This window comes from Melanostigma gelatinosum (genome assembly GCF_949748355.1).
Source record: "Melanostigma gelatinosum genome assembly, chromosome: 24".
In the NCBI taxonomy this organism is placed as follows: domain Eukaryota; kingdom Metazoa; phylum Chordata; class Actinopteri; order Perciformes; family Zoarcidae; genus Melanostigma; species Melanostigma gelatinosum.
This window is the reverse complement of record NC_136657.1, coordinates 5586643-5658731: the sequence shown is the minus strand read 5'-3', so window position 1 is coordinate 5658731 and position 72089 is coordinate 5586643. Positions and strand designations below refer to the sequence as shown.

The window sequence follows — 72089 nt, the reverse complement described above, 5'->3', positions numbered from 1 at the left end:
CCTCTGTTCATCATACCCACCACCCCATTCCATCTCTCTCTCTCTCTCTCTCTCTCTCTCAGGCTATGTCTCTCGCCCTCCTTGCAGACTACAGCAGGGTCCTGGTGTGAGGTCACGGGCAGCCTTCTTGTAGCATATGGACTTGTTTCCTTCCAAGAAAACTCCAGCCAGATGAGACCACACACAGGCACAGAAGCATACGCACACAGTACATCGAGAAAACAAACTAATAAAACACAATATGACAAAAACACATTCATGTATAGCATGTTTGCAGACGCATGCACTTCAAATACACACTGCCAGTGTAAGTGTCTGAGATTAAAGACATCCACGAGCTATCTGATCTTGCCTCTCATCTTCTCTGTGACCCAGGGGCTCAATCTATTTGACTTGGAGTAATCTTGGTGTTAAGACACACACACTCGCATACACACTGCACTCAGTGTGTGGCCGTAATCCACCGAAAACCAGCTGAGGAAGTGTGAGCACACACACTCACTCACGCACTTAATCTTGAAAACCGTCTCATAATCTGGCACAAACTCACTGACTTCCTAAAGCACGCTAAGTATGACGTCGCTCTCCAGCAGGGCCTAGTAATCTTAAATCAGCGTCTCAAACACAAGTTAAGTGGTATCGAGTGATCTTTAGCGGGCTTCAGTGGGAGCTCTTGGACACACACACGAGCATATGCAGGAGGACACACACACACACAGAGCTGGTAATCTTCCAGCCAGCTGAAGTGTAATCAAGAAGGAGACAGCCATATGTCTGAGGGTGCTGAGCCTTGGCCTTTCTCCTCCTTCGCAACTGTCTCACTCTCTCACAGTCATTCTCTCACTCGACATCCCCTGTTGGTCGTTTATTGCTCACTTTGAACTCCGTTTTTCTTCCTGTGTCACTATTTGTCTTTAATTTCCTGCATAGAAGAAAAATAAGATGCAGAGGAGAAATGCTTTTACTCAATTTACACAAGAGTCTGCTAAATACCATCCATTTCACAGCATTTCATAGCCTTAAATTGAATTTAAAAAACATAAATGTGTGGAAATGGATGCATTCATGTAGCTGGTTTGCATTACCACAGAATGTATGTCATGTCATCTTTTTATTTACCACTTAAATATCTTTCTCTCATGTTATTATCTCAATATCTGAATATTGAGATGAATCTTAAAAAAACAATAATACAGTCACAATTTATTTGTGTTTGTATGTAACTATCGGACTGTTCTGTGTGTGTGTGTGTGTGTGTGTGTGTGTGTGTGTGTCCCGGTCCCCTGTGTGGAGACAGCTGGTGTGGCAGTGACCCCGGCTGGAAGGAAGCCTCATGCTTTTTCATGTCTCCCTTCCCATAATTCCACTTGGGTCCTCGCAGGTTTTGAGTGCCAGCAGTTCAAAATCACTTTTTGTTGGTAAAATCGTACGACATTTATAAATCAACTCCTAAGTAGTCCCTGATTGTAAAGATTTAGTGCAATTCCATAAAAGCAATGAGCTAAAATCATTTTCGTCTTCTCCTCCAGTCTATCCTTCAATCCCCTCGCCCATCTCCATTTCTTATCATCTATTTTTTCCTCTCCTCTTTCAGTCTTTTCTTAATCCTCCAGCCGTCCACTCCCCCCTGTCTGATGAAATGACCATATCTAATCCTTTGCTCCCCTTGGGAGAGATGTAACTGTATTAAGACAGTAAATCCATGTCCTTACAACTGCTACATGTCTTTCTTTATTATCCCCTCTGTCTCTTTCACTCTCTCCGTCTCTTCACATCTTTCTCTTAAATCTTCTAAATCTGTTCTTATGTTTTATTTTCTGAGCTCATAACATGAATAATCTCACGTTATGTTTTTGTCTTTTGTTGGTTTCCTAATTCCTCACAGTTAAGGTCTCACAATGTCTATAACATAGAGATCAGACAGTCTGCTGTTCAGGCCTTAAATGAATCTGCATATTTGTCTAATACTGTAAAACATCATCAGCACTTGAGCTAGATAAAGCGCTGTTGGTCTTGTTAATCAATGATGTACGCCACGGTGTAACCACGGTGTAACCACGGTGTAACCACGGTGTAACCACGGTGAAACCACGGTGTAACCACGGTGTAACCACGGTGTAACCACGGTGTAACCACGGTGAAACCACGGTGTAACCACGGTGTAACCACGGTGAAACCACGGTGTAACCACGGTGTAACCACGGTGAAACCATGGTGTAACCACGGTGTAACCACGGTGTAACCACGGTGAAAGTGATCGAGTAGATTGTTGCTTTTACTTCATTTATGAAAGCCATGAGCAACAACTGATACAGTCAACGTTTTTTAAATGTTTACATTAATACAAAAGTTATTAGAACAACAATAATGTGCCTCCATCCCTAAAAGACTAAAATTCATCCTTTTCCTCATGACAGGCAGCATCAGTTTGACACAGCTGATGCATGCTGTACATCTCTATTATTCCCTCATCCTTTCCCCTCCAAGAACACGGCAGCAACGTGCAGATGTGTCTTTTCTTCTTCATTACACATTAGCCACTCATCCTAATGGACACCGAGTGTGTGTGTGTGTGTGTGTTTCCGTTGGAGACCTTCCAGGTGTCTCTGTGCCACCCTGCTGATCAGACAAGCAGAAGAAAAGCTCAGTGTTTTTCTGCTCCGTCGACTGCAGCCGCTGCTTCACTCCTGTAAGCAGGTGCCAAAGATGCAAAGAGCAAAGACCTTGGATAAACTGCCTGATAGCGGCCTGGTCTTTATACCGCTCAGGCTTATTTCATCAAACATGTCGTCAGCTTTTATCTGAGCGTGCAGATTCATTTTAATTTCAAGAAGTGCCATTTAAAAAAAAAATACTATGTTAGATATTCTAATATAAGTCTGAACAAAAGAGAGAAGTGTGCGTGTGTGTCCGTCTTATCGTGCTTGTTGGCATGTAGCCTATACCGCTGGACTTCGCCATTTGCCTCAGTGCCTTGGGCAGATAAATACACTCACACAAGCGCTTTCAAGGGGCGGCAGAGGTTAAAGAAGGAGAAAGGACCAGCTGCCAGCTTCCTAATGTTTAAAAGCAACTAGGAGGAGATTTAGAGCTGTGATGACAGGGGATGGGTCGAGATGAAGGGATGTTAGAGAGAGGAAGAGGAGGAAAGACTAAAGAAGGATGCAAGTGAGTCAGAGAGAGAGAAGCCAAGTGTTTTCTATTGGCAGAGAGGATAAAATAAAATAGAAATGTGAAGAGTCAAAAGCCAATACAGTTGAAACTGGCCATGTGACCTTCTCCCCGAGAAACAAAACGATGAACGCCTGCAGGTTTTGCAAAAAAACAAAAAAACAAAGTGCAACAACAACGCATATATTAAAGTGGCAATAGTCATGGTTGTTGCTTTCACTTATCATGAAGAAATAAGTGTTGATTTGAGGGGAAGAATAGTTTTGTTTCCACTTTAAGTTGCAATTTGGGTATAGCCACTATTTCACGATAAAAACACAAGGATTCTGATTATACTTCCATATCCAAACAGGAAATACAAGAAATGTCCTTCAGAAAGTCTTCCATGGACAAAAACTCAAGCTGATCCGCTCCAACAGTAATCCCAAGTCACTGCCTCACCCGGTCATTTCTGAGATGCATGGAGCGTAATCAGCTTTTTCAGATCAATTGGACATCAAACACAGCTCAGTGTGTGAGTTTTATCCTCGAAACGCCAAACACACACACACACACACACACAGAAGGGTTGATCAATCGAAGGCAAAGACAAGCGCACAGACAGAGACACAGGAAAATACAAGAGACACAAGAGTGACTGCAAAACAACTTCAGTACAGGACGACAAAAAAGAAGGAGAAAGAAAGATAGATCAATAAAAGTCCACAGCAAACGTGCCACATGCACACTGTTTGACTCGCTCAATTAAAAAGGTTCCACAATGTATTTCCATCTCCACTAAAATACTGTACAATCAGCTCATTTTTCCATCTGGAAAGGAATCTGGGCTCTCTTCCTGGGCGTGGACGTGGACGGGGCAGTGCAGCGCTGCTCTTTGTACCTCTGCTGAAAAACAATGTGAAATGACACGGCTCTCACCTTCTGGACCTGCAGTTTAAAAAGAGACCCTGCATGGAGAGGTTTCCACAGGAAATGGAATGACGGTATTTGTGCTGAGATACAGTATTTTGACAAGAGAGACAGACAAACAGAGACATCAACACGCAGACAGGGCGACGAGACGGAGACACGGGGAACGAGGCAGCCGTGCAGACAGACAGCTGGTGGTCCACACAGATCTACTGTGTTTAGTTCGCAGACAAAATGATTGCTCTCCTACAGTATTACGCCCTGCGCACACTCAAGGTAGCAAGGTGAGCTACATGTCTCCGACAGAGAAAGAGGTGACCAACAAAAAATAATCATGAATGCTTGCAGCAACCACTTCAAAGTGTTCTTTAAATGAACCATATTCACACAAAATCCGTCCTTCCATCTCAGCGTTTATAAACACCTCGGTCCAGATGCAGGCGCTATGATAAAGCCACCACATGACATCTATGTAAATACTCAGCAAGAATCAGGGGTTCCATGTTCACACAGCCTTTGGGGAAAGGCATTTATAGCTTCAATACACATCTTTACACTGGCCTCACACTTAGCAGTGGAGAAGATTTTAAAGTGCAGCTGGTGGCTTTGTTAGCACGAGGCACGGCTCAGTAACGAGGTGTGCCTGTTTTTTATTTGAGGAATATCCCGTGCGTCAATGCCTGATGACAGAGGAAACCCCTGGTGAGCTGCCAGTGGGGCCTGTTCACAAAAGATGAACTTCTCTGAACTTAATGAGCAGGAAAAAAAAACTGCCTTTCTTGCCAATTATTTTTGGTGAAATGTGCGGATTAGTACTCTGCTTTAAAATACTGAAATTGATTGTATTCTTTGATGGAATACTTTCCACATTGACGTTAGTTGTTGGCACGCTGGCCTGGTGATTTCCTCACACCACATGTGTATAATGGGTGCTGACAGATTTACTCTTCCTGATGTGTAACAAAGTATAAGAATGCACACCCCACCTACGGCATGCATGTGCACACTCATTTACAATCTACAAAGTCACGTAAGCGTACAGGCAATAAGTCAGGCCTGGTCATTTCAGCACAGGAAACACAAGTCTTAAAAGCTGCTCCATGAGCCCCATGAGTAACACACAGCAGGTCTTTTATCGTGGTGTTGTTCTATTTGGACAGTTCAGATGAAGTTCAGCATACAGCCAGGACACTGGGGCATGCCTCGTAAAGACGAGAGAGTCACGGATTAAAGCTAAAGTTTGGGTGCACAAAGAGCTTTTGATCACATGGAAAAAATGTACAATTGCAACATGAATATTCGAAAAAAAGCTGACCAAAATTTGATTCATTTAAAAAATATATAAAACACGTTCAGCCAATTATGAGGCTTTCAAAAACAATCTAGAATGAGGGATATACATCGCACGCACGCTCACTGAGTCAAGTGAAAAACGCCTCCAACTCGAGTCCTTCTACTTCCTGTTCAGGGTCAGACAAAAGGGGACACAACTTTTACTTCCTGGGTCAAAGGTCAGAGGCAGGTGTAGGACCGCACCGCAGCTGCATCCGCAAGGATGTGTGTCTCTTGGTGGGCGCGCATGTTTTTCAAACCTCGACTTGTAACCAAACACAGATCTTTGGATTGACGTTTTCGTCACTGACATCATTGAGGCTCATCCCTGACTGCAGTCGTTCCTGTTGCATGTTGGGGGAAATGTTGCAGCTCTTTCTGTCTTTGTTTATGTGTTGCGCTTGCTACTGACTGAATTAATCTACTTTAATGTGTGCATATTGTCATACAACTCACTGGGGGGAGTGTAGCGGAATACACGTACAGTCTGGGCTCACACACACAAACACACACACACACACACACACACACAATTTAGCATTGATTGAACCAACTCAATACACTCACAGACAGGGCCGGCTTGAAGCAGGAGGACACAGCCTGTGGCAAGGTGATTGAGAGAGCACCGTGTGTGTGTGTGTGTGTGTGTGTGCTTGGCTGGCAAGAACAACTCGTGACATCTGCAGATGAGTGGCATTAAAGACAGACATGAAAGGGTCATTTAACGTACCTGTCTCTCTTTTCTTTGTCTTCCTGCTGCTATTGACATAAGTTGTATCGATCTATCGACCTACCTATCTATCGTTCTATGTTTCTACCTATCAACCTATCTATCTGTCTTTATATCTTTCTATCTCTCGATCTATCTTCCTCTCTCTCTCAGATGTGTCGGGGTCTTTAGTAGTGTGATCCAGAATCACCTGCCGCTGCTCTTTGGGCTTCAAACACACAAGGTGAGATCAGCACACATGAAACGATCACAGAGAGGGACAAAAAGACGGAGGGAGGGAGGGAGGGAGGGAGAGAGAAAGGCAGAGGTGGGAGGGAGAGGATGTGGGGACGGGAAAAAAATCATAGGGAGGCTAGCGGCAGGAAAGGATGAAAGTAAAGGGTTGATGACGAAGGGAGGAAAGATGGAGAGGAAAGGAAGGGGAAAGCTAAAAAGAAAATCCGGAGTGTTAACTTTGTTTACAAACCACGAATAACTGGGAATAAAATTACGAATTTTAACGTTTTGTGTTGCCAGGTGAAAATCAAAGTATTTGTACACGTCCAAGAAGCCACTGTTCTCAACAGGACAGTTGTTTTAGTTGTGAGAGTTTCTCTGTCTGCCTCGCAGCAGTCGTGGCCATAGCGAAGCTCTGGGCAAAGGGAAGTGAAGGGCACCGCTAGCTCAAGGCAACGCCCTGTAGGTAGCGCGACTCACAAAATACATGAACACACACACACAGGCTTCAGCTCACTCTTACACCAACTGCAGCTTTGTTGTACCTGTGCTTTTAATTGCAGCTGTTTTAAAGAGCACGGTAATTGGTATTTCAGCATCTTAAATGCTCCTTTGTCTGGATGCAAATCACACCAGAGGTGTGGAGACGATGAGGGAATGTTAACAGGAAATGCTGTGTAAAATGGTCAGCGTATACGGTCATTAAGAGCAGCCAGTGAAGCCAACCCACGGTGGCTATAATACTGCATTTAAAATGTACACGGCAACTGTCACACGATTTTGCGCTTGTGTTGCGTGCACCATCCAGCTCTTTTATTCAGTTTGCACATAAGAGCAACAAAATGCAAACAACAAAAATAAAAGTTGTGGCTGATATGAAAAAGAGAACAGTGCTGCAACGCATTATTCCGTAAGACTGCGAGAGCAGAGAAGTCCACTGAGCTGCGTCTTTTGTCGTTGTCATTGCCGTTGTTGGATCTGGCCTTCAACGCTGCCGATAACTGAGATAATTATGCTAATGCTAACGGCAGGGCTAGCCGTCCTCGGTTCACGGTGTCAGCGTTTCTCACGTGAACCGAGACACTCGGCAAAATGTCAACCTCCGCCTCCTGTGTGTGTAAGTGTGTGTATGCACGTGTGTTGAAGAGAGATGGCTTGAGATAAAGGAGAGTTGGCCACAAGTGCGCAAGGAAACACACGCAAACATGCACACACACACACATTTGCATGCTTTGACGCACACACAGACCAAGCTCGGATATTAATTAAAGTTCATTGCTTCAGTAATTAGCAGGGCAGGATAATACCAATATGTGACTTATTGCCCCCCCAGGGTCAGCTCTCCCTCGAACTTTAATTGAATGAGCGACATTAAAAACTTCAGAGGCCATTTGGCAAGGTTGACTAAACAGTCGTAAACACTAAAGGAAACACTTTGAGCACGGCGACAGGCTTCTCAAAAACCATTAAAAGTGTCCTCTTCCTTTAGCTCTGGGGAAGAAGCCATCATCCAATTTGAGAAAGTTTAACTTCCATGAACAATGGACCAGTTTATGAAGAACAGATCGACAACCTCATAGAGTTCAGGCTTTGCGTCTGTCTTCATTGGATTGCATTATATTGTACCGGGGATCGAATGAACTGCTTAAATATACTGCTAGGTGTAGAAGAAGAAAATGCTGTGATTAGGCTCATGCATTTCATGTTGTTTTTCAAAATCACTTAACGGTTGGGTCTGATAAAACTAAAATTGTATGACGTTTCCAGTAAATATTCCAATATTGCCATTTGAATTCTAAAACAGGAAACTACAGAGGGGCAAATATTTGTACTTTTCATTCAGACTACAAAAAATAAAACACTTTTGAAAAACTTGAAAAGGCTCCGATGCTCTCATCTCACTCTTGTGTTTCATAATTTATTGATTTTTTTCTTTTAAATTATGAGTCCTGCCAGTTTCTCTCTCTCTCTCTCTCTCTCTCTCTCTCTCTCTCTCTCTATCTCTCTCTCTCTCTCTCTCTCTCTCTCTCTCTCTCTCGTCCTCTCTTTCTCAGCATCAAGCCAATCAATCATCGTGCCTTTTTTAGCTCTGCTGTCTCGTCCTCAAATCTTACAGACACACACACACACACACACACACACACACACACACACACACACACACACACACACTGTTTCTGCTGCGCCTTTGTGCTCCTTTAACCTTGAGGTCTGCAAGCGCCCAACTGTGATAATCTCTCAGACTGCCTTCATTACTGTTACAGGACACACACACACACACACACACACACACACACACACACACAGACAAGCATCAAGGAAAAGCACATACATTCAAGCCCCAACACGACTACACTTTTACACACACACACACACACACACACACACACACAGGCCTGGTAAGAGGTGGAACATTTAAAAGCCATCTTTTTTTTCTCACTATTGACTTGGATCAGCATTAGGCTCATCAGATAGTCAGGGCAATGCTGTGTGTGTGTGTGTGTGTGTGTGTGTGTGTGTGTGTGTGTGTGTGTGTGTGTGTGTGTGTGTGTGTGTGTGTGTGTGTGTGTGTGTGTGTGTGTGTGTGTGTGTGTGTGTGTGTGTGTGTGTGTGTGTGTGTGTGTGTGTGTGTGTGTTATTGGCTGTCCTCCCCGTAACTGGCTAGACGGACACAGCCTCCAGGAATGTCAAACCTCCAACCTGCATTCTGATGTGGGCACCAGCAGTCCCTTGTACACCATCACCCACCGCGCATTAGTGTGTGTGTGCGTCTTTGTGTGTGTGTGTGCTTTACTCATCTTTTGCACAGTTGTCTGAGTGACAGGCCTTGGGCGTCGCGGTAACCAGACAGGTACAGAAACAAAGTGGAGAGATGGGGGGGGGAAACTTTTGACAAAACATCATTGGCTAATCGTCGGTTTGTGTGTGTGTGTGTGTGTGTGTGTCCATGATTATTTTTGTATCACAGAGTAATCTTTAAATATTGATAACTTTACAGGTAAATTACTGATTTTTTGATTTTTATATTTGGTTGAAATGTGCACACTGGACTTGTAAAACTGGAGAGCACCACTAATACGAAGGCTGTAAAGGTTCCTTGATTTTGGTAAAAACCAGAAGATTTAGTTAAAGTATTCTATGAAAAGTTGTAAAAACATGTTCCTACCAAGTCGAGCCTTTTCCACATTGTGTTAAAGTTATTGCAGGTCGCTCAGCTTATTGTACATGATGACCTTGTCAATAAAATAAGCTTTAATCTATTGAGGAGCACTTGGGTCAGCGTCATTGTGAAATAGGAAAACAACTTACAATAAAAGATAAAGAGAGCAATCCGTTCAGAGAGTCCCTGCCGTTCTATTAGGACGTAAGTTACGTAGCAAAACTACGGTGAAACAAGTCAGCGTTGACTAAGTTTCAATTTGTTCTAGCATTTGTGAAAAATACTTCATGCAACTTGGTTTGAAGCAGTCGTACATCCTCTTTGCAAACTCAAACAGCTTCCAAAAGACATAAAAGACGAGGTCATGGCTTCGACGGTTACAATTGGAGAACCCATTCAATTACATTTTTTACATTTCCTCTTCTTCTTAATACCTCTTCACCTCTTCATCCATTGAAGAAAAGATTCATTTAAAAAGAAATTAAATTCAAACTTTGTCATCTGAGGTCGTCGACAAAAATCTTGTGCAAGTTTCTCCACCTTTGGAACAGCATTCAAAGCCGTTTAAATGAACTAAAACATGTAGAAAATGGAACTGAGGTGGTTCAGTGTACATGTATTAAGACACAAAACCAATCTTTTCTCAATGCCCCGACAGCATCCTTGGAGAGATTTCATTGTCCCTCAAGTGCCTGCCTCCCATCTCTTAGAAAAGTGTGTTGTCCTTCTCCACAAGGTTCCCCCACTCGGAGGATGCGTCTCTCTTCAGTTGGAGTTCAAGTGTCTAATCGTCTGCGTCTCGAGGTCAGCGTTTGTACGCACTCTTAAGGGTCTCAATTCAAACAAATGAGAAAGAAAATTAATCGGAGGCAATGTAGGAAGTGTTGAGGGTGTGTGTGTGTGTGTGTGGTCATGTGTGCAGGCATGAATGCAAATTATTTTGTGTGTGTGTCCAACTGGAATCGGGGAGGCAGAGCTCAGCTGCTCAGGTCCTCGGCCTGACGGGATTGAGCGAGGGATGAAAGAGAAAGATGAGAAACATTGTTCTCCGGATCACAGTCAGAAGGTTGTTTGTGTTTCCGTCTCTGTGCATTCCTGTCATGTTCACGACTAAATGTAGAGGCAGTAGAGTGAGGTTTTACAGAGGGTGACTATAAAGCAGGGCGTTGAGGAACAACACTATTCAAAATTACTCTTGTTGTCATATCCATGTAAATAAAGCTGAGAGCAAAAGTCCCCATGTGGTTATCATAAAAAGGGTGCAGCTCCTTTGTGCATGTACGGGAACATAAAAGGGGAAGCTGCAATTTGCCCTCATTGTTTTGAAAATCAAATATAATATTTACGATATATTTAATACTTTTTAAAGTCTTTATGCTCAAAAGAAAAAGCATCAACAGTCTCATGAAATGTTTCAACAGAAGCTAAAAAGTTATGAAAATAAAAACATGTTCTTGCCAACTCGATGCCACGTCCTTTTAATCTCAAAGAAAATGAGATAAATACAGATGTGAGTGGTGAAAGAGAGCAGGAGGGGCACATTATCATCCATCCCTCCTTTCCTGCTCTCCACTTTTTATCCCCTGTTCCCTCACATCTATTATTCACCCCCCTTCTGGCAGCCAGGTTCACACCTAAACAAACCTCCAACCACGGAGTCCTCCCCATTGTATCCATGCCACTCTTTAATTCAGTAATTCTTTCCTCTGTGTCTGCGTAAACCTACAGAATAAGTCAGTCAAAGATTTATTCTGACATAAAAATCAGAAATGACATACATCCACGCTTTTGCTCCAGCTCCACTGGCTCCACTGATCTAGCGACTGCTCACCCAACGATCTCTATCTGTGTTCCAGTCATTATTCCAACTCTAACCAAACACACCGCCGGACCAACCGACAGCCTGCACATCCTCAACACAAGGATGTACAGGTGAACACACCCGGAGGATAAGTGGGACGTTATTAAGTAAGTCAACCTGTTTAGGCTGACAGCTCAGGAATCAACACAACGGTTTTCTTCTTGCGCACACACACACACACACACACACTACTGCTAAAACACAATGTGTGTGTGTCCCTTGTTGATCCCTGTTAACATGTGTTACTGTAGAAGATATGGAGATAAAGAAAGATGTATGAAGGAATACAATTGCCATCTCAAACTCATTTTTGTGGTCGTCTCTTTCTCTTTGGAGTTGAATTTTAAAATCAACTGTGATGTTATCTATTATAAATGTGTTGGCATGTCAAAGTGACATACACACGCACGCCGACACATTCGCATTCAGAGCTAACACCAGGTTTTCGCACATGTGCCGACTCCAGATGGCCTCAAAGAGACAACGGGTAATGCCAACATCACACACACACGCACACACATTTAAGAACACACACACACACACACGCACAGTAATGACCCAACCCTGACACCCCTCTAACCAGGTTTCATGCTGGGATCAAAAACAAAGTAAAAAAAGAAGGCTGAATCAAAAACGGATGGTGGTGAAGGCTTTAAAGAGAGGGAGAGACAAAATGACCCCCCTTACAATAAGAGGGAAACTAGAAAGACCTTTGTGACGGCATCAAAGCCACGCGAAGAGCACCTGTACGTGTAGGTCACACACATAGAAAGTCGATGAACCAAATCCAACTTTAATGACACAACAACAGCTTCCCTTTTTAACAGAGGGAGACACAGTTCTAGTCCACCAGAATAAACAGGAGTTTGAACATGTTTTAATGTGTACGCACTGCGAGAAGGATCGTAGTTTCTAGAACACGTTTCTTTTTAGCTCCTCTTCAAGAGACGGTGATTGGTCGAGGACACGAGCCAATGCAGCACCAGTAACCGCCGTTTGTGTTTTAAACAGCTCATGACTTAAAAAATGGAAGAAAAGCTGGACAAGTGGGCCGGCAGCAGAGTCCAGTGCAGTTCCTCTCAAGGAGACCGCAGAACCGTTTTGTCCCAAAACACCAAACTAACTGGTGTCAGGGTGTTACAAAACAGCATTCACCATATGCAACACTGCAAATACTGTAACTCAACAAACCCTCACGTAGAGATGAGCTCCTTAACTAGTGCTCCGTAACACTACATAAGCTCCATTAAAAGGAGAAGAAAACACACAACTTAAGGTTACCAAAGTAACAACTGAAGGAAGTCCATAACATGTGTTTGAAAGCAAAGTAAGTGGACCTTTACTTTTTGATTTTAATTTCCCAGTCATGTCATCACCAAGACAGCACCATGACGACATCTTCTAGGCGTTGGGATTTGGGTTGAACAACGTCATGACGAGTATCATAATTAGAATGTCAGCATCGTGCTGGAGCTTAAGTCGTCGGGATGGTTCAGCTGAATAGAAAAGCCGATGTGATGTCCCACTCCCTGTCCAGGTCACGGACATCATGTTGACTGATTATTTAATACTAACTATCAAGATATTATTTTCTCCTACTTGTTAGACATTCATTTAAAAGCATTACCTATTCGATCGGCATGATGAGACAGAGATGCACTTCTGCAGCAGAGTAAAAGTAAAAACTCAACTCACCTGGCTTTTACCATCTCTGCCATATTAGTGAGAAACTAATCTTCAGGGTATGTTTTCCCTCTCCAGACCTCGTAGGAAAAGGACTTCCTTTGTAGAAGTGCACTGACCTTTCTGAGCTGATAAAGCACAGCAAGCATTAAATGACAGAGCTAATTGTTTCACCCCAGAGTCCATTCGCTCTCTCTCATTCCTCTTTACTTCCAACAGGCCCTTCCATCATTTCTTCTAATTTCTCACAATTACCGTCTCCTTCTGCTCTCTCTCATGGGGACGTGTGTGTGTGTGTGTGTGTGGCCTTCGTGAACTGTATGGCCATTTATGGAAATTGGATAAAGTTGCCTCTTGCGTGACTCATTGGCATGCATTAAGCACTGTACAACAATAACACACACACAAACAGACGTGCACACGAAGACCATCTTAAATCGAGGATATAGGACTAAATTAAAGGTAAAAGCGCTCTTGCTTTTCTTCTTTTGTGAAACATCAACTGCTTTTCAAAAAAGCCATGTTCAATGTCCTCTTCCCCCGCTCTAATGGATTTTTGATTTTTCCAGAGCATGCAACACAATTAGCTCGTCTTCCTTTTTTTATTAATGACACATTTACTCTTTTCTTTCCCCTCGCTCTTGTTTATTCTTGCACTAAATTGGAGAGCAAAGAGGCCTTAAAAGTGCATGTAATTTGTGTGTGGCTGTATGTGTAATTTGAATATGCTCAGGGTTCATTTTGTTTTTTATTTTTATGAAACCTATAAATTCTCTTTATATTGAATACAAACAGATAAAAATGTAATAAAAAGGGCAAAAATCAAGGTAAAAGTCAGATTTCTAAAATACCATTGGCAGTCAAGACACTGAAGTTGAACCATTTATTGTTTTTTAATACCTAAGAGACTGTGTTGCATAATCAGCTGCTCATTTGCATTTTTTCCACATTTTTCTTCTTGTTATCATTATAAGCATACGCATAAGGGGAGCCTGCATAAACTAAAGTGAGCAGTGTCTCCTTGCAGCAGCAAACATTGCCGTTGACTCCAGGTAAAAAACAATTGAGTGTGAGAAAGGGTAAGTTTTACATACAAGAAAGCTAATACGAGCGGAACGTGGATTTTGCCTGCATTTGCACCATGCAAACTGTAATCTGAGACACGAAATGTTGAGACTAATCCTGAGCATGCTGGAGCACCATCACAAATCTGCCTCTAAGGGGGCAATCGTGAGTGAAACATGACTCTACCCTCCATCACACTGATTGCTGATGAGGGTTACGTACATGCAGGAAAGAAGCAAATGAATCGTTACATGGAACAAAAACCTCAGCGCACTTTGCATTGGCACGACTGACATCTACATACAACAAGGCAGACTTTCCTTCCAGTCTAAAACATGAGCCAGGAGAACGACGCATCGAGACAGAGATGGAAATGAAAGCTGCTCAGTCTCGATTCGCTCTTTTTGTCTTTGCCCCGGTGTGTGATGTGGGTTCAAGATGTGTACATGTGCATACCTGCATCAATGCCTGTGTGCTCCTGTCTCTTGCCGTTGGTGTGTGTGTGTCAATGTATTGGCAGTTCAGTAGGTGCTCATGGCCACAGTCAGTGTGTGTACACATCTGTAAGCAGCGGGGATGTGAGATCAAACACAGGTCGCCCTCATTTCTGCAACTCAACAGAAAGAATTGGTAAGATCCTTTTCTACTGGAGAAGAAGCAGAGAAACAGTGAAGGCTCTCATGAACTGTACATGCACTTTGCCCAGAGGAACCGAATGTGAATTATACAATGTCCCCGTGAAAGCCTCTGCTCTGGATGGAGTCCTGTACTTCCTCATAGTTCTAACTCTGAGTGATTCTGCGCATGCATTCTGCACATTCATCTGAGGGACACAAACTCAGCTGAGGCTCAAACGGCCTCAACAGACAAGATTACAAGGAAAAATACAGCTTTTTGGACATAAAGCATGTATAAAGCATGTATAAAGCATGTATTAGAGGTGACCAAAGAGATGCAGTGAAGTCTTTGTATTTTTTCACGGTCATCATGCCAGAATATTGATTTTGGCAGTGATGTGTGGATTAGTAGCAAGAACAATGAGGTGGAATAGGATGCCTCCTTCATTTTGATCACACATAGGTTATCTTAAGTCTCTCAAGTCCTCCCTCCTGCTTCACACTTGGTTCTTCAACACAGTGCTTCACTTGGCTTTCAAGTCTCAGAGTTTGCCTTCATACGCTGGTTTATAACCAACAGACACTTCCACTGGCATCTTTTGTTCCTCCTGCCTTGATTACTTGTTTCATCTTCATGTCTTGTCCTTCATGCTGACTTCTTTCAACACCAGGTGCAGCTCGTTTTTTCCTCTTATATAGAGCCCTGCTGTACAGAAATCTGCTGAGGAACTCACACCAAGATACAGACACCCCAATGAAATCAAGCAGAGCCTCCCTCCTGGGTCCATGTCCCACTTCCTCGCCAGGCAGTACGGCCATACTGCCGACTGGCGGACTTCTGGCACAGAACGGCAGCCACAAAATCCCTCTCAAGGAGCAGATGCTTGCTTCCTCTTGACATATGCCCCTGAGATGGAGCAGGGTGGAAGGGAATTGGAGGGGAAGGCAGGGAATATTAGAAGGGGGAGAAGGAGGGAGTTAATCTGGAGGAGCAAAGAGAGAGCCGAGGAAATGAGGATACGACAAGAGAAAATGAAGGATCGTTCTCAAAGTTATGTGTTGTTGGATATTAAAAATCATGCTTTGAATTTAAAAATGTCTCCGCAACTATGATTCTGAGTCAAATGTTATGCTGTCAGACTGTCATGTAGGTTACGTAAAGCCCTTCCAAGGCCAGTGAGGATGAGGATTTAAAGAAAAGCTCTCGCTATCTAATAATTTAGAGCTAAGGGCACGGGGCCAATGTTAGAGAATGAGTTTAAAAGAGAGGAGAGACAAGAGCCAGAGAGCAAAGTGAGCTCCTTCTCAGCTGAAGAGGACCAGATGGTGTCGGGTGGTGAGAGAAGAGATATGAAGGGATAAGATAGGATGAGGCGAGAGAGAAAGAGATGAGGGGATTACAAGAAAGAATTGCTACATCCGTTTTCTGAACCACCTCTTTGCATCATTTCTACTCTGCAAATATTATTGACAGGTCACCACACTCCATTACAAAGAGAATGCATTGACAGTACTTCACTCCACAATCAAAGATACGGTTATTACGGGCGTTTTGCTGCCTGAAAGGTGTATACATCCATAGTCACTTTAGATTGGATTGGCTGTTTCTGAAGGGGGAATCAACATGAAGCGATGGGTCGTGATCCGTATTCAGAACCAGAATGTTTCATCAGTGGCTCTTTTCAAAGGCCTCACATTAACTTGGCCTTGGTGTTTCAGTATTGACTGGGCCTTCAAACAAATACAAAGAGGTAATATCCACATTGTTTGATTTCAAATATCAGGTCATCCAAATTACAAAAACATTCTTTCTTACTAAGCTCTAGTAGTACCTAGTCATGCGGTTCCTTTGGGTTTCCTGGGCTCATTGCTGCAGTCTCAATATAATGGTGAAAACTAGATGAGCATGTTTGATGCTCACGCCATCAAACAGCCGTACTTGCTGCTCTGTGAGGCTGTTTTTACAACGTAGTTACCTTGTTTTTAGGTTTACACTTACGCAAGTAAACGACTTGGTTTGGGAAAACATTGTGGTTTGGGTTGCAATATCTACATTTTGGTACGTAACATGCCTGCGTTTGTTACGCATAACTACATAAGTTACCGAACAAGACGACGGTAAAAAAGGTCAACGTTTCACACAAGCACAAACAGCGGTCTCCTGAGTGAAAGTCCTGTGTTTGTTTGACCCATCAATCCTCCCTCCAACCTGCACCTCAGCGGACTTTCTCGCCCTTTATCGTTGCTCTGATTGTCTAGTACCGATATGCAAATGGCCACAGCAGCCATGTATCTATCACACACTCTGCTCTTTTCTTCTTCTTGTCAGATGTGACCATCGTTTGACATTTACTTTGTGGTAATAATCACAGAAAATACTGTATATTACACGCGTAATGTGTAAGGTGTGCGCATTACACACACACACTTGCACACAAAACAAGCACTTCCCAAAACCAACACTGTTGCAAGGTGAAATATTGTCATCAAAGCAAACAAACAAGCAGAGAACACGCGCACACTTAGAGCACCGTCAACAGCGATTCTAAGTCTTTCATTAATACGCACAAGAATTTAATTAACGGCTATTGATGAGCTTCGTCTGCCTTAAGGACATGTTTGTTTGTGAATATGAATGCGTGTGTGTCTGTGTATCTTGAGGACGTGCTCGTTATGCAGTCATTATACGGTGATCTTGATTCGTCAAGCGCGAAGAGGAGAAGCACGCACACACACACTCGTACAGTGTGGAGTATGAACGCGGTGAGGAGACGGATTAGACGGGAGTTTTTAATCATCTTAATTAAGCCTAATTGTTATTTGTTGAATATGTGGCATTTATGAAGTTCACCGGAATACGAAAGCAGATTGAGCACTAATTAAAACCGAAGAACTGTGTTTCATTACAAGGATCTGTTAAGAAGCGAGAGCGGTTCAGTGGTGGAGGACTATCAACGGCATCAGGCTCACAGTAGGATTACTAACATGAGGGTTCCTTCTGGCGAGATAAAGATGTTACAATGAGTCACTTTTTGGACTTGTTCCCACCACTCCGACTGTTAGGACACTATCATTGTACATTCACAGACCAGGAACATGTATGAACACATACATTTATTCATTGTGAGCAGCGATTGATTCCCGCCTCAGCTCTTCGAAGATGATGTCATTGGAATAACAGGTTGAGACTTAAACCAGTTTATATCTCAGCTGCCAGGTTGGAAACTGATCTACGTTATGGACTCGTGTTGCCACGATACCAAGATTGTGCCTTTGATATGATGCCCTGCCGAAATGTCTTGTTCCCGATGTTGAAACCATACCACGGTAAACATCTGCAACATCAGGAGTAATAAAATGGGGTATCGTACCGTTTTTAACTGCAGGGTTAAAAGCGATACCTTTCTAACGTCGGTATACTGTTATGGACAAACTAAGCAAGCATCTAAATATCATAAGTGTGACATTAGAGAACAACTAGCAGCCAAGGTACAGACAGCGAGGTTATTGAATGGGCCTTTGCATTTTAAGATACTGCGTAGAGAAGTTGTGTTTAATAGGCAGCGGGGAGTCTGTAATTGGCAGTTTATACTTCACAGGTAGATCATTGTGAGTGTGAGTGTGTATGAGAGTGTGTGTTATAAAGTAAGATGAATGCCTGATTGTTCTGTGGCTGGCAAGAGTCTTCCTACAACAGTAATTACAGACTCGTCTCTCTGGAAGATGATCCAGGAGCACACACACACACACACACACACACACACACACAGATCCTGCCAAAATACAACACCCAGCACTCCCTTCCTAGATGCACCTGAGGAAAGAATAACTGTCACCACACACACACACACACACACACACACATCCTTGCACCTGAGTACACTCACTTGCCAGCAAAAGGCCACAGCACCGTCTGTTGCTGCCACACACCCTCTCTCTCACACACACACACACACACACACACACACACACACACACACACACACACACACACACACACATCCTCTGTCTCTCCTCTGAGCACTTCATTTTCCTTCTAATTCTATTCTCTGATTTTGTATTTATTTTCAACAAATGTACTTTTCTTTTAGTCTCGTTTCCATTGTTTGGGTGATTCATTCATCATGACGCCCATTCATGTTACTTTAAGAGGAGTTTCATTTAGTTGATGTATAACAGTCAAATGTTTTGAGAGAGGGAATTTGTATCACTTCATAAATCATAAAATCTATCGACACCATGTTTTAGGTATAAAATGTTCGAGTAATCAGGCTATGAATGATATACGAACAAGACATGGCATGTTCAAATATGCAACATTTTTGGTGCATTTTTGAAAATATACAGACGCAAATAGACAAAGTAGGAAAATAAAGATCTAAACGTGTATTTTGTATGATTTCTTTCCAATATTCTGAAAGAAATCAAAGCAAAATAGCCAAAACTCTCAAAATAGCCAGGACTCAAATTCAGGAGAACATCACATCATGTTCAGAATTAACACAAAATATGTAACCATGTTTTTTTTAAAGGCATTTTTAAAGTAATTGATGTATTTTGCATTTTAGAAACATCCCACTGAACGATACATGCAAAACACCTGAAAAAGTGTTGAAATAAAGTCTGTGTCTCGGACAGATGTGGCCTAAAACATGGCAGGTGTGAACAACCACGCATGACAGATGATGCGTGAGTTGGTGTTGTGTGCGTCTCTGTGTGTGTTTATATACACACACACACACAAGTTAATTGTCTCAAGGAGTAAGACAAGTCTTCATCCATCATTAATACAAACGCACACATGTTTAGCAGGTTGCCACCTTATCCCAGGTGGCACACACACTCATGCGCACACACAGGTTTGCCGCGTTTAACACCTTGTGAAAACCCCTGGTGACCCAGAGGAAATCGCGGACAGATTGAAGATGGGACAACAGGAGGAAGAGGAGGAGGAGATGATATGAAGAGGGAGGAAGACACACCTGTCATTAGCTTTTCTCCAGACGGTTGATCGGAGGGAAGTTGGGACAGACAGGTCGAAGGAGGGACGGTGAGACAGAAGGAGATCCTGGGAGAGAAGGAGAGAGATTGTCAGGCATTAATAATGGATGGCAGATCCTTAGAGACCGTGTTCAGACATTAATAATGGATACGACTCAGCTGGAGGGGCCAAGGAAACCTGAGGTAAGATAAGAAAGTACTGATACCATGGTCCTTTAGAATTTGGTCAACTTTCTGCCAATTGAGATCATTTTCTGAAACTTGATACATTCTGACATGATAATGAGTATTTATTTAACATTTTCACCACTTATAGTTGGAGATATCACCTTGAGAATAACTGAAACCAACACTTTAAAAACCCTTGAACATGATTTGGTTGAATATTTTCATGCCTGGGTGTTTTCATATCGCTGTCGTTTTATATTACCCTCTATTTCCTGGTAAACAGCTGACCCCCACAGGAAGGAATGGAAGTCCCTGACAGGAAATACTCCCTCAAAACATATTGCATTACATTCAGAGTCAAAACAGAGTCATCATCTGGTATTGTTAGAAACTACATGTAACAATAACAAACACAAAACAGGAAATGGTAGAAAAAGTAACCGAACCCTGTAAATCTATATCAGATTGCTGGTGCTTGAAATTATCATAATTGTGAATCCCCCGCTGAGTGTGATTTTAAATGAGCTGTGAGAAGAGACGTGGTTACACTGCAACCTTTAAAACAGAACCAGCAAAACCTTCAATTCAAGCTAAATTACAGAAAAACACCAAAACGTTTCCCGAAAGAGCCCAGAGGTTGAGTTTAAACATCCTCAACGAGAGTGGTTATATGCCAGATTGAAAATCCGACGAACCAAAAATTCAAATATTTCTGCATGAGCGGAGCCACAAGGAGAGGGCGCAAGCTAACTATCACTTACAAAGGCCCCTTGTGCACACACGCAGATGCAACTACACACATGCACTCACATGTTCATGCACACGTACAGCGAGGGAAACACAGTTTGGTGCAGTGCCAGTTATTGGTGACACTGAGAGGGCAGAAAGAGGGAGTGCACACGCACACACACGCACACACACACACACACGCACACACACACGCACACACACTTTCATTGCATTGTCTCGCTCCTTCTCTTCCTCTTTGTCTGTTCCAACCTCTCATCTTAATTTTACACACTCGCTCCCTCTTTTCGTATCCACACACACACACACACACACACACGCGCACACACACACACACACACACACACACACACACACACACACACACACACACACACACACACACACACACACACACACACACAAATGAGCAGCACACTTAAAGTAAATGGGTGGCCTGATGGTGAATCACTGCCATTTAGCAACAAAGACCTCAGCTTGTTGTCCCTTCATCCCTCTCTCTTTCTCTTCATCTGTCTCACACACACACACACACACACACACACACGGACATAAAACCCTAGACACAGATCAACACTTATTTCATATTCACGTCTACTATCTCACACGCGTACATGCGCAAACCACACACACCGTATGGGTGTATAATTACAGTGAGTGAAGCAGCACTAAGGAATAATTACAGAGGCTGGTTGCTGTTGTTGTTGTTGTTGTTTCCAACAAATAAACCAGTACACAAACAAGATGGAGGGGTGAGCGGCAGGTCAAGCCATCTCTGTGATGACGCTGTAAAACAGCGCCATCTCCCATATCGAGATGTGTTTTCTCTCTCTCCCTCCCTCTCTCTCCCCTCTTTATGGACAAAAGTATGTGGACATTGCACCCACGTGTGATGGTTGAGCATCTCATTCTAAACGTTTGGCCGTTAATCTGCTGCTTTAACAGCCTCCACTCTTCTGGTTTCAGGTTTTCCACAATATGTTGGAACCTATGTGTCGATGTGCTCCCATAGAATTTTTGATGTCTTTTTTCCAACTTCCTTCAAAATCCAAAAGTCTTCTAACCCCCACTATAACTCTCCCCCCCCAACCACACACACACACACACACAAACACACACGGTGCCCAGTCACCTGCGCTGAAGGTAAATGGAGTGTGAGGTTTTACTGGTGCTGTGATTGCCGGGTACGGCTCTGAAGGAAATAAGTGTTTGGTTTGTTTATATGCTATCAGACAGCAGGTGGCGGAGTCAGCACACTGCCTCTTGACCTGCACCGGGGAGAGGGCAGGAGGGGGGTGAGAGGGGGGCGAGAGGGGGGCGTGAGGGGGGAGGTACTCTCCAAACTTAAGTCGAAACAGTTCTCAAAATGATTCCGGCGGGAGGCAAAATGTCGAAAAAGCGAGCTGATGACTGGAAACATCAGCAAATACTTTGCTCAAAAATGATAAAACAACAGACTGTCACTGAATAAATGTTATGGAAGCATCACTGCCTTTGTTGTGCCCGTGCTGCACTCTTGCATGTCCATCAGTATCTGGCAAAGACTGTGTGTGTGTGTGTGTGTGTGTGTGTGTGTGTGTGTGTGTGTGTGTGTGTGTGTGTGTGTGTGTGTGTGTGTGTGTGTGTGTGTGTGTGTGGGTGCGTGAAGCGGCAGGGGAGGTGCGAGGTTGTGAGGGTGAGGGTTATCCCACTGCGTCAGAGAGAAAGAGGGAACGAGGGAGAGGCAGCTCTCTTGCATGTTGAAAAAAAGAAGAGAGATGAAAAATGGAGGATAGACGAGTGGCTTTGTTCTGCTGCAGGGCTGGGTTCATCTGCAGATGAAGAGCTAAATCTTACTGGGGAATCACAGCTTGGCACAGGAGTCTGTCTTTCTCTCTTCATGCCGGCACTCACTTCATGGAGTTTCTATCTCTTTATCAACCGTTAGTTCTTTTTCCTGCTCATTCTGTCTCCTTATAACGTGTGTATTTTGGATTCCATACCTTCATTTCAACTGACTGGTTTCAACTTTCCTTACATCTCTGCATAACCTTTAACCTGCACAACACACGTCTACTGAACTTTTGGGCACTTTCAAAAAATAGTTGGCAGGTGGTTGGATGAACCATCTGTCAATCAAACTCTTGCCGAAGCGATTCGGGAGAAAAGTAGAGCCTTCAGTGGCGTTTTTTGCTCTTTATTGCCCTATTTGTTTGTAGCCTGCTTCCAGATCGTACACAATGCACCTTTAAAGTGCAATACATATCTTGCATCAGAATCATATAATTATGGGTGTTAACAGAAAATCAGTGAGAGAAAAAGTAATTGAAAGTGTTGAAAACCAGCTTGTACATACACATTCAATATATGAGCATAATTATGAGCATTCAAATGTTATAATATCACAAGAGAAACTGTATCAAACTATCTAGAATGTAATTGAATAAAATACAGATATAAACATTCCACTTGCAAATTAAATATAGAAATAATTGTTTCTGCAGTCGAATAAAATATTGAACATAAAGATACTGTTGGTGATTATGTGACGGTGATCTTAAATATGTTCCTTCTAGACATGTTTACTTCAGCTAGACTGAGCTTTGCCATTTAATTACCCTGTTACTTTAGCTCATGTGAACGTCTCTGAGTTTAATACCCTAACAACCTTATTACTTGCTCTGTTTTCTACCTTAAACTCGCGGCTCGGCTTTGGATCAGCCCCAGGCGTTTCTTTACGCGCTCGGTTAAAGGGGCGGGAGGTAAAACTCTCTAATTCAATTTCAATTAAAGGAGAGAAGAAGAGGGAGCTTTAAGTGATTGTCGTTATGCCAGAGCTGTGTGTGTGAGAGAGAGTCGGGCTGACTGTACACACACACACACACACACACACAGATGTCCTACTTTCTCCTTGCGTGTTTCCAGTCTATGACGGGGGGAAGCACGGGGAGGGGTTCAATACTTTCAGACTATTGTATTAATTGCATTACATGAAATGACAAATGAAAATGTGAACGATACATGTACTATATTACTAAAAGCTGTCTGTTTATAGATTCAAAAAAAAGGGTGAATTCATTTTTATCTTTTGTGATTTTTCATAAGTGAAACAAATGTTTGTTTAAGCTACTTTCGCAGTCCAAAGCTTATTCTAATGTGCCAAAGGCTATCATTATAATACCCCATGCAAATATGGCAACGTTATTACACTGAGCATAGCTTGATCCCCAAAGTGATGGCTCCTCAAAAACGTCCTGAAAGTCTGCCGATCACATTGTGTACAAAACGACTCGGGTCAACGAGTAGATGTCAAAAAAGAGGGAGAAAAACACGCTTTTACCAAGTTTGTTTTTGCTCTTTTTTTCGTCTTTTCATCCTTTGTTTGTTTGCATTATTTGTGATGGGATTTTTATTCGGCATCTCCTCGTCCCTTGTTGGGCTTTTGTTTTTTGGCTCGGCTACAAGGTGTTAATGAAAGCATTTCAAGCAAACATGTTGATTTTTGTTTCCATGGGGATCCAGGAGGCCTGACAATGTCACAGAGGCTTCGGCCAACAGACTGGTGGAAAACACTGCTGCCTTTTTCCCTCTTTTATTCACATTGTGTCCCTCTATTCCTCCCAAACTCTCCATCTCTACTACTCCCTTTCTTTGTTAATCACTCATTATATTTCTTTAAATTCCTCTCACTCTCTTCTGCATATTTGCCTTGACCATTTGTTTTCCCTTCTGCGTGTTTTAAGCAGCTCTTCAGCTCCGTTCCTCTCTTTTTCTCGGCCTCTCTCCTCTCTTTTCTCCTCTTTCCCTTTCTGTTTCTGACCCTCTCTATTCTGCTCACTCCCTTTCTTCCTTTGTTGTCATCTATGTGTGAAGAGCTGTGATAAATAAAGACAAGCACAGCAGTATGTGTTTGTGTGCGTGTGCGTTTGAGAGACGGACGCCAGCTCTCTGATAGCATTGTTAGCCTCTCCACCTCTCCTCACTCCAATGCACATCCAGCTACAGGCTTTCTTCCCCCTCTCCATCCATCCAGGCCCCGAGCCAGCAAGGCGGCTTTGGGGGCCAAGTCAGGCCAGGACGGAGGCTTCATTGTGGGGTTGCAGGGGGCGTCGCTAGTGGAGGATGAGGACCAGGGATCCATGCCAAGCGACAGACCCAGGACCCTGATCTGGCTTGCTAGTCGGCCCACTAAAGGGCCTCTGTGGCTGGGCACAACATCAGGGCAAGAGGGGAGGTGGAGGCTGGAGGTCTCAGCAGCGGTAATGGCAATGGCTAGATTAAGACTTTCTCTCAGAATCAGCACAATGGAGGTCTACAGCGGAGCTGCACGCGCGCACACACACATACACACACTGCCTCTATTCAGCTCCGTCCATGTCGCCCATCAGAGGCAGAAAAGCATGAATAAATACATGAGCAGCGTAGAGCTCCATAGGACTGATAAAGAGAAAGAAAAACACACATGAATTACGTGGAACTGAAAGAAAGAATGGTAAATTGAAAAAAGGGAACAGATGAATAATTGTGATGGTTTTGTACAGTAATTGTGATGGGAGGGGGGAAAAGGAAAGGGAAAAGGAGGGTGATGAATTATGAAAATCCTCGAAGTCCCTGAGCTCAGGAAACGGAATAATTAGGAAAAGTTAAAGAGCCAAGTTTGAAAATGAATGGCAGAGATGAACTTTCACAGGCCTCTGACTTGTGCAGCAGTATCCAGTTCACTGAAGTGCACTGATGTGGTGACTGAAGTGCAATTATATCTGACAACTAAATCAAATCAATGAATCAAACACAGACTGCGACAACTGCCACCACAACTACAACTATAACTGATCCAGCTGTTATTATTTCTACCACATCTCTTTTCAAACAACTGTTACATCACCACTGCTACGTCTCCTTTAACTTCAACTCATAGAATAACATATTGTAAGTATCATAATTATTATCTGCTGCTATTGTTACATCCACCACTACTGCAACCCCATGTTCAGTTCTACAAAGAGACGCCTCCAGCACCTGCCTGGACTAAAGTAGCAGATGTAATGTAACTGCGGCTGCAAAGTAGTTTCATGTGAACATAACTTGTAGAAAATATGAATAACAATTCCCCGTGCTTTTAGCACAAAAACAATGTTGCATATAGCGTAATGACGCTATTACGTTATTGCATAGACAGAACCCTGAAAGATGGACGTGTTGGAACCATGGAAAATAGCATTTGGATGGATCAAAATTGAAACAGAAGTTTGAATGGCTGGAAAGTGATGTCGTTCTTTTAACCACACTGATTGATGAAGTTTCCTGCTGATGTGTGAGGTTGAATATGCCTCAATTTTCGGCATTATTCAAGGCATTATGAGAATGGCAGGAGAAAGGAAAGATGGGAAAAGCAAGCAAAGAGAGAAGATGATGTGTGTCAAAATGTGCTTTATTGAGCACTGTTCATTTTTCTTTGTGTCAGCTAATGTCCATGTTTTTGGCCACAGAGGAGAGTAGAGGAGCCGAGATACCGTAATGTCTGCAATAAGACCTTTTCACCACCTCTTACCTCTTCACCTATACTACACGGTACTTCTGTAGTCAAAGTGTGTGTGTGTGTGTGTGTGTGTGTGTGTGTGTGTGCGTGTGTGTCCGCGTCACGGCTCTCAGAAAGGACCCTGGGACCCTCCTCGACAGTGAGAGCTTTTAGCTCTTCTTCGCTAATGTCCTGAATAATGGCATCTTGATGGAAAGGGAGCAGACGAAAAAGAGAAAGAGGAGAAAGGGGGAGAAAAAGAGAGCGAGAGGAAAACAGTGGAGAGCTGGAGAAAAAGACAGAAAGAGAAACCTCTGCATCCATCTGTCTTTACCTCCAGACCTCCATCAGTGTCAGGCCTATCATTATTCCCTCTCTCTGCCTTTCTATTTTCATTATTCCCTTTTTGTCTCCCTTTGCAGCGCGATGATGACCCGCAGAGATAAAACACATCTCGGTGTGTGTGGATGTGTGCGTCCACGTGAAAGGCGTCCTTATGCGACGTGCCAACCTTTTAGCAAAGTGAACTTTTCATGACATTGAGCCATTATGAGGAAGAATATGCCGTTTTTAGGAACATTACCCGAAGCCACTAGCTGATCCCTCAAGATGTAGCATCGCTAACAGCAGATAGTTGGCTCCAACAAAACTTCAAGTCTACTTTAGTGCAGCGAGAAAAGGTTTTCTGTTGATAACAGCATGCCGTGGAGATACACAATAGAGCCAAACTAACTAGAGCTGACAAAAAGGAATCAATTCGTTGTCAACTTTTAAATGAATCTATGACATTTTTGATAATCGGTGAGGTAAAAAAGTCAAAATTCTCTGATTCCAGCTCCTTAAATGTGAATATTTTCTGGTTTCTTCCTTTTTCTGTGACAGTAAACTGAATATATTTCAGTTGTGGACCAAACAAGACATTTGAGGATGTCATCATGGGCACTGATCGACATTTTTCACCATTTTCTAAAAGCTTAATTATAGACCAGGCAACTCGTCGACGAATCGAGAAAAACAATTACCCTTCGTGTCAGAACAATCCTTAAGAGAAGTAGAGCTGACGTCGCTGATGCGATGTGCGTGTCTTCTTCGGTCTTTGGTTGAAACAGAAAAGTGGAACTGGAATAAAACAGTTCACGACTTAAACTAAACCTGCATGTGGTCAACGACTCATGACCCTTATTCTTATGTGCCTCAAATGTCTGTTCGCACAGTGCATCTTTAATGCCTGAGAAACTCACTTTTTATGCTTTTAAAGTCCGTTCAGTAAAAAGCGGAGATCACCACTGCTGTTGCAAATATCTGAGGCCATAGCACTGTAAAGGTGTCACGCTATGATGTGTAAATCACAGAGACAGCCTGGAGTGCATGCAGTAACAGGTTGTTCGTCGTCCTTCCTTATTGCATCACACACGTCATTAAATATTGAAAGTGAGTCCTTGAAAAATATCACATGAATCCATAATGAAGAAGAAGCTACCTCACATGTTACTGTGGGCTTGTGGGTGCTTTTGTGTTTTTAATTTTTTATTGTAAATTTAATATATTAGCAGCAAATAAACTCACTGTTGGTATTTGGGTTGTGAGGTCACTGATGTCGGTGTTCAGTAAACTGTAGGGACTGTTCAGGATGACGGCCATGACGAAACACACACACACACACACACTTCCCACACAGTTTCCACTACCGTGTGTGTGTGTGTGTGTGTGTGTGTGGTTGACTTTCTCTCTCACAGAGTAACACACACTCTCACCATCACTCACACACAAACGGGGGTCATCGGCACATCAGGCATGTAAACACATGCAGGGAGGTCAATGAGTTAAACATTAATAGCCTACATTTATTTTCTACTCATGATTGTGAAAACAGCTGCAGCAACAAATATTTTCAATGCTGAAAGCACATAATTATGAGACGAGATACTCTTTAGAGGTGGTTTCTCATCCTGCATTGGTCACAATGTAGCTGTTATTGTATAGTGTTGTAAATTTAGCAACTGCCCTTGGACTCCTTTCGCCTTTTTCCTGTAAATTGCCATTATTTTCTTTTTCCAACTGTCTCATTCCGAACATTTTCATCAGCTAATCTGTTTCATAACCAAAATAGTGCCCTCCTTCCACAGATAAGTCCATTATTCGACATACAGCACACTGCCCCCCCTCCTTTATTTGGCCTCACAGGATTTTTTTTTATAAATACATCTTTTTCCAAAAGCTCAGGAGCAAAAGTATCTTCTCTAAACGTCTCTAAATCTAAATCGCAGATGCGCGGCTGCACGCGCATCGGATATTTAAAAAGAGAAACATTCACATTCATTTAAAAGTTACGAAACTACAAAACGGCATCACCCGTCATTTAAATAAGTCACATCTTTTACAGATCGTTGTTCAAGTGGAAACAAAAGTGTGTGTGTTGCATTGTTGTGAAGTTCAGCTGCCATGTCTGTGCTAAATAATTGGCAAGAGATCATTCGAAAACCTGGGCCTGTGTGCCTCTGCATGCGAGGACAACCTGTGTAACGCGGAACACACGTCTGTCTCCTCCGGGGAAATATTCTTTTTCATTTCTGGGCTTTAATATTTATCTTTTCTACAAATGAACCCGCACGTCACAGCTGACGAGTAGGCTAAATCATTGTGTAACTTCGTGTAAATGCCGATAATTCCCGTGCGTAATTAAGTTAAGAGGAGAGCTGCTGGATAAGTGGCACTGGCACGCACAGCTCTTATGCTGCTGGTTTGTTAAAAAGGGTCCGCTGATATTTCATGTTGAATAATAATACGACAATTCCGTTTCCATGTTGAATGACCTCGTTTGAATCCGCAGGAACACAAGGCTTCAAGAAAATAGTTTCTTCTCAATAACTGTGAATTACCAACGCGCTGTATTTATAGGAAATACGTGTTTTTATAAGGTGGCCCACGCAGACACGAGGCGCACTGGCATACCTCTGCATGCATTCTGTAAAAATCTGCTTTAATCCAGTTCAGCTTTGATCTAATTTGACATAAACGGCTTTTTAAAAATAAAACCAAAAATGTCGATATCATAGTTCCACTTTTCTCACACATTGTTTATTTCTTCAGTTCCGTGAGGTTCTCTTGAGGTAATCTGCCTCATACGTTTCTATCACAAACGGTTTAATACACATAAACATAATTGTCTATGAGCAAAGACACAATCTGCACTCTGTCTCGTTTTAATTACTCGGATTAAGTTCCCTGAAAAATAAAAAAAAGAATCCGCTTCATACATTATTTTTCTGTTTTTGTGATTTAGATTCGACTCGTCTGTGGAGCTCCAGCGGATTTAAACGTGATGCGTCCTACAGGACCAGTCTGCAAGAATTCCCTCTTTTTTTTCTGCGCACTCATAAGAGAAAGCGGTGAATCAGACTCATCCGTGAGCCTTGATACTGCAGGAACGTGCGTGTTAACTCAGCATAAAGACGCAACAAACACAAAACTCCAAGTCTTAACAATTTAATTGAATTAGCCCCAACTGTGATTAAGAGTATTTTACAGAAAATGTGAAAAATAACGCTGATATTCTGATGCAATAAATCAAAAGTCGGCGCAGGATTCATCGCTGGATCTTCAGGGCGCCTGTTTGTCAAAAGGCCTCAGCGTGTTGTAATTTGAAATTCGCTTCAACGTGGAAATATTCCTGTGATTCTGTTTGATTTGCACCTCTCGGTCTCTTTAGAAGGACGGAGAGATCCTTCCAGCTCGAGGCAAGCCTCCGCTGTGCTGAAGTGCCCCTGAGCAGAACCCTGACTCCCTATCAGCTCCAGTGGTGGCCTGACCTCCGATCTCCGGAGAAGAGTCGAGTTTCCCATCAGAAGTATCAGGTTACTTTTCTGCGTTTTGGGCAACTTTCTTTGATTGACATGGCGCTCCGCATAGAGGCGCGCGGTTGTTTCCAATTACGCACAGGCAGTTACAGCTGCATGAAGACGAACGTGTATCTGTGTGTATTATAGTCGTGGGCTAAAACAGGGTGGAAGTGAGGAGAAAATAAAAACACGTAAATTCAGAGTGTGTTTATTAAAAAACGTAATAACCATAGATCTGAGTGCTTACAGTGCACCTGAACATGTAACAATAGTGAAAACATGCAACCAATCGCTCTACAATCATAACTGACATTCTAAAGTTATTTTTATTTAATGGCACAAGTCTGGAAGTAAGTCCACGTGTTACATTTACAGCTTTGATTTACTGATGATGTGTTTGTATCACAAACTGGGGTTTGACCTCCAGTCGGTCATGAATATAAATAAAATTAAAAAGGAGTTCAAAGTCTGAACACAAAAGAGGGAAGCTGATGCACTTAAAGTCCGGTTAAAGTTAAACAACGCAATGATTCTATAAATATGTCTGCAGCTTCTCCGTAAAAGAGAAAGGTTGCTGAACCTGACTTTCAGTTTACCCTCCGTGTCATGCTCTGCTCCTCTCTCCTCCCTCTCTCACTCCGCTCTGGCTGCGCGCTGTTTTCGGGGGGCTCCTTATAAATACAATCCAGCGTCCCCGGTTCCTCTTCCTTATTGGTCAGGGGGAGTCGTTACCTCACTCCGGGGCCAGTGACGCAGCGTCTTCGCGTGTCCTTCACGCGCGTCTCTTCTTGTGTCTTATTGAGGGTCTTGCTGTCGGTCAGAGGGAGAATCAGGATTCGCGACGAGCTGTTCGGTGCCGGACGGACCGGGTGCGCTTGATACTGAACACTTCCCGTCCTGGGAGGAGAGCGGCGCACAAGAGCAGACTCTCTCTCTCTCTCTCTCGCTCACTCTCTCACACACACTTTTCCGATGAGTGTCTCTCTCTCTCTCTCTCTGTGTCTCTCTCGCGCCCTCCCGCACACACACCCACGCCTGCGCGCGCGCACGCTCTGCATACGTCTCCACTTTGCAGTAGTAAATTACGGCATTGATCTCCACGACGAGTGCGGATCTGTCTCTCGTGTTCGCCATTTCTTCGACGGACCGACTTGGAGAAACGCTCGAGAGAGAGAAGTAAGTGGACACACGTATTGCTTATTACCATTATTATTGTCGCTCGTGGGCTGATATATTGTATGTGTGTATGAGTGCGTGTGTGATTTGTCCGACCGTGTTCGCTGGAACTTAACTTCAGACGGTCCATCCTCGTGCCACATCGCAGATCCAGAGCATTTAGATGAATTTTGGACTATTTCCCGAAACAGTTTCTTCTAATGTGGACTTTACGCGCTTCAGTCTGCTTGTGATTGTTGTAGCTGTAAACGAGACGAGACTGCGCAAACTCAATTCTCTCAGTCAAGTTTGTTTTAAAATTAAAAAGAGCTTTTGTTCACTGCTCTCTTCTTAACTTTGGTTGCCAGTTTGTGGGTCTTGAGTTCAACTCGCTTGGATTTACGCACCTGCCGCTGCTTTTGGCTTTCGTGTTTTTTATCGGCAGATGATTAACAAGTCAATCAATATCGAGATGCGTTTTAAAACCTTATATTCCGATTCCCACTTTAAAGCAAACGAGGAGCGACATCTTCTTTCTTCGGAGTTTGATTTTATTGATCTGTAATTTAACATTCAGCCTCGTTTCCAGAGAGCTGAAAAATCGCTAAAACAAGAGCAAACTGTTTAATAAACAAGTGTGTTTATCTCTCTATTGCCACAGCTCGTCACTTCAATACAACTGTATAGGCTTTATAATAAAAGAATAAACGGATATGTTGATTTGTCCTCCCGCTGTCGTGTTATTGTCGCGGACTAATTTGTTGTTTGGACTGCGACAAACATCTCTATGTGCCGTCCATAGCGCCGTGCGTAAAAGTCATACTCTGGACAGCGGAGCTCTCCGACCAGAGCGCAGCAACGATCACTTCACACTGAAGCTATCAATAATAAGCTCGTTATTTGGTTCCTCTTGGAACTGCAGAGGGGAGTAAACGGTGTGCACATTTTCATTTTAAGACAGTTTAAGATATTTATAAAAGGCTAAAACATCGAGATAAAGTCTTGGTGAAAGTGACTTTTCACACGCTTGCATTCTCTCTACATGGAAATAAGACATTTACAGTTACTCTACTTCCCATTTCAGTTCTCAATTACAGAGCAAAGTTATTCTTGCTCTTCAAATGCAGATTAAAACAAAAGTTTCTGTTAAGATACAGAAACCACACACACACACACACACACATATACTCTCACATCTCCTTTAAACATGAATGCAACAGTTGCTGAACTTCTTGTCGATTTAAACACCTTGCGTCGCTGCATGGTATTACACGAGTATTTATGAGTCCAGTAAGTTCACAGAGATGGTGGTGAATGCATCTTGTTTTGTACTAATGCAGATCGGAAACATTTGCTTTTTGTTTTGCAATGATGCACCCTTAATCTGACCTCAGACACACATTTCAATACAACCAAGTCTTCAAGCTCTTTGGACCCCCTAATCTAAACAGTTTGTCTCTCACTCTCTCTCGACCTCCCTCTGTGTGTGTGTGTGTGTGTGTGTGTGCCAGACCTCTGCCCAGAGGAACCAATCACGTAAAACAGAGAGTATGCATGCACTGCATGTGTGAGTGTATCTGGGTCACTGCCGGCCGCTGTGTTGAGGAGCTGAGTGTTTTTTCTGAACACCTCTCGTCTCCAACGCTGCCACTCGGAGTCACATGTAAACTAACCCTTCTCCCGTTTGGAAACTAATTCATTTGGTAATGGCCCTGCAGGAACACTGTCTGCTTTGTCGGTGGCTGTAGGTTTGGCAAAAACATATTACTTGTGTCTCTGATTCAGTCCCTATGTGTGTTTGTGCACGTTCCCTTTTTCTTTCAAATCTCAGTGGTGCTGCAGTTTTCACGTCAACGCATCTTAACAGTGGAATTGAAACTGCTCAACTCTTATGAACACAGGCACGGCTCTGCCAAGCTGTTGTGGGAAGCAGCGTTGAGATATTTCCCTAGACCTGACCCTGAAATCACTTGCAAAACAGATGCAGCCATGTAACATGGAAAGCGCTGCCGGTATGCATGTGTGTTAGGGCACAAGCGCAAGCAGATATTCACTTCCAACATGCAACTCGTTTAAAATGGCCACGGCTTATTTTTGGTGACGCTTTTTAGATGGTTTTGAATTCGCTTTTTAAAAATGTGATTTGTCAGTAAATTCACCTTTGGCTTGAGACTTTTGTTTCTTTAAGAGTTCAGCTTGAGGTAGTTACGGTTTGGTTATGCTGCACTTTCTGGAGTTGTTTTGTCATTTATACTAAACCTAACCTTTACGCAGCGCTTTCCCGGCCACTGTAGGTGTACCTTTCTACCCTTACTGAATAATAGACGCAATATATTCCCTCATAACCTAGCTTTGAATGTGCGGTATGTGGAGAGCTGGCATTTTTAAGAATTTACATTTTCTTGTCGAAATAAAATACCCAAAGTTCATATTAGAAATGTCAGTTAAGCATCAATTTCTTTAAAATCATGTGAAAAAGTGGAACAAATGAAGTGAACACACATTCACAAAAACATTTCTTTGCTTTCTTCAGAGGGGAGTGAAATTCCTCTGACAGTAAAAGAGAGCCTGTCGATTCTTCACAGCTCCTCACAAGATGCAGAAATGAAGGTCACCTCTCAGGGGACGAGGAGGAAATGGGAAATGATTTTGGTTATTAAAGGCAGGTGTTACTGCTCTGTGGGAGTATATCCCACATATAGTATATCCCAGTATAACTATTCTAAAGAGTGGTTCTTTCTCACAGTGCTTCCCTTGGCTTTTGGTGGAGAAATGTGTAATTTTAAGAATGGATAAAAGTGGCTGCTCCATTCGCTCCAGTCAGATATGTTGTTGTTGTTGAGTTGCTTGACATTTTTGTGATTTATATATCAATTAAAGTCTACTGTGTTTGACAGTTAAAATGGTAGAAAACAAGCACGTTATCTGTAGTCATCGAATGTATTTTACATGTAGAGATTTTAGTCTAAGAAATAACTTTTTTAAAACACAAAACACTAAAGACAGTGGATTTTAATTCATCTTTTATGTTTTGTGCTTGTTTATCTCACAATTCACAATATAAGTATGTATTTAAAAGATTTATTTCTAGGCAGACTAGCTTGTTTCAAAATTAGGACATCAAATATAGCTACCGATTTCAATGATTGGGTTTCTCTCAGACTGAAAAATGCTCACTTTATGCACGATTCTGACAATTTATAAAGCTGTCATTTGGGACATGAAAACCACCTAAATGCTACTTTCCAGGTGATATTAAATGATTGAAATCAAAGCAAGTTGTGTTTATTTGTGTTTGTGGTTGACCAGGAAACTTCCCATCCTGCGTGTCTGTGAGGACCCCTGGTCATGTCTGTTTAGCTCCCCTGCGTGATGCCTGATCATGACAGCACCACCCTCCTAACCAGACAGACCAAGCGCCGACGTGTCGACATCGGGGTGAAAAGAACTGTGGCCAGTGCGTTATTCAGCCACGCCAGGGAGACCCTGTTTGATAGCATGAACCAATCACACGGCCCCGATCGGGACGGAGACTGCTCGCTGGTCAGTCACGGGCATGGCGGCGCCAAAGGTGACGGAGAGAACTCCAATGTTTTGAGGAAGTTGCTGAAGAGGGCCAACTCGTACGAAGACGCCATAATGCCTTTCCCTGGTGCTACCATCATCTCTCAGCTGCTGAAGAATAACATGGGGAAGAATGGAGGGAGTGACTCAGGCTTCCAGGTATACACAAACACACAGGTAGTGGTGAAATGTTAAGTCCGTTAATCGTCCTCAATCTTCATTCAATGATTAAATAATGTGTTTAATTCAGTTCTCCTGTCCTCCGTCACAGGGGAGTGGAGCTCTGTCCAGTGGCGGCTCAGAGATCCACGCAGAGGATGCCTGCAGCAACTCCTCCCGCGACCGGGACAGCCCATCCGACTGCCTCTCTCCTGGGCCTCCTCTTGCCCCTCCACCTTCCTCCTCCTCCTTCGGGCGACCACCGCCTCCTTCAAGCCTCAACTCCCACGCTCAGCCCCTCTCACTCTCCACCTTCGACTTGGACAGGCTGTCGGACGAGCACCTTCGTGCCAAGCGCGCCCGCGTGGAAAACATCATCCGTGGCATGAGTCACTCGCCACTGGTCCGGCCCAACGGCGACCACAACCAAGAAAGCAACCGCGAAAACGAGAATTGCAGCAACAACAGCAACGGCAGCAATGACCACCGTAGAGACGGCAACAGCCACAACACCAGCAGCCGCAACCACAGCCGGCGCGACGGCCCTTCTTCCCTCCTGAGCTCCCCAGGCTCGCGGGGCGGTGTGGTCGGCGAGGTTTACAGGGAGAATAAGCGAAAGCAGCGTCTGCCTCAGCAGCAACACAGCTTCACCCAGCTAGTGTGCTCCAGGCAGGAGCAGAGACAGGAAGAGAGACGGCAGCTCAAGCTGCAGCTGGAGGACATGCAGGTTGGTAGAAGACGACATTAAGAACAGACCTTTCCAGACATTTGCAGCTAAAATGCACCACAAACACCAGCCGCACCGAGCTCATATTTCCAATTTTAAATGGGAGTTGCTGAGTTTAATTAGCAACATAAGGCACTGTAAAATAATAGAAACCCAGGATTTCAGGAAAAGGAGGACAACTTTTCAAAGTGGCACAGATTCAAGGAACACCTACATTCTATCCTTTTCCTTGAATCTGTTCCTAGAGAGATGTGAGAGCTGCTATAGAAAGGCTTTCATGTCTGTCCACCAAGTGGGGTTCATATAACCTCAGACATACTGTACTATTATCATTTCTCTTTCAGTGCATGTATAGTAAGAGGTGATATTTAGGTTCAGAAGACATCTTCATTAACAGTCTCTGTCCTCTGTTGTTCAGAAACAGCTGCGTCAACTGCAAGAGAAGTTCTACCAGATCTACGACTCGGAGACCGAGGAAGAGGACGACAACGGCGAAGGTGGAGAGGCCGACCGAGGTAGAGAAAGAGAGGAGGACGGCAACTTGTCCGAGGACAGTATCCGCTCGGATGGCCTGGAGGAGAGGCACAGAGACAGAGGGCGGTGTAGCAATGACGAGCTGGCTGAGCTGGACCCAGGCCTGTTCCTGGACCGGGCCCGAGCCCTCCTCCGAGAACAGGCCCTGATAGACGGAGAAATGGAGGACGATGTGAACGGCAGGGAGGTGGTGGAGAGGAATGTAGAGAGGGTGATGAAGAGGAGAGAAAGAGGAGGAAGGCAGTTAGCAGAGACGCTGAAGCAGGAACTCAACTGTGCCGTGTCGCAGGTCGTCGACACCGTCGTCAAGGGCTTCTCCTCGCCCAAGGCCGTCAGTCACCACCACGGCTGCCACAGCAGCACACCAGCAGCACCCTCCTCTTCCTCCAACTCGTCCTCGTCTTGTCCTCCACCTTTCGGCCCCCTCCCCTCCCTCACCCCGGACTCACGCTTTGGCGGCGGCGCCCTGGCCCTCAGTATGAACGGCGACGGCAGTCCGACCCCCAACTACCACTCCTCCACCCAGCGGCTGCATTGCTTCGGCGACGTCATCGTCCCGAGCCCGCTGGATTCATTCGGTGGTTTGAGTGGCAGACTGAGCGGTGTGCCGACGCACAACGACCAAACAGAGGCACTGCCACTGGTGGTGCGCAAGAGCGGCGGAGGAGGTGGAGGAGAGAACACTAACCTCTCTCTCCCTCCTCCTCCTCCTCCTCCTCACCACCCCTCCTTCCACCCCTCTCCTCTCACGGCCTCGCTCGGGTTGAGCCCCCCATCCTTTCGACACCCGTTCCCTCTCCCCCTCATGGGTTACCCCTTTCAGAGCCCCCTTTCACACGGAGGTGGAGCCGGCTACCCTCCAGGGCCCAAGGACCATCATCGGTCCTCCCCCGATTCTATGGACATGACCCGGGAAGCTGTCAGCCTCAGAACCAAAATGGCATCCCTCGGAGGGGGCCATCTCAGTCACCACCACCACCACCACCACCATCACAGGCAGAGCTCACCGGGCCAGCATGGGCCGGAGGCTCTGTCCCTGTCCCTCATTAAGTCTGAGTGTGGGGACCTGCAAGACATGGCCGACATATCGGCTTACTCAGGCAGCACCGTATCCTTATTACCGTGCAGATGTGTGTGTGTGTGTGTGTGTGTGTGTGCTTTAAATCGTTTTACTCTTGTGTTAGATGTCGGAGTGTGCGGTTGATATACACTCCACCAACATTTTAAACACATTTAAGTATTTCAATATTTCCTTTTGTTTCGTTTAAATCGCAGTTTGAGTGACATCTGTCGACGCACGGCTACAACTACATTATTTCAATAATACCAACAAGAAAAATATACTTCAGCTTAATAGATAATAACTGCCGCAGAGCTGGACAATATAACTTGACATATGCAGTATATCATGACTGTTTTTAACGTTACTATGAGATTAATGTGACGGTTCTGATCTAATTAAACCCAGTTTTACATATATATGGAATAAGAACGCAGTTTGTAATCGGGACACGTTGGTATTAGTGAGGCTTACGTTCAACACGATGACATTTATTATAATTATTGGAAGCATAAAGAACGTTTGTTTGTGTTCTTGGAAAGAGTTTAAATCGACATTTATAACAGTCAGTACTGCAGCAGGCAGTAGTCAAACAAAGTCTTTAATGTTTATTAATCTGCATTAATTGGTTCCTGGTCTGACCGTCTTGTTTCCTCGCTGAGTGGGGGAGATGAAACGGGCCGCGATGGGTCTTGCAAGAGGGGGAAGATTAAACAGGTCGCGCGCTGCTCTCTCAAGCTCTTTTAAGTCTTTGCAGCAGGTTGTGTCGTTTAAAGGTGCTGAGAAAGGCTAGTGAGCTCTTCAACACACACACACAGTCTGAGACACTCTTGTGCCGTTACGTTCCCTTTCATCACAAAGACTTTGTACATAAATGCTCAAAGCAAATCATATTTCACTGTGTTTGTGTGTGTGTGTGTGCATGTGTGGTAAGACCTTGTTCATAGGAGCTCAAAGCTAATCATATTTCAAAGAGCACGGGAGAGGAACAGGTGAACGCCTGGCCTTATTGATGGAGGCTTTCCAAATGTGTGTGTGGGCACACATAAGGAGAAGTGTAACATCTAAAATGTCCACGTTGGTTTCCTGTTCAGTTTTTAGCTGCTCGTCTCCCTCCCTGTGGTTGTCCATCTCTCCCACTCGCTTTCATTTGTTGGCCTTCGCTTGCAGTTGCTCGGCAGCTGTGTGTGTTTTGCTGAAGCGCACGCACGGCGCGCACGTGCACATTTCATAGCGTGTGCATGTGGACAGGTGTTTGCAGGTAGCCGTTTATCTTTTCGTCCCTAACCTTTCATATGGAGAGGGCTTCTCCCGGCAACTACACAATGCACGCACGCACACACACACACACACACACACGCTTGAAGAACAAAGTGAAAAGAAAAATAAGACTTTGAACCTGACAAATAGGAACTCCTTGCAGCTGCGCTGAGGATGTGATCACAGTGTCGTCTTCAAAGCCAATTTAGATGTTGCTTGAATTAAAAAAAGAAATATTTGACACGTCGCTTGATCCTGCTGAGCCGTTTCATTCCAAAATGCTTTTCCATTCAGAAGAAGAAGAAGAAAGTCTTTGAAGTGGTACATTAGGATTTCAAAGATATTGACCACCCTTCAACCCTCTCTTTGTCGATCTAAAATAGTTTTGGTGTTTTTTCATTTTCATAACAGCAATCCTCTAGCTTGAGTTAATTCACTTTCATAAGAAATGTATCTTTTTCAGCAATGAATTCCGTCAATTTGTTCATTAAAATAATATTATATAATACCTCCTGAACATGTAAAATGATACTGCTAGTCCGGAAATGATTTCGATGGACAGAAAATTAATTGACAACAATTTTGATACGCAATGGAGTTATTTTAGTTCATCATCAAACAAAAACGTCAGATTTGAGGATTTGCTATTTTTCTCTGATTTCTATCTTTGTAAATGGAACTGTTGGTCCGAGAATACGAATAATATTAAGTGGTAAACTTGAGCTCTGGCAAGTTGTCTTTATTTTAATCGTTTTCTGATATTTTATGGACTTAAATTATGACTCCATTAATTAAAAAGATGACCGAGTTGCACCCCTCATCTTAAATTAATTGCATTTGCACGACATTCGCACATGTTTGTGTGTGTAACCATTCAGTTCAGGGAACTGATATTTTTGAATTATATGGAAGCTTATTTAAATAACTTATGTCACGACGTGCAATTAACAAATAGCTTTACTGTCAACATTTATTGTGCAAATGCGCTAAAACACACAAAACCCATTCAGATACAGCAGCCACACAGACGAATGATATGTTGCACAATTCAAACACTATTTTCTCCAAAAGGCCACATTGTGCTTGTTGTTTCCTGTCCTACTTTGTGCTCTCTCAATCCTTTAAAAAACTTTTCTTCATTCCCACCGTCTACATTCTTATGTCTCTTTCTCGGCCTCTAATTTAAGAAGCGCATCCTTGTTTGGTTTGCACGGTCGGGATGAAATGGTGACGGCTTTGTCGGTGGGTTTAAGAAAGCCTGGCGGTTAGGTGAAGGTGTTTTGCACCGATCATAGTGCATCTCAGAGGCACGCACACACCCACACAAACAGTCGCACACACTCTCTCAGGTCTGTGTATCTTTAATCCTTTGTACAAAGCTGAGCAGATGTCCCCCATTCATTTATGAATTTATCATGGCCGTGTGTTTGTGTGTCAAAGTGAACACTATGTGTTATGCGTACTAGGTGACAGGTGGGTATGAATGTGAACTAGGTCATGGTGTTGTTGACGTACCTGCTGCTAAATGAATGATGGATGTCAATACGGCACGCTTCACTTATTGAGGCGTCGCGGTTTTGTAACAGATTATGTTTTTGTGTCGGGATCAGATCTATTTCCTTGGTTACTTTTTAAAGTGTCCTTTTTGTCAGCATATGTTTTCGGACAACAGTAAACAGACCACACCCTGGTCACTCCAGCTAAAAGGCACAGTTGCACTTTCTTAAATATCTGTGTGTCTGTTGAGATCAGCGTTTTTGGACATAAAATAAAACAATTGGCAAACAAAAATTTCAAATTCCTCCTCTGCACCCTGCCCTGAAGCTGCTCCCTCTCTCTTTTTCCATACACTTCCGTTCTCTCCCTCTTTTCCCGATTGCTGATGCCACTCTCTCCCTCTTTCCAGCCATATAGGGCCCCTGGGGTTTCTGTGTGTGTGTGTGTGTGTGTGTGTGTGTGTGTGTGTGTGTGTGTTTGTCTGTGTGCTAATTGACCTTGCAGGGGGTTCCATTGATTGCCTCATCTTCTCTGATAGATTATAGGGCTGTTAATGTGGTGGGGAAATGGCAGCGTGGTGGGGCACAGCTGTTGTGTCACACACACACACACACCTTCACACACACACTCTGCGCCCGCATGCAACCAGGGCCGCCACAATTATTATCTTCCTGGTTGAGACAGTGGGATCGACGACGCGGCTGCAGAGGCGGCGAGATGCCGGAGTGAATTACACAACTCTTCTCAGCACACTGCCACTCTCCCGTTTGCACCAATCATGAATGAATAAAAAAAAGAGAAGTGGGCATAGTTTCTGTGGTCCTCTATCTGCCGACAACGGAGCTCCCATTTGGTTCCACTAGCATTTTGTGGAACACATGCAACCGAAAGCTCTGTCTTCAATCAAAGCCTTTTCATTCAGGGGCCGTGACTAATACATTACTTAAATGTTAAATACGATAATAGAAACTATTCATACAGTGATGTAAATTAGCGACAGTTGCGACGCTTTTTCAATGAAAGGTTTGGATAGTTTAGTCCGGTAGTCTGTCTGAGGTAAGCTGTTGTATTACTGAAGATACTGGAACCTATTTCACTGAGTTTCCTTTCAGCAAAGTGCTCTGAGATCATTTGGGTTTCCTCTGCGCAGTGTGTAGCATGTCAAGAGCTTTTATTGTGAAAGGTCAGGACACAAGGATTAGATCTGGTCTGAGCTGATCGACAGAGCCTTCAAGCTGTTGTACACTACGGTCGATGTTTTGAATACGTTCCACACACCGTGATTGGTTGATGCCTGTAGTCGCGCTGCAAAAGCTCAGAAAATTGCCACATAAAATGTGTGGTCAGTGTGAAAGTACTCATGACATGGCTCCTTAACATGTCATTCAGATTCAGGAGGGCTTGTCTCCCAACCACCTGAAGAAGGCCAAGCTGATGTTCTTCTACACCCGCTACCCTTCCTCCAACATGCTCAAAATATTCTTCTCAGACGTCAAGGTAAGACATCTTTCTTCTTTCTCGTGTTTCTATCAACCTTTTTCTCCTAATTCTACTGTATTCAATCTCTCCTCTGTGCCTTTTTCTCCTTACTTTCCTGTTTCTTTTTGTTTTCATCCTGAATACGATGTCATTATTGAATGCAGGTCATGTTTACATTGTTGAGATGAAATAAACAAGAAATGGTAGCGAGAGCAGGACACGGTGGCTCATATGAGAAGAGAGCGGACATTCAGCGATGGGAATTCAATGGCATCTTTAGAGTCAGAGCTCAAACATCATGGAGCAGATGAGCTGTTGTAAACAGGTAGTTCTGGATTTTAGATGCAGTTAAAACGTTTTTTTGTTGGTTTTCTGATCTAATTACTCATCAACTTGCTCAATAGTCTGTGTGTGACTTTTATGCATTTTGTGGTCTGGTATTATTCAGTTTGTGTGTGTGTGTGTGTGTGTGTGTGTGTGTGTGTGTGTGTGTGTGTGTGTGTGTGTGTGTGTGTGTGTGTGTGTGTGTGTGTGTGTGTGTGTGTGTGTGTGTGTGTGAGAGAGAGACCCTATGGAGTGGTCTCGTGTGACGTCACAGTTTAGCTGTCGGCCATGTTGGAGTACATGTTGGAGTACACACAGCCACTGGCATGCACGGCTGAGTCGCAGAACCTATCGATCATGGTGAACTTTTGTGCTGTCTTTGGTTGTGGCAGCAGAGCTGATAGAGACAAGAAATCATTCTTTGGTTTGCCAGCGGTTATTACACATCAAGGAAATTACACGAAGGAGCTATCCAAGCGACGTCGCCAGAAATGGCTGTCGCGCATCTCTCGGGATATAAAGGAATCGAATTTGGGGTACACTCGAGTATGTGCGGATCACTTTATAAGTGGTCAGTGATTTTATTTGCAAATTCGTTTGTGAACAGTATTTAATAAAGGAAATATAAATTAAACATGGACATGAGAAGGTTACCGAAGCTTCATCGGCCCGTGACAGCAGTCGGTGCCAGAGACGTGTCGAGCGTGTACAACAGGCGAAACACATAGATGCAGCCTCAGCATTGCTTGATATGAGTTTAACGTCGTATCATGTATATATATATATGTGTATATATATATATATATATGTGTGGGGGGGGGGGGATGAAGTTAGGAGTTAGTTGAAAGTGAATTCCTACACACACGCACACAATGACATGCACGTACAATGTAAACAAACACACGTGTCTGTTTGCGCTGAGTAAACATTGAATATTGCTAAATATCGGACCAGATCTGTATATATTTACCCTTCCAATGACGAGATGAGAATTCTCGACGACCGTTGCTTTGACGTCTCGGACCCATCCACTGACAACTGATTATAAGCGTCGAGCCCTTTGTAGCACTCCAGCTCGTCTTTCGTGTAAGGACTCGGGGTGTTCACGAGATACGCGTAGATGTTGGCGTAGTTTACCGATGGAAGATAAGTAGGATCGGCACTGAAACGATCTGCACTCATCGTATAAGGATCCAAGTTACCAATAACCTTCAATTTGGCAAGGTAGCGAACCTTTGATGCACTATCCAGTGATTCAAAGTATGGTATTTTCGCCGCACTTCCTTGTTTACTCGCCGCCATGGAGGATCTGTATGTACTCCAACATGGCCGACCGACCTGGTAACTAAGGAGATCGTGACGTCAGTGAGACCACTCCATAGGGCAGATGGGTGCTCCAGTCTGTCACTTCTTTGTAGCATAATTATAGTTTCTGGCCTAAATCGGTCTGGGGCTGGAGGGGGGGGGGGGTTGTTAACGCCCACTTTCTCTCTCTCACACACACACACACACACACACATACCACGACCTCAACCTCCATCTCCCTTTCACCCAAAACACACACACACACACACACACACACACACCACAACGCTTTCACTCTCACTCTCGCCAACATAAAACGAGAAGTTGAACTTGTTGAAACGATCAAAGTTTGACAGACGACACGGGTAGAAAGAAAGATTTAAAGTCAGATAAACTAATTCGTGAGAAGGAAAAAGGAGACGATGGAAATTGTGTGTGTTTGCATTTGCGTGTTGGGGGGGGGCTTTGAGAACCATGACAGAGGGAGCGAGGGGGGGGGGGGTTGACAAACAAATGAAAGGGATGACAACAGAACAACAGCTTTAAAACAAAGGCGCCGATTGTTCCGTGTTTACAGGCTGCTACATGTTTTTGCAAAGGAGCATACGGCTCCTCCACGGATTCAGGGCGCTGTATTCAAATGAGCAGCCACACACACACACACACACACCAGCTGCCCTTTGGCTCATATCTGCGGTGACCACTTCCTCGTGGCAGTGCCACATCCTCATCGGCTGTCATGGAAACAAGGGTCGCCGGGACACCGGGTTGCTAGGCAAACACAAGGTTGCTAAGCTCACCTGCACCCTGTGCATGAGAGTCTGATAGAAATGAAATCATAGAGCAGAGATACACCTCTGTTTACTGGGGATGAGGCAGACAAACCGAGAGGCTGGAGAACTTTTTAGTCTCTTCAAAAAAGTCTTGAAGTCTTAAATCTGAGATTGAAATCTAAACATTAAGAGGTTTACAAGAATGCATTTGTTCCATGAAACAACATCTTCAGACTATATAGGATTCAGTAGCAATACTCGTCAGTGGACTTTTGTCTCACCTACAACGTTTTGAAAGCTCCAAGTTTAGTCACATTTACAGCGGCAATGCATCTTTAATGTTACAATCCTTACGACGAGCAGTCATTTAACGGCAATTCGATAAACTTCAAAACTGTAGCGCTGATGGACATGCGTGCATCATTTCCTGTGAACCCCTCGTGCGTAAGAAGGTTATTTGAATCCATTTGAATGGCAGGCTCCGTCACCAACGATGAAAACAGCTGAGGTAATTACCTCATGCCAATACTTTGAATGCCTTTTGCTGGAGCGATGCAGACACATATTAGATTTGATTGAGGATTACAACTTTAAAGGACAAGACTGATACAATATTCTATATTTTCCTTAAAAATAACAATCTAAAACTGAACAAAACCACAAAACCATTGTTAGTCGTCTCTCAGTAACATGTCAGCTTGTGCAACAGTGTGGCTCACTGATGTGTTTTTAGTCGTTTTTGGAAAACAATGGAAGTCTATGGATACGAGGGAGAAGATATATCAGCCTAACAATACCTGTAGCATCAGTTCTTATTTTTTAATAAGAAGAATAGATTTACTCTCGAGTCTTATCCTTTAAGAAAGCTCCAGTTTATTGTCGCTCACATTTTATGCAAATGATTTACACTCAAATTTAGTTTTAATTGAGTCGTAATCCCAGTTAATCCATTCATTTTATCTGTTTTTATAAAAAAATGAATCATGGATAATCCTATTTGTGATGAGGGAGGCCGTTCTTTTCAAGGCTTTGAGAGAGCGAGAGCGAGAGTGTGTGTGTGTGTGTGTGTGTGTGTGTGTGTGTGTGTGTGTGTGTGTGTGTGTAGGACTGAGTGAGAGAGCACACCGTGTTGCTGTCTGTCTCTGTGTGGACCTGTTTCATTGTCCCATTACATTCATTATTACCATATTCCAAAAATCCGGGTCAATGTCTCTTTCTCTTTCTCACCCTCTCTCTTACTCCCACTCCTCCCCGGGGAACAATAAGTAGCATGTGTTAGGAGGATCAGGCAGATTCACTGTAAGGGAATTAGGGCCCTGAATGGCTTCCCCTAATTGGACTCGAATGGACTTGGTCTATGGGAAACTGGTTCTTAAAGATGAGCCTCTTACGCACAATGGCCGCCTCGCTCGGTGTGGGAAGTGGGTTGAGCTGACAACTGTTTTAAGTACAGATGAACAAGCACGCGGGTACACATAAACACACACGGGATCTTAATTGCGGAGTGAAAGCTCTTGCCTTCTGACCAGACAATCATCTATGTGCTCATGTCTCTGTCGTCTCGTCTTGAGAGAGTCAGTGAGAGTAATTAAGACCTTGTTAAGACTGGAGGAGTAAGGATGAATTAGACGCTCAGGGAGCTCCTTCCGACTCACACACACTCTCCCTCACAAGTTCCCTGCCAGCTGAGGGGTTTTCTTTCACACAATCTAACACACATGAGCCCGAAACAGTGACACATTTATCAGCGAGAGCCTTGAGACTCTTCTTGCCTTGAGAGGCTGAAATGACATCTCGCTGCCACCGTCTCAGCAGGAATCAATTAGCGTCCAACCCGCCTCTCACCCGTCCTGTCAATTAAAGCTACACAGCCAATTTTTGGCAACATCAGGACATGAACCAGCAACAGTTAAGTCTACTGACTCAGATATAACTGAACTTCAGCAATTACCGCGTTGAAGTGTTGGGATCCTCAACTGTAGATGACACCGCATTTAAATCTGCATTTTATTAATCTTGAAGACTGTGGAGCCCAAATATGAAGGCATATATAGCGTGAAAAGATGTGGCTGTAGTGTGATAAAAATAGAGATCGCAACGATCAACAAGGTCTGCAGTACGTAAGGTCTTGCAATAATTTGTTTTGATCTTTTTTTAGGAGGGGAATAATCTGTCAGAGTGTGTTAAATGTCAAATAATGGAGCTTAATAAAAGTAACATTGTGGCTATTTAAAACTTCACAGTACAAAAGACAATGTGATTACATGAAGGTGTAAATATGATTATAATCCCACATGTACTTCCACTTAACACGACTGCTTCCGGTAACAACACACAAAACCAAAAACTACAATGAACTATTGTATTTTAGGTTTTGTAAACTATGCCTCATAAACTTCACACACACACAACTTCCCTGCATTGTATTCTGTCTAGTGAAGCAGAACATGATTTGAAAAAGTTCCGACAGCAGCGATTCTTCCAGGATCCACAGGAAACCTTCGGTGTTAACACTTGTGGATTTATGTTGATCGTGCACATTCACGTCGTCCTCTGTAAAATGTGCCGAGCTACGACGAATCTGGTTGATTCTTAAAGGATGTCCAGCATGGCCTGGGGGGGCTGACAACACCCGCCATCAAGGGTAGGAGAGGGGGGGGGAGGCACCCTGACACTTTCTCTGACACTCTCTCTTTCCCCTTTTTCGTTGTAAACAGAAATGGCATTCCTCGAGCTCAGCATTTTGCCCCCCCCCTCCCCCACTACCTCCATTCTCCTTCTGTCTTTTGTCTCTGGCCTCTTGTTTTCTTTGGTTTGTGCTGATTGTGATGGACGGGAGAGTGGGTGGGTGGGAGGGCAGGTGGTGGGATGGTTGGGTGTTTGTGTCTACACGTGAAGTCCATTTTCTGAAATATTATCAGGCTGAGAATGACACACTTGATGCAGATCGTAGGCTACACCTGCACTCACAGGGTGATATTTAGCAGCCTGTACAGTGTGCGACACCTACAAGTTGCATGGGGGAAAAGGAACTTTGTTCACTTCAGTGTCACTTCGACAGACAGACCTTAAAGACATCAGACCACCATCGACTGACTATGGATATAAGTACCTCATACACACCACTTGAAATCACCCAAACTATCCCTTTAAAATGTGAAACATTGTTTGCTTTGCTTACCAGTGGGGATCTGGGAGAAAAGAAGACAGAAAAGGCCACTGCAAGATGCTGGTGTGATATTATTATTATTATTATTATCTCTCTTTGATTTTTATATTGACTTGGCTTATTTAATATAGTAAACTTTAACAATGTACAGACATATTTCTATTGGTACTACACTCAAAACACCCCCCACCAAACACACACTTCCCCCTCCTGTCACCATGCTTTGTAAATCCCTTTCCTTCTGCTGCACACACACACACACACACACACAATTATGCTCCATTATGTCACCCCCTCTGACCGCTCCTGGAAAAATCTCTCTTTCCCCCTCCGTCATCCTCTGCTCCTCTCCCTCTCTCTCTCTCTGCATTCCTCTTTCCATGCTACCTCCCTCCATTCATCTCTCTCTCGCTCATCGCTTGTTCCTGTGAGACAATGTCTTGTGACAATACCGAGCTTAATCTCCGTATCAAAGCCGTTTTCCCCCTTCACCGAACACACACACACACACACACTTTCACTGGGCTCCAAACGGGCAAAAAGATATGCGCTTATATTCTAGATGTTACACAAAATATCATGAGAGACTTCAAATTATTTCCTTCAACCTGCAGTAAGCACAAGCTTATAAAAATATGTAATTTTTCTGTTTGGTTTGCAGTTTCGTCTACTTAGTAATCAAAAGTGGGAACTGCAAAGTGTAGTAAGTGTGTTAAAATACTGCATGAGATTAAAATAACTTCATTGCATTGAGCGCACTTATTTTTGTGCTTGTGGTGTGATCCAACATGTTTCACACAACTCACGGCTGGAATTTAATTTCCTGACGAGGATATTTTTGGAAAGACAAGCTCTGTAAGCTAAAGACGTGCTTGCAGTGCAGCGTTAAGGCTGCAGGGCAGCAGCGCTGTTTGATGAGAGTTGTTTCATGTTGGTTCGGCTCAGTCTGAAAGCCCACGATGGCATAACAATAAGACAATATTTGGGTCATTCTTGTTTGATTTGGAAGGTTTCCAGGGGCCGATCTCTTGCTGGAGGTGTTTTAGTGGCTAATGAGGTGGATACATTGAACTATTTTAGACAGTTTAGTTAGTTGTTAACTGTGTGGTTGCTCGTTTAAGTTAACTGAACAGGGAATAGCAATTCCCCATTAAGTCTGCTCTCTTCCTCTTGTTATTTAGACATTTACAGATCAGAGTTTTAAAGAAACTAAAACATGTGTGACCTTGTGAGTAGAGCTAAAACTGCATGAAGTAATTCATGCGCAGATGTTGTGCCATAATCCAAAGTAAGCAGTCAAACAGGGCCCAGTTCAAGACGAATTAAGATAACGTACAACATGCAATTATGCTGTATATTATAAATCTACAGTGTCAGCAAATAAGACACAACATTCAGCACGAAACTTACTCTATCCCACCATGAAACTGAACTATGTTATTTGAATAACTTTACAAAACATATCAGTGTTTGAATGATTAAAATTAAATTTCATCTGCAATGAAACACAATGAATGTTTCTTTTCATTTGCCACAGTTCAATCGCTGCATCACCTCCCAGCTGATCAAGTGGTTCAGCAACTTCAGGGAGTTCTACTACATCCAGATGGAGAAGTTCGCCCGGCAGACCATCAACGAGGGCGTGACGGCCTCCGAGGAGCTGGTGGTGAGCCGCGACGCCGAGCTCTTCAGGGCGCTCAACATGCACTACAACAAGGCCAACGACTTTGAGGTGAGCGCAGCCGGAGGATCTATTCAATTCTTCAATTCAAATGACCGTAAACCCTTTCATATCTTTTTGGAATATATGTAAAATATAAAAGTTATGAAGCAGTATTTTTCTTATAGACTGTATCAAAGAAGTAAACGTCAGCCATATGGCTTTGGTTTTGAAGCCTCCAGCTTTGCGTTTTTTGCTATCAGACTTGTTTTTGCAGCCAGAGGAGTCGCCCCCTGGTGGCCATGAGAGGGAATGCAAGTTTTAAACACTTCAGCACCGACTTCCCTTTTCAGAATCGAAGGTTGCCGCCTGATTTGACATTTTGGAAAAACGTTTCATTCATCGTTTGCGCGACTGTAATTTGGGATACAGTGTTGGATTAGTTTCGTTTATTTAACTCAATATGCCATTGATTTGCTTTGGGCTGTTAACAGAACATTACTTTAAAAAAATGAAGACTCCCATCATACACAAACTGTTTCTCAGTTCCCTTTTGAAGCGGAATTAAAACTAGATTCAGCACAACTCTCTCACAAACGTCCTCTACCAAGTCAGCTGTTCAGAGCGCAACAGTCACCTCACGATTCTGCTGAGGTGTGGATGTCGCAGTATGTGTGTGTGTGTGTGTGTGTGTGTGTGTGTGTGTTCGATGAGGCGAAAGAGGACGCCGCTCGAGGCGCGGGTGTCCTTGTCAAAGCGATTTGTAGAAGTCACATTCCCTCCCTCACTTTTTCTCTCCCAATATTGGTCTAAGGGGACCTGAGGGCCCTTAAACTATTCAACGTAACATCAGCAGCATTTAGATGTCCATTAGCACACACACCTCGCCGCTGACACACGCGCTTTTCTTTTGTGCTTCAGGAGAGAAACGCTGAAGCTTAGCTGGAGCTTAAATGCATAAGGAGTACGATTTGCAAACACAACACACACACACAGAGACTTTAAGCTCCCTCGGTATTCTGTTTTGGAGGAACGAACAGCAACTGCTTTGCATAACAAGAGTCAGGTAGCTTTTCACAGGTGTGTATGTTAAGAGCCTGTACAGGCAACAGACACACACATGCAAATCATTTCTGCGTGTTTGTTTTGGCCTTCAGTCGGGTTATTTTTAGGGACTACAGGATAAGGTCCATATATAAGTCGGGAGTTTGAGAGGACTTTGGCTTTGCATGTGTCAACCACATATCCATAGACTTTAAATCAGCAGAAACTATTCCTGAAAGCATACCATACGTTTATGAATGTATTTCCCTCCTTACTGGCATCCATTAGTTTCAGTTCTTTTCAGCACAATATGCAAATCAACTTCAGGTAGTTGTCTGCAAGGCTCCCAAATGTTGTACTGGTTCCAAATGCGAACGTAAAAACCTCCTTGACCAAAGGGATTCTCAGTCGTGAAAACACGATTTTGTCGGCTGGTTAGTTGATTGAATCAACAAAGAATCACACAAAAGCACCACTAAATGATGTGTTTACCAGAGATAAGTCATTCAACATAAAAAAAAGCATTCAAAAATGACGAATAAACTTAACAAATCTTCGTAGACAAAGACCAAAACGACGGGGGCTTCCCGATTAAAAACCTCATATTTTCAAAAGAAAGACACGCAGACCTGAGAATAAAATGACCAAATTCAAAACGCGGTTGACCTGAACAGATCCAAACAAAGAGACAATACCAACATCCGCAGCAGCACGAAAACACATTTGCATGAGATGAACGTAAACTGAAATCAACAGAGAGATAAAGCTGTGTAGTATATATTGTAATCAGCAAAGGATAAAAGAACATGTGCGTCCTTTGTCCTATAGAATGATGGTGTGTTTGCAAAGGTAGGTATAAATTTTCTTCCCGTACTTTGTCCCCTTTCCTGCCTGCCTCCTCCTGTCCCTTCACCTCCCTCCTTCCATCCTTTCGTCCGCCCGCCCTGAGGGAACATTACCAGCTAGGGAGTCTCTCTCTCTCTCTCTCCCTCTCTCTCTCTCTCTCTCCCTCTGCCTCTCTCCCTCTCTCTCTACTCAGAGGCGTGAAACTGGAACCCCGGCCGATTCAGCAAGTCTCCCGACACACACACACACAGAAGTCTTCTCCTTTTGCCAAATTTAGCATCATCAGAGTTCCACCTTGGTTTGTCCCCCATCACACCCACCTCAACTCCTCCCCTCCTTCCTCCTCTTTCCTTGCTCCCTTTCCTTCTTTCCACCCTTCCTGCTGAATCTGTCCTCTGTCGATTGTTCTCTCCGTCACCTCCTCTCCTTATCCTCTTCTTCTTTAATCCCTCTTTCATTTAGCTTTGTCCTCTCCTTCCTCTGTCCCCTGCTGTCTTTTCCTTCTCCCTTCCTTTCCTTTCGCCCTTCACTCCATCCTCAACTCCCCTGACTTCCAACTCTTTTCCACTTCCCTCGCTCCAAAAACTCTCTTTCATAATTTTTTCCACTCTTCATCTGCCTCATCATCCTGTCATCTTTATGCCCAAACAGCTTTTATTTCTTCCATAAAAATCTGCCCTTTGTCAAATTACCTGCCAAAAGAAGGCCCTGCAAGGTTAAATAATTAGCATTTTTGATGTTTTTCCGGTTAAAACTTAATCTTTGTCAACATGGTGAAATAAGACAGTGTTCTTAGGTTTGATCGGTTGAAATAAAAGCTTGTGTCATTAGTCGACGTACATGGCCAGCATTTTAAACAGTCATTGTAGATGACGGCCGTGGAAAGGTGAGCGTAATTCATTGTGAGTTTGTGTGTGTGCTGTCTTCCAGAGCTGGCGTAAACAGGCCCCAGTAATTATAGCAGCTTCATTAATTACCTCCTCCTCCCCTCTCCAGCCACATTCTTTCAACTCTTCTTTCTTGTTTACCTCTCTCTCTCTCTCTCTCTCTCTCCATCCTTACTCTCTCCTCCTTCCCCTCCCATCCCCCGTCTCTGAAACTATTTTGTCCGAATTACAGCTCTGCCCACAAACTAATGAGGAAGGCAAAGAAAGGAAAGGAGGCTGGAGAATGGGAAAGGAAACGGGGAATACTCTCATCTTCAACAAAAAAAACAAAGAGAGAGGGAGAGATTTTCTTTGCCAGGACACTCAGGGAAAGGTGTCACCTTCTGCCAAGAGGAAGAGAAACGTTTCCTCTTTTCTGTATTGAGAACAGATTGACGAGTCTGCCAGCAGCATTGGGCATCGCACTCTTAACTTGTGTGTGTGTTAAAGTTTTGGTGCAATATTTGAAGCACATGCACCTCCAGTACACCGGGTTACTTAGACGTGCCAGAGCACATGCACACTCTGCCGAACTACCACACTCGCTCCTAAAAACACACACACCGACTAAATGTGAAGTGGAAGAATAGCGGCCGAGAGCATAGAAAGGGATGAAGTTGTCATATTTCGGTCTCTGTGTGTGTGTGTGTGTGTGTGTGTGTGTGTGTGTGTGTGTGTGTGTGTGTGTGTGTGTGTCGGCTGAAGAGGGACAATGAGACGTTTTTATGAAGCGTTCTAGAGGACGTTCTCATCTTTCCAGTTCAAGGATCCTCGCTGGCTCTGTCAGCACCAAACGACGGCACAGCTGTGCCTCACACATTCACTCACTCACACACACACACACACACACACTCATTTGTGTCCGTCTGAAAGAGCAGAGATACCCTCCCTTGAAGGGTGGGTGTGGCCGCAAAATCTGCCCTTTGACTTTGAACGACACACACACACCTGGAGGCCACAGAGTGGTCACACACTCACATTTCAGGGCTATCTGGTTTCATAAGCTGTGCACTTTATGAAAGGCTAAACTTCTCATGTCTTTCTCCGCCGTTTTGGATTCTTTGTCATCCTTTGTCTCTCCTTATTCATCTGTTCACTCATCTTTTCCGCTTCCTCTTCACACGAGTCCATTGAAAAAGGGGGCAGAGTTCGACTCTCAGTAATCGATTCTCAACGTGGGTTTTCTGTCACATTCTCGCTTTGCACAGAAAATGCTCCGCAGCTTTAAATAAATGCCTCGGTGCTGAAGTGGCTGACAGGCTGTTTTTCATCATTTTGTTATTAATCAATCAACACACACCAAAATATGAAATATTGTCTAAATCCATTAGCCTTACGTATTTTCTTCTCGTGTCTCATCCGTCTTTCTGTTGTCCCCACCTTTTCATGTCTTTTATTTGTAACCTACCCAGAAGGCAAACACACACACACACACACACACACACACATTTCAAAGACTACACTTGTCCTCTCCTCCCTCTTTCTCCAACTCTGATCTCTGCCTCATTCTGAGCACAGAGCTTTGGGCAATTACCACATCTTACACACCAGGGTTCATGTGCTTTTTGAAGTGTTTTACAACCAGAGACTCCCGCTTTTAATATCTTTCATTTGACTATTTCCATGCCAACAATTAAATGCCCCCCCCCCCCCCCCCGAAAAATATTAAACGAGGGTAAAATACAAATAATTTGAGTGACTCAAGGGAATCAGTCCGGATTAAGGGGTTCCTAAAAACAACCAGAGAAGAGATAATGAATAGTACTATAATTGTACAGTAATAAAATATATTAGACCAGAGCTAGATGCAACCTCGTCTCCTACAAAAATGTGCTCCTGATTTGTTTTGCCGAATGAATGTCTGAGTAGGTCAGGGTTGGTGGACGGGAGGACTTTCCTTGAACAAAGACATTCTTAGTCGACTTAGAATCACACAAAAGCACCACTTTAAATCTTATGTTTACCAGAGATCTGCTCAAAAGTTTCTTGGAAATACAGTAACTCATTCAGCATTAAAAAAAAGACGAATAGACGAAGAAATCTCAGTTGACTGAGACCAAAACAACCAATTATTCAACTAATCAACAAAGAGGGGGCATCCCTAGCAGACAGGCATACAAACCGTACACGTTTGACACTTGAGTGGGATTTGCATCGTACAACGTACTGTTAGCTGCTGAAACACTCGGTTAAGATTAAGACAAGATCAGGGTTTGCTGAAATGTCGAAGGCAGCATTGTGTTTTTCAAAGTTTAACCAAGAAGTCGATCTTTCCCGAACCTTAACCTACAGCTCTGAATGGCCGAACCATAAAAAGTTATTCGCGCTTCGCCAGGAGTATGAACATACATTTTTAGAAAACAAGGTTGAACACACACACACACACATAAGCCCATAATCTATGTGAACACACTCTTTGCTGCTGTCACTCAATGTCATGAAGCAAGTATGAGCACCGAGTAACGAAGTCTTCCTCACTGTCTCTGCCGCTCTGTTGCTGCTCGACAGAGAGCGGTGTAGTTCAGACAATGCCACCTGCCAGTTTCTGTCACTGTAATTATAGCTATCTGCTTGCTGTGTGTGTGTGTGTGTGTGTGTGTGTGTGTGTCTTAGTATTCCAGTTGAGAAGAAGAAGGCATCATCTTTGTCACTGAGCCTGATTGGAGTCACGAGGGGGCGGTGTATGTGTGTGTGTGTCCGCGTGCATGAGTGCCTTGGTCTTCCTGTATGTGTGTGTGTGTGTGTGTGTGTGTGTGTGTGTGTGTGTGTGTGTATGTGTGTGTGTGTGTATGCAGTGATTCCCTTCCCCTGCCCCAGCTGTCTCCTTAGCTTTGACAATAGGCCTGGTAACAAAGACGTGGCCTTCAGCCTCCGTCATGTGATACTAGTGGTCTGCAGCCTCTCAGTCAGATGACCCAGGCTATTGTCCTCTATGGGTGACACACACTTGCGCGCACACACACACACACACACACACACACACACACAAGGAAGCACAGAACACACACACACCAATCCAGGGAAGCACAGCACGTGTATGAACAGACACACTCAAACTGCAGTGTGCGGAGATACGAAGACACACACAAGAAGAAGAAACACACACGTTCATGAGATAGTGAGAACACACACACACACACACACACACACACACACACAGACGCAATCTCAGGACGCAGACCCTTCCTCTCAGTCACATGCAGTCTGAACAAAGAGCAACTTTATTGCCATTGTCCTGGTGACAGTGAGATCAGTGACTGATTGACAAAAGAGCAGCAGAGAAAGGAAACATATTGCTGATGTCCTGGAGGAACCTCCAGTCTCCACTTTTACCTTTCACTTCACACTTTAAATGGCAGCTGGATGTGTGATCCTGAGGCCATGATGGAGAGCTGGGGGTGACAAGTATTTCTCCGAAATGTACGTTTCTTTTATTCATCCTGCAAAAGTGCTGGATTTCCTGCACGTAGAGGAACACAACTGAACTCCCTGGTTGGAAAAATGGCACAAAAAGGAAAGAGTTCGCTGAACAACTTCAGTGAAAACAACATTGTATTTAACTGTTTTGAGGAAAGTCAAAGTCACGCGGCATAGACCGGAGGGCAAGTCCAACTCACAAGTCAATGATGCAGCGTTTGAACATTTATCTTTTGCAAAGCTGAGCCCAAGTTCTTTCATTGGCCTCATAATTCAATGTTTAAAGTTGTTGGCCATGCTCGGCCTGCCTGTCACCAACCTATTTATTTTTTATTTTGATGTTCCTGGTTACCAGGTCAAAACTCAGGACTTGAATGACTAAAGTTGAGTCACAAACGCATGCAGGAGGCGGGGTGTAATGTAAAACCAGAACAACAATGTTTTGGACACAATAGAGTGTTCTTTTAATATGAATCGGTGTTCGCCCGAGGCCAGCTCTAACCAGGAAAGCAAGAGCATGCTCCGTCTGCTTTCCTCAGATAAATAAAGATTTTAAATCGGATCAGAATACAAATAGAGGTGGAAAATTCCACGTGAGGTGTTCAGCCATGAGCTACCAGAGCAGATAAGTACCTTAGAAGAGATTCTTAATTCATTAATCACTCAAATAATCACGTCAATATCCACAAATGAGAAAACAATAACGACTTAAAAATACCAAAGTATGAATTCCTGAAGGAGAAATGATGAACAGAAAAAGATAAAGAAGACTGAAAGGACTCTCTACTCTGGAAGTGTGTGTGTGTGTGTGTGTGTGTGTGTGTGTGTGTGTGTGTGTGTGTGTGTGTGTGTGTGTGTGTGTGTGTTCGTCGTATTTTCCTGCCAGGGTTTGTGTGTGTGTGACGAAAGCCAGACCTGATAGCAGGAGAGAGAGGCAGCGTGAGAGGGAAGAGGAGGAAAAAGGTAGCAGATGCTTGTGTGTTGGCACAAAAATGACCTGTCCACACACACACACACACACACACACACACGGAGCAGTTGTCTCGATGATCGAAAAATACTACTAACCAACAGCAAAGTGGACCTCAAGACCACAGAGCGAATAAACGGAAACACAGAAGTGCAACGGGGGGGGGGGGGGGGGGGGGTCTGAAAATTGAAAAGAGCAACATCTTGCAACCAAAGATGGTTTGAAAGGGACAAGTGAGCTGAAAAATCCCTCAACAACACACGAAACCAGTGTGTACACACACTTAAGTAAACATTGTCAGCGTCTCCGATGTTCATGGAGGGAGGTAGAAGAGAAGGAACACACACACACACACACACACACAGCCTCTTTCTGTTTGTACACCTTGAGAATCAAACATATGGTGTTTGTACAATGATTTCTTAAGAGCCTACTGTGCGTGTGTGTGTGTGTGTGTGTGTGTGTGTGTGTGTGTGTGTGCGAGTGAGGATGGAAAGGAAACAGAGTGGAAAGACGTAGGGAGAGGTGACTAGGAGTCAACTGGGGAGACACAGCCCAGACGTCTCCATCAGTCAATCATGTTGAGAAAAAAGCATGAATCCTTAAGGAGACAGAGGAGTGGCTTCTATTCACATGATGGGAGAGGAGGGGAGGAGGGAGGTGGAGATGGGAGAGGATAAATGAGAAGAGAAGAAGGCGAGTAACTGTGATGATATAAAAGAAGGGAAGGTGAAGAAGAGGCGGCTGATAGACGAGAACGAAGAAGACGATTTAAGGGCGCAAAGGAGGAAAAGATCAGCATCACAAACTACGTGTCCTCTTACGTGTGAGGATACTCTCGATTAAAGTATTTTCTGGGTGAGGACAGTTGCTGTTCCTCATGTAACTTAAGTCTGAAGTTCCGTTCTATTTCGGTTGTGTTAAAATAGGGCAGTGTATTCATAAAGAAGTAACCTACTTAGAAAGGGCTCTCCTGTATTCTAATAATACGTTTTAGTGCAACACTGCCCTTTTGTGCTCGTGGTCTGCGCTGTAAGAAATGACGAAATTAGCAAAGCAGACGTCACTGTTGCCAAGTGCTGTTTCTGCTCTTCAGGTGAAAAAGTGATGCTTTGAGTTTCTTTTGTGTTTTCACTGCTCACCCTTCCTCTGTTTACTGCAAACAAGCAGCTGCTGCCAGACACGTGGAATACACCACATCAAAGTATTTAAATAGTAAACTCGGTTAAATCACTACTTGTAAGCAAAATAGAGCAGTTCAATTAATATTTATCGTCATGAAATTCATGAAACATTTGCAAGAAGCTTCCTGTTTTGAGACAAATGCGTCTTTATATTTGTTCTTTCTATGCTTTGATGAGATGTGCCAGAACTTTCCACCCCTAATAAAACAAAGGCTTAACATTGCTAACATGCAACTGAGACAGCTGCAGCAAAGACCTAAATACAAAGAGACATTTGCATTTGACAATAGCAACAGAGTGGAACGACCAGTGAAAGGAAAATGAATAAATCTTAACGCTGGTGACATTTTAAAGCTTCTGTTCCCACATCGAGAACTTTTCAAAATATCTTAAAGTGAGCGTAAGGAATTTGTGTGTGTGAAGCATAATAAGCACTCGGTGAGTTTGTGATTTCTCATACGGCCACATTTCCAAGAAGAGATGAGGGACAGAGGAGCCAACGAGGAAGACGATGAAGGGAGAGAGTAAGGATGAGAGAAAAGGGAAGGAGACGAGGAGAAAAGAGGGAGGGAGGGAGTCCCAGTAGGCCTCTTTGTTGGGCAGCGATGTAGAGATTTACAGGCTCTTGTCCTTCTGCGCGCGCGTGTGTGTGTGTGTGTGTGTGAAGAGAAAGTAATTGAGCCTCCCTTCATCCAATATTTACCCAACAAACCGGAGCAATCATGCGAATTATGTTTACTGGGAACCAAGTGTCTTTCTTCCTCTTTATCTTTCTTTCCCTTTCCCACTTTCCCCATTCCTCGCTCGCTCTCTCTCTCTTGGCAACTAGACACCATATCAAGATCCAAGCCAGGAGTAAATGACACACACACACACACACACACACACGGGGGAAACAGGCCCATCTGTATTGATGATGGCCTAATTTAGATCTCTTTATTGGACTGATTTACGATAGCCACACAAATCTGGGCATCTGGACCCAAGTGTGTGTCTGCATGTGCGTTTGTGTCTTTGTCCAGTCGAGCTGATACCCAACCGGACGCACAATATCCTCCCTGCTCCATTTCATTCTTTCTGCTTGTATTTTCCTACCTCTCGGTGGATCGGCGGTCTCCTTTCAGCACTCTGGGTCCTTCACAACGCTGCAGCGATATGACGTACGGCATCCTGAAACATTTTAAAAACACACCGATCATCACGCTGAGCAAGGCAGTGCCAGCGCTGCAACACAAAACACACTCCGGGGCTCCTCTAGGACAAGGACACTGAATCTGTACTGTCCTACTGTGCGTGGAGGTTTGTTTCACAAATGAAGTTTTCTCCAAGAATTCAAGGTAACAGGAAGTGAGTAATTGATAAAGAAATTATAATTTTATGGGTAAAGTATTTCTTTAAGATGAGAGCAAGTTTGAACAACTAAAGGCTGAAGGGATGTAATTCAGCAGGGAGAGGACGCCTCAAAGGCACCGTCATCTTCAGGATCAAACACAGGTTTGAACTTTTATTTGTCCCAGTGGGAACATTCACAGGAACCATTACCAACAGCAGCTTGACTTTGGGGCTTTCTGTATTTTTGTGCAGAGGTAAAACATGAAGGTTTACAACGTTGCGGCACTTGCTGAGGTTTAATGACCCAACGTTCCCATCTCTAATAATACGATTGTACTCACCAAGTTAATGGCTGAGATCTCAAATGCAGCAGCATCACTAAAAAGAAGAAACACAAGCAGTCAGATGATCTCGTTTGTTGAAAACATCCATCACAGTTTGTGGACCGAACCCTGCTTCGACTTCGACCTATCGTAGTTGCAACAAGGGATCATCACTGACATTTGAAAAGCACTCAAGTTTAGTTTCAACTCCAAATAAAGCAGATTAGATGATCGGGCATTGCTACAACCTTTTTGACCGTCTCGCCCCTCTTGGACCTTTTAGAGCGATTACTCCGGTGGAATAACAGCCGAAACTACAAAAATATGAGCAGCACTTTTCAGTGTAAAATCTACCATGTATCTCCTGTGAAGTTACATTTTTAGTCTGTGTGTGTGTTTAAGAAAGAGTGTGTGTGTACGTGTGTGTACAGTAGTGTCTATAGCGAGACAGTGACAGAGGGCCTCATTGAAATAACTGTGGTCTCAAGGGGCCGGCTAAAAAGAGAGAGAGGGTAGGTGAGGGGAGACAGAGTATATGAGAGTCCAGGGAATCATTTAGGCTGTGTGTGTGTGTGTGTGTGGGGGGGGGGGGGGGGGGGGGTGATTCATCCGTTCTGGTGGCGGCTAACCTTGGCTTGTCCTGCCACGTGTGACGGGGTTACACCCAGACGGCACTCTGTCGTCCTCTGTGTGTGTGTGTGTGCGTGTGTGTGTGAGAGAGAGAGTTTGTTGGAGTTTATAGGAGCATGCACCTCATCTGGAAGAGTCAGCCGCCTGTGTGTGTGTGTGTGTGGGTGTGTGTGTGTGTGTGTGCGCATCTGCATGCAAGAAAAAGACACAAAGAAGAAAAAAGAGAGAGGGGGCGAGACAGGTTGCTTAGTGTCTTTGTATGATCTTGCCCCCGGGAGAAAGGGCAGAAAAAAGAATGAAGTGTGTGTGTGTGTGTGTGTCATTGTTCAGCTGTCAAACACACCATTAAAAAAAACACACACACACACAAAAATCCTTGTGATGACAGTATATCTATGCCTGCATGTGGAAAGGACAATTGGATCTCTGCAATCCCCTCGTTCTTGTTTAAACTCTGTAAACCCCCCCCCCCCCCCCACACAACCCCCCCCCCCCCCCCCCCCCCCCCCCCACACACACACACACACACACACAGTGACAGATCACAGACAACTGTTCACCTGCCATTGTGAAGGACTGAGTGTGTCATATGTCATTACATGTGTGAGCCTGCGTGTGCATAAGGAACTCTTGACACACACACACACCCCAACACACACACAAACTCTCTCACACACACACACACACAAACTCTCTCACACACACACACACACACAGCTGGGGGCTTTTAAGAAAGGGGAAGTACATGTAGGGGAAGTTGACAGCTGAGGAAGAACTTGGTACAGGAATAGTAATGTACCGTATGGACACCTGAAACACACGCACACTTCACCAAAGTCTTGATCGGTTTCAGTCACAGAACCACTTTTCTAAAAGCAATCTGTCTGTTGAAGACTTGTTGTGACACATATGAAAAAGCCGAAAAATCCTTTTGGAAAGACTTTTGTCGACACCCCTGTCCACAAAGGTGAATGTACTTATCGAGCTTCATTGTGGGATCTTGTGTAAAGTGCTAATAAATAGCTGCAGATTACTGTGCATGCTTTTGGAATGAGATGCTTTAAAATCCACAAACATACACAACCTAATACAGAAGTAACAGTTCAGATGTTTTTTGACATTGTAGCTTTAAATTCAGGACAAGAAAGAGGAAGGTGATTGAAGGGAAGTTCCTCTTCAGTTCAACAATCAAAGCGGATGTTTAACTCTTGATTTCCTCTTTCCCTCCTTTCCCTTTTCACCCGTCAGGTCCCTGAGCGATTTCTGGAGGTTTCCCAGGTGACTCTTCGTGAATTCTTCAACGCCATCGTGGCTGGAAAGGACGTAGACCCGTCCTGGAAGAAGGCCATCTACAAGGTGATCTGCAAACTGGACAGCGAGGTCCCTGATGTGTTCAAGTCCCCCAACTGTCTACAAGAACTCCTCCACGACTGACTGGGGCGAGGAAGGAAACACGGCGAGCAGGACAAACCTCCGAGGGCCGAGAGAAGCCTGGAAGAGAGCGCGACTTTGACTGGTCTTCAGTAAAAAAGACGCTCAGAACGCCATGCAGAGACTTGAAGCGGTTCTACTTGGAGGCTTCTGGAGGTTTGTTGATGGTTGTTTTTGGTCAGCACAACTTTTAAAGACAAAACTGCCCTCGAAATGTTTTATAAAGGAAAAAAAATCCCTCTTGAACGAAGCAGAGGGCTCGAACTCAGAGTCAATGGTGAGACTTTTATAAATTAAAGCAAAAACAGTGAGAATTGAACGTCCTTGCACTTACAGAAAAGCTCCTCTGTCTTCTCTTTCTCCTCCACCTCGTCCAAGCTCGCTCTTCATCCTTCTTTGGAGGAGCGTAGAGATGAGGAAGATGATGGAGCAATCCTCAGCCCGTGACTGAGGATCGAACTAAAAATAAAGATGATAATATATTAAAAAAAATCTTTTTATCGTGGATGTTTTTAAGTTACATGGACATTTTTTGAGAAAAATAAGTGATGTTTCTGTATTTTTTCTCCTTTGTATAAGCTTACTCTTCTATGAACCCTCAGTCACTCGCATAGATACACATGCACACACAAACACACACGTGTTGAATAGGAAAGCACAGTAGCATTCCCAAACCCTCACCTGAACCCAGACAAACATAAATAAACTGAGTTGTTGTTTTGTCCCCTCCTCTTTTTACTCCTCCCTCTTCTTCCTGTACTGAGACTTACTGGGTGTTTGTTTTGACTGTGTGGCTCTCCCTGCCCCACCCTTCCCTGGCCGCCCCTCTTGGCTCATGTTGCATTCAGGCACCCAGAGCATCGAAGACAAAAAAAACACGCGTTGAATTATTTTTTAAACCCGTCAGATCGAGATACTACCAGTCCACGACAAACTATATCTTGTCCAACGAAACTATTATTTACAGTATTTTCAATATATAGCCCTGATGCTGGATACATTCAGGACACAGCACTGATGACATGTTACTGTTGTAACAGGTTTGGCAATTTTTTTATATAATTTGAGTTGGATGCTTCATTTGTCCATTATCTTTCTCAGAATATCTAATCTAAAAATCACATTTACATCAATTTGTGATTTCAGCATTGCTGCAAAGTGTTTTGTAAATCAAACTATTAATTCCAGTTTCATGTGCTGCACATCATTCCCACATGATGCAAACACAAGGATCATTCTGGGACGGGCTAACCAATCTTTCATGTGCCGACTGAGGATTTACACACACGGTCGACCAACGGTGGCACAATCAGCCGTTCGTAGAATTGAGTTCATAAAATCAGAGGCGTCAAAATGTCCATTTGAACCCCCCTTCAGCGGAACAACTGGTTTTCCTCTCTGCTCTGGGGGGCCAAGAGGAGCAGCTGCAGCGGCCGGGTCATGTGTGAAGTGTTTAAGGTTTTAACAGCAGAAAAAAAGACATAGGACAAAATGCTGATATTTGTAGCTTGTATAGATGTAACAATTACTCCGATATTGTTATTATTTATAATTGAAATAATTATTCCTATTCATGTTATTCTGATGATTATTATTAATGCTTGCTCCAGATTTGACCAGTGGTTTTACTTATTGTTTATCCATCACACTGCAACATGAAATAAATTATTCTTTGAAAAAATTAAATAAATAAATGTGTGATTGTCCGTTTCTGTTCGCCGTGCGCAGGTGCAAGGTAAGGCAAGTTGATTAGTATCGCACATTTCAACAACAAGGTAATTCAAAGTGCTTCACAAAAAAACATTAAAAGCATCAAAACATAAGACAAAAGAAAAGGAGATTTAAAAACAACGTGTAGACGGCGTTGACCTGCCCACACACAGAAAATCGCCTTCAACCCGAGCAGTAACTAGGCAACATGATGGCCACTTTACCTCCCTCTCTCTGGGTTGTGCGTGGCGGACATGTGATCCCTTGTTGTTGTTGCTGATGAATTGAAAAGAGGAGCGCTGTGTGATTATTGTCAGCACAAAAGCCTCAAAAAGCTGCTGACGCCTAGATTAGCCAGTACAAAGACGCAGGGACAGACAGACACACACACACACACACAAAAAGACATAGGTGCAGACTCACACTCGTACACACACACACACACACACACGGCCCGTCTGCCCTCGTTGCCCGATCCTTCTCCCTCCTCTACATGTCCTCTGCTCATCCTCTCTCACCCCGTCCTCAACTTCCTCTCCTGTCTCCTCTCCTCCTTGCCTCCTTTCTCGTAGGTTTTATTTCTGTCCTCCTCTCACACCACTTACCTCTCTAACACTCACAAACACACACCATGCCCTCTGTGTGTTGGCGCCCAACGCTAACTGGCATCACACAATGCCAACCATCATCACCAGCATGAGATAAAGTGCCAGCACTCAATGTCTCTCTTTTTTCTCTCTCTCTCTCATACAGGAGATGGCAGTAATGTGTGTATAAGACATCTCTACACACACACATGTGCGCTCAACTTTAAATACAATCCCAACAATGATATAGTAGCATTTATATGTAATAATGCATGATAAAAGCACAATTAACTCTGTAAAGTCACGACTCCTGTAATAATCCAGTTCACAAAAAGCATTGAAAAAGAGTCCGCAGCAATCGACTATTTGATTTGATCGTTCGATTTGTAAAACTCAGAGAAATCGAATCGACTGAAACCAAAACGATGGATTAGGGTCTCGCACTGAGATGAACCTTTGAAGGCATCGAGTAAGTTGGACGCAGATTCTGAACATTTTCTGTCTCTTGCAAGTGAGACGCCACATCGCTGGAGTGCCTCTTTAAGTCATTTAGGAAGTCTCCAATACTGCAGGTAGAAAATAACATTCAAACTCTAACAGTCTATAAAGTTTGTCTCTAAATGCTTCGAGGAAAACAAAAGGGAGAATCATGATCATCTAGTGCAGCTAGCTTACACTGCCAAAGCTTTTCATTAGGACAGGAGGGGCTGAACAGGAGGTGGGGTCACTCTTTGCTCTATATGATCACACACACACACACACACACACACACACGCACACGCCGTCTGCCTGTGAAAGCACATCTGAGCAGCGCAACAATAAAACAGCTGTGTTTGTGTTGGCCTGCTGATTGTTTCATTCTCAATCAACTCGTCATATGCACAAACACACTTACGCAGACACAAACACACTTATCGTCCGCTGAGATGGCATTGACAGTGATACATCTTGGGTAATGGCCGCTATTATTATGGAGTAGGGAGAGAGTTTATTATAGAGGAGAATCTCTCCTCGACATAATCCTAATAGCTGTAACTGTCTTCTCCGTGTTGACTGCAGCTAAATTGGACTGTGGCGCCGTAATTGCTACCTCGTTACCGAAGAGCACATTTTAAAAATACAACGTGGCTGATTGGTTTGCAGAAAAGGAATTCCACCAACTTGTTTTCATAATGTTTATGTCTTTCTGTCCTGGTATTTGTCTTTATTTTTGTGTGTAAGATGCACTAAAACCAAACATGCATTATGTTGATGAAGATGACCCTCGCCTTTGCAGCTTCACATATAACAGATTAAGAGTTTGTGAGTGCATGAAGAAGAAAACAGAGACAGGCAAACGACTCAACAAACAACTGCTACAGTGAAAAGAAAAGAAGCATTGTTGATGATGAGGGTCAGAAGAATGCGTCTGTAAGATAACATTCCTCTCTTGTGAAATCTATACTTCGATCTGCACCTTTGAATTCTTTTTTTTTTCCATCACGACAAAATAAATCATGTAAAAAAAAAAAGGATTTTGCCTTTAGTGATAGTTCATGAAATATCTTTTGGTTCTGGACAAAACGAGCATTTCAATGACGTTAACTTGGTAATTTCCCACTATTTTACAGACATTTTACAGATTAAACTGGATAAATTGACGCTGAAGCTGATTGTTCGGTTTGCTGTCTGCTGAACTTGAATGAATTGTAAGCATGGAATACAACATTTATGATTGGTTGCAAATAAAGGCATGCAGTTCCAGGACATACGTGGATTTATTTGTCTAGACTTTCTTTCTGCTGCACGACAGCAGAATTCATAGTTGTGTCTCTCATCGCTGTTTGATATCGTTTTCATTGTGTTTTCCAGCTGTGTAAGTAGAACCTCAGAGTGACCTGTTAGAGAGATGAACTCAGGTCTAATTATCACTCATTTCAACACATCAACTTAAACACATCATTCAAATAAACGACTGATTGAATCGGACCCATCGCTGGCTGCAACGATCACTGTTAGCTTGTTGAACAGACTTTAATCAGCCAGCGCTGCAGGTTTATTTGCATCATTTCTTTAAGATGGCACCCAGGTGGATGAAGCTAATTGTTGTTTGGAGCAGCTGCCCCGACAGCGTTTTCACTTCCTTCTCTCAGCACGCTCTGCATCCCTTCGTTTCTCCATCAGGTCATGCTCCCACTCCACCTATTTCATTCTCGTATACAGTAAATCCTTCACTTTTCAGCCATAAAGACAACTATCTATCCTTCCATCAATCTCTATGTGTCATAAAGTTATGCATCTGCTCTTCAGTTTTAACAATCATCTCAGCATCCTTTCAGTCTCACTATTTTTCCTCTTCATAATGCATTTATCATCCATCCTTCTATCCTTAAGTCAAAGTATCCATCCTTCCATCTTCCTTTCTCCCTGCCTCCTAACTGATATCAATTTCCTCCTCCCTCCATCCCTCCTTCCATCAGCGGTCTGTTCGCTAATCAAACACCATCTGTCCTTCCATCCCCAACCTGTCAGGAACAGCTGCCAGCCGCTCTCTTAACAACACTTTTAACAACCCTGCCGCATCTTCCCCGGCCCGCCGCCCGCCGCCACCGCCGGGCGGGCGTCTCCGACGAGGGCCGCCGCCTCCTTTAGGGGCACACGCCCACACGACAGACACATGTGCGATCAGCGGCGTACAGAAGCATGCGTAGCCTATCGGAGAGCGTACCAGGTGAGCAGGGTGCGAGAGTCGCAAAGGACAGGAGACACTGTGCAGAATAACGGACGAGAACAAAAGGAAAGGTGGTGTTGGAAGACAGCAAGAACACAGGTAAAAGTTTAAAAACAACTTCTACTGGCCTCGGGTTGAACCGAAGTAGCACCGTCAGGAACCAGCAAAGGAAATGAAATCATTCCAGAGAAAGAGGAATAACGAGCTAGCAGAAGGTATAAACGAAGAGATAAAACAAAGGAGAGATGGCGCTCGGTAAACGAGTAGAAGTCTAAATAGTAATCAAGGGAAGAATCAGCCGCCTGCTCAAAAAAGGGTTTAGAGCTAATGGTGGAGAGTAAAAGCTCCCAACACAAACACACAAGTACTGTACAATCACCACACACACACACACCAATACAATCACCTTAAACTCACTCACACATTTAATACAACCATCCCTCACAGACACGCATCACAAATATAATCACTTACCAGTGCACGTTCACACACACACACGCATATTAAATACAGTCGCCGCACACGCACAGAGTCGCTGCACAAACTGCACTGCTGTTGTCGCGAACATGCCAAGACATTTTCAAGTGTTATATCCTGAGGAACTTCCCCAACCAATCATTGGCACATGGGCCAGATGTTCACTGGTGCTTCAACGCAATGTTCTCCTGGCAAACACACGCGCACACACACACACACACAGTGCAACACTGGCTGGCATATTTGTCTCTCTCGCTCCCTTTACGCATATGAGCATTTGATATGAGACTGAAACGCCAAGACTGCACTTTTTCATCACACAAAGGGGAAGGACAAGGGGTGAGAAGGGGAGGAAGAAATAAAAGAGACAACGAAAGAATAGAGAAGCCAGAGACAAAATGAGAGCGAGTGGAGGTGAAAGACGGCAACGCAGGAGCCAAGAGGCCAATGGCACGAGAGCAGAAAAGAAAGAGACATGTGATAGAGACAAATGGCTGAACATCACATAATTAGTAAAAGCAGCAGCAGTGGAGCATCCAAGTGCCTCACCATGCCACCTAGTGGGAGTTTACATCCAGCTTCAAGTGTGTTAATGGCTGTAAAGCATCTCCTTCTCTGTTCTGTTTGGAATTAGTTTGTTGTAGCAGATAAAAAGATTTCCCTGCATGCTTGTCACATAACGCAGAGTCGGTGACATACAGAAGGTGGTTTTGTTAGAATCAGGCGGCAACCTCAAGTTCTGAAAAGTGAAAAGTTCTTTAAAGCTGCATTTCCTGTCGTGTCCACCAGGGGGCGACGCCTCTGATTGTATAGGAGTCTATGAGAAAATGACTCTACTTCTCTCTTGATTTATTCCCTCAGTAAACATTGTAAACATGAGTTCATGGTCTCAATCTCTAGTTTCAAGTCTTCTTCAATACAGCATGATGTTCATTTGGTAAATTATGGTCCATTTAGAGTCAAGTAGATCATACATAAGGATATGCTTAAGGGCGGGGCTACCTTGTGATTGACAGGTCGCTGCCACGCCGTTGTCTGTGTGGGAGTCATCTGTGTTTTAACCCTTTCACAGTGCGTTTTCACTTCACTTAGCTCCACCCTCTCGTGTCACTTTTGGTTGCAAAAAATCAAGATGGGGACGACCAAAACGCCAAACTCGGGGCTTCAAAATGGCAGTCCACAGCCCAATGGGAGACGCCGCGGTGACTGCGTCCACTCTTTACATACAGTCTTTGGTTAGAATGTAGACACGGCGAGTGTATGTCGTTCACCTTGATTCTCCACACTCACACTTTTGCAAAGAGTCTTCACTGAATTACCAGAGACATTCAGTTTATATTGGCTGAAGAAGATTGGTCACACATTACCAATGCACCCTTTTTTTCCCCACTGGCTTAATTTAATGAACAAAAGTCTGTGCAAACTACAAAAAAAAGAGATGAGAATGGATTTATTCAAAGCTTCCTGTTTCCTACAAAGAGTTCATTCATTGAAAATGATGTTTTGAGGACACCGGCATCTTTTGTTGCAGCCAATGCTTTTCAACGAATGCTCAATAGGCGTACAAAGACATTAAAACAATGTCAAACACCAAAGCAGTGACAATAGCTGAAATATTACTCGCAGATTTTTCAGTGAAAGGCGACAAAGATGCAATCAAAAGCACTGATGTGGATTCTAGACAATATCTGGAATCATAAAACTCTGGTAGCCCATGCATTAACGACTAAAATCAAAGCTTTTAAACTTGCATTCATCAAAAGGACACCCTGTGATGGTATAACTCAACCAGCAGAGAGGGGAGACTTCTGGTGTGGAGATCAATACAGCCTCACACAGGGCGGATACAGGGGGCTCACACACACATTAATGCATGCTTGCAGATGGACACACACTCAGTATTTGCTTGGACACACATACACTTGAGGGAGTGTGTCGGCCACGTGTCTCATGTCCGATAAGGGCATTTAGTCCGTCAATAAGAGCCTTTCAAGAATAACAGGGGTTCTATCAAGTGACACACAGACCGTACGCTCATCTGTGCGCACACACACACACACACTAACTTCCCCCTCTCACTTTGTCCTTTAACCAGACAAAAATGGAGTGCAGCCCGGGGCCGTTCCATTTTAATCCACATCACCTACCCCTCTTGACTCACACGTTTCCTCCTCTCTTTGTCTCTCATCTTTCTTACTTTATATTTTAGCCCCTTCTAACATAATGCATTATAAACACAGTTAAACTGTTTATAGAGCTGTTCAAGCATTTCATAATCTCTGTTCACTCACTGAGTGAGGATCACAGTGTTTTTAATGCATTATAATCACTGTTATAACACATTATAATGTGATTACCAGATCAGTCAAATTCATGTTTCCACGTTTTTTGCAGATTTGGTGATTTCACTGAAATATTAACCACTTAGAATAACACATAATGAAATTATAATACATAACACTGATTATAATACATTGTAAAAAGATTATAATTAATGGAAAATATGTCAGTGAGTGAGCAGCAATTCGTTTTATATCAGACCTTGTAATTCATTAGAAAATGCTCTATAATGCGCTATGATTATTGTTGTCAAGCATTATGAATATGTATGAGTGCCGAAAAGTATAGTGTAAAAAAGTCCGGGTAGACTTCCACCTCAGTGTAAAAAGCCTGATGTATGAACCTGAAAAGAACAGCAACATCTGGCCTTGGACACAAAGACTGTGACTGAATATCCAGTGTCCTTGAGCGAGCCACCCAATCCAGATCAGAGCTGCTATTCTATGACGGCCCTGAAAGAACCAAAAAGAAAGGGAGTAGCTCCCTTCATGGACGAAGAAAGCATCACATCAGGAGAAGTTAATGTGATGGGGATGGTAAAACAATATTTCAATGGAAGAGAAAAAAAAAATCCAATCAAAAGCAAAGCATTGTCGTGAAATAATAACCCATTTATATGTCGGAAATTCGGAGGTATTCTGGGTCAAACAACTTCAAATGCAACACTGCTGCTCCTCAATGAGCGAGGTAACAATAGACAACGCCAACCAAGCATACAGCTCATGCGAACAAATGGGCAATGTGCAAGCAATAAACCCAGTAAACCCAAAATAACAATCTAAAACTTCTTATGTAATACCGTTTGAATGCAGGACAGCAACATGCAGGTCTTTAACAAGCGTTGAACCACTTTGAGTAGTTTTGCATTTGCAGCGATGTCGTTGCGAATCAGGTGAAAGCCCACAGTCTTAGCTTCTATCTGACTTTGGGTTGAAACATTTAAAAACACATTATCGTTCATCTTCAGCTCCGTTCTATTGCATACCTCTGCATGCCGTCAGTTGGACTGAGAGGAAATCTTTAGACTGCTCGTGGAGGAAATGTGTTTGTGGCTGAAGTTGAAACTGTGACATGAGGAGCAGGTGCGCGAGTGCGTGTTTAAATGTTCCGAGACTCCTAAGCTCGGTGTCTGCGTTGTCCTATTGTTAAGAGCCCAGAGTGGGACAAGGAATTTCATTTATCAAGAAATGGATAGGGCTCCTAGAAGAGCCCTCTTCAGAAACACAAACACATGCTATAAATAACTAAACGACACACTGAGTACACAGTAAAGCAGGAAGAGTGCGGTTGCTGTAGGAAGAAAAAGGAAACGTGTCGGTTTGTAAGCGTGGAGGAAAGACATATGAAGTGCTTCATAAGTGACATTAAAGAAGTAACAGAGGGGAAGAATCTCAGGCCTCCCGTGCTCGTCTGTCCACACACACACACACTACAAATAAGCTTGTGCGGCCTTTGAACATGCAGCGGTCAAGGTTCACCGGCAGGTCAGCTGGAGGACTGAATGTTACTGGTGTACCGACTGTGGAAAATGAAGCACGCACACAGACAGACACTTGTGGACAGCTGTCAATTGGCAGCTCAGCAGGTCTGAGTTGAAACAATGGGGCTGAAGGAGAACAGCAAAGATTTTTATTGGGGTTAAAAAGAGGTTAAGCTCTCGGGGTGGCATGTGAAATGGTAAATCAGCATGCCGAGGATCTCATGTATACACAAACGTCCTCGAGCACCAATTCGTTTTACAGTTACTGCCAACGTTGTGAGACACTGAGGAATTCTCTGTCTCTGTGCAAAAGACGCTGCAGGCTTCACCGGCAGAAAGAGAAGACAACAATGGAAGCAGCAAGGTAAGTAAGCAAGGAATAAATGAGTCATTCGCCATGTTGTTTGGGCTGTACAATATCAGAAAGTTCCCCGTAAAATGTTCTACATTACACTATGTACTATAGGATCTTATTTCTATCTCCAAATGTCGGACTTGTTTGACTTAAATAATCCTTGAAAAGTATCAGCTGTTTATCTCAATGATCCAAACCACGTGGCAACCTCAAGTCAATGCGGAAGGGCCTTAAAGCTGCATTCTCTGCTGTTAGAAAAGCTCCTCTGCTCTTCAGATGGTTGAAGAAGGAGAGCAGTAACACAAACTGACAAACAAGATGGCCGCCGATGAGAGCCTAAATTGAGTTGATGCATGTCCCGGTTAAGCCCGGCTGCGTTTTACCAGGGGAAGGTTTTAAGGGGACACGCCGAGCCGATGTTCACTGATCGAATGCAACTCCACCCCCACCCACTCGCTTTTCATTATAACACAGTTTCTCCTTGAGAACTAAATCTACTTATGATTGTTTTTACATGTCTTTCCTTATCATTTTCTTTAATTCAAAACGACAATCTGGACGCCCTAATCCATCATGGATTCAACATTTCCCCATACGCTCTGCTGCCCCTCCCAGAGCCAAATACTCGTGATGATTTAGGACTTGGGACCTGACTCAAGGGGGATAGAACAGAAAGACGGATGAAAAAGAAAAGTAAAGAGGGAAGGAAAAAAGGGGGACGGATAAATGTCAAAGAGAGAAGAGAGCCAGAGATGAAGAGAGGGGGAGAGGCGGGTTCAAAGAAGTCTCTTATTCATCAAGACCAGGAATAAAACGAGGTTTTAATGTTCACAAATGGTGCCCAAGCTGTGTACCCTCCACCACATCATCTCCCCTCCCCCCCCTTCTCTTTTGCCTTGATAGTATTAGAAAAATGAAAACGAAATCTTTAGATTAGAAAGATTGGAAAAATTGAATTACGGCGGTCACGCGGGGGCCGAGCGGATGAGGGGGAGCCAAATCTTCATCTCGGACGGAGCGGGGTGGGGAATGATGAAAAATGAAATAGGGTGTATCTGGAGGGGGAGTTGAATGGACGGAGGGAGGGAGGAGAGATAAGAAGTCGGGGTCATCACCTGAGTGAGTCGGCCTGCTTTTCTTTCAATCCCCAAATCCAACAATCAGTTTAAGCTTCGACCACACGGCACCACACACAGTGGATTTAGAGTTTCTGAAGATAGCGGTGACACTCACCACTGTGTTAACACCAGAGGCTTCACATCTCTCTATACATAAATACACAAACATCCACCAAACAGCAAACGTGAAGCACAAATGTGGAGTTGACGGAAGAATAATCAACTGTTTTGATGTTGTTTCAGTACTTTTTCAAGACAAAATAAATGCATTTATTCTCTGGTTCAATCTTCTCAAATGTGAGGGTTTGCTGCTTTGATTGTCATGTGTCATTTCACACCAAATATCATTGTGTTTTAGACTGTTGGTCGAACTAAAGAAGACTTCCCCTTGGGCTCTGGGAAGATGTGAAGGACATTCAAACTTTCCTAAACTAATCGAATGAAAATCGACACAAATGTTGTGGCTCTAAGCTCTGACAGTTATACCTTGAGTGTATATAGCTGGAAGTGTTTGTTGTATGAAGAGTATTTCTTTTTCATTGGTGCA

The 72089-nt window shown here is 43.6% G+C and overlaps 1 protein-coding gene across 1 annotated transcript; it reads left to right on the top strand.

Annotated features, from left to right (window-relative positions):
• Positions 1-34523: 34523 nt before the first annotated feature.
• On the top strand, positions 34524-61325 carry LOC306797415 (prospero homeobox protein 1-like; the record flags this gene model as incomplete). Its single annotated transcript, XM_079296771.1, has 6 exons — positions 34524-34874; positions 34987-35601; positions 36020-37243; positions 41342-41449; positions 48540-48734; positions 60583-61325. The coding sequence occupies 6 exons, from the start codon at positions 34524-34526 to the stop codon at positions 60766-60768; spliced, it is 2679 nt and encodes an 892-aa protein (XP_079152897.1). The 3' UTR covers positions 60769-61325.
• Between the last annotated feature and the right edge of the window lie 10764 nt (positions 61326-72089).